General features: G+C 43.0%; 1 protein-coding gene across 1 annotated transcript; it reads left to right on the top strand.

The window, feature by feature from the left end:
- Positions 1-19,810: 19,810 nt before the first annotated feature.
- On the top strand, positions 19,811-67,854 carry ARHGAP40 (Rho GTPase activating protein 40). The gene is made up of 15 exons (XM_066624104.1): positions 19,811-19,920; positions 42,421-42,617; positions 45,250-45,470; positions 50,118-50,193; positions 51,330-51,487; positions 51,635-51,800; positions 52,856-52,947; positions 53,187-53,264; positions 53,784-53,943; positions 55,957-56,039; positions 57,438-57,644; positions 59,651-59,791; positions 62,185-62,342; positions 65,388-65,443; positions 66,924-67,854. Exons 1-15 carry the CDS (start codon positions 19,811-19,813, stop codon positions 67,028-67,030), a joined length of 2,010 nt encoding a protein of 669 aa, XP_066480201.1. The 3' UTR covers positions 67,031-67,854.
- The last annotated feature ends 4,235 nt before the right edge of the window (positions 67,855-72,089 follow it).

Genomic DNA, 72,089 nt, shown 5'->3' with positions numbered 1-72,089 from the left:
GCGTCTAGGCTAGACGCCAGCACCACATCCTGTGGCAAGGAGTTCCACAGACCGACCACGCGCTGAGTAAAGAAATATTTTCTTTTGTCTGTCCTAACCCGCCCAACACTCAATTTTAGTGGATGTCCCCTGGTTCTGGTATTATGTGAGAGTGTAAAGAGCATCTCCCTATCCACTCTGTCCATCCCCTGCATAATTTTGTATGTCTCAATCATGTCCCCCCTCAGGCGTCTCTTTTCTAGGCTGAAGAGGCCCAAACGCCGTAGCCTTTCCTCATAAGGAAGGTGCCCCAGCCCCGTAATCATCTTAGTCGCTCTCTTTTGCACCTTTTCCATTTCCACTATATCTTTTTTGAGATGCGGCGACCAGAACTGGACACAATACTCCAGGTGTGGCCTTACCATCGATTTGTACAACGGCATTATAATACTAGCCGTTTTGTTCTCAATACCCTTCCTAATGATCCCAAGCATAGAATTGGCCTTCTTCACTGCCGCCGCACATTGGGTCGACACTTTCATAGACCTGTCCACCACCACCCCAAGATCTCTCTCCTGATCTGTCACAGACAGCTCAGAACCCATCAGCCTATATCTAAAGTTTTGATTTTTTGCCCCAATGTGCATGACTTTACACTTACTGACATTGAAGCGCATCTGCCATTTTGCTGCCCATTCTGCCAGTCTGGAGAGATCCTTCTGGAGCTCCTCACAATCACTTCTGGTCTTTACCACTCGGAAAAGTTTGGTGTCGTCTGCAAACTTAGCCACTTCACTGCTCAACCCTGTCTCCAGGTCATTTATGAAGAGGTTGAAAAGCACCGGTCCCAGGACAGATCCTTGGGGCACACCGCTTTTCACCTCTCTCCATTGTGAAAATTGCCCATTGACACCCACTCTCTGCTTCCTGGCCTCCAACCAGTTCTCAATCCACGAGAGGACCTGTCCTCTAATTCCCTGACTGTGGAGTTTTTTCAGTAGCCTTTGGTGAGGGACCGTGTCAAACGCCTTCTGAAAGTCCAGATATATAATGTCCACGGGTTCTCCCGCATCCACATGCCTGTTGACCTTTTCAAAGAATTCTATAAGGTTCGTGAGGCAAGACTTACCCTTACAGAAGCCATGCTGACTCTCCCTCAGCAAGGCCTGTTCGTCTATGTGTTTTGAGATCCTATCTTTGATGAGGCATTCCACCATCTTACCCGGTATGGATGTTAGGCTGACCGGCCTATACCTTAAATTTTCTCCCATATTTTTCCCCAGCCTGCCTCTCTTAAAACATCTTCAAATCATGTAGAGTTCAAGCTGCATACGGATCTACTGATAGTTAATTCCACCTTTTTATGAACTGCTGTAAACCTGTGGATCCTAGTTTACTTTTTTGAAGCCCAACACAGCAAGATGGTTTAATGTGTATTCCCAATAAAAATGGAAGTCATGGTATGCGGGTCTATTGCATAACCTAAAAGTTTTTAAAAATAGCTCCTCTGTGGCTGTCCTCAAAAAAATATCCCCATTGAGCAGGGGGCCTCCAAATATCAGCTTGGTTTTTTATCCAATCCTCTGTCCCTATCAACTCCCTCGCCCTGTTCTCTGGCATGTGCACGGGCTGTGGATAAAGGCAGAGATTTCTTTCATTTGCACGATGGTGTGGATAAGGAAAGAAGCCGGCAAAACAACAAGAGAAAATCTTGTTCTCATTTGTGCACAGAAATTGAATAAGGAACCATGCACAAAACTAGGAAAAGAAGCAGTCTTTTCTGGCTCTGTAAGTGACAAAAATTTTCCATTTCTCTTGAACCCCCTGTGCTAATTTTTGTGAGACAAAATTCCATCCCCTTTGGGCTCCAAGAAGCACAGAGGTTTGGGAGAAGGAAAATGCTCTTTTGTTCCTTATCCAAATCTCAGTGGGTCAATACTTGGTCTCCTGGCACCTCTCTGTGCATTTGTGTTGTGGATGCAAATGCTGCAGTAATTCCTGAAGCTTTTGAACTTAACCGTGTGTGGTTAAGTTAACCCCTGCTAATTGGGTAAGAGGCACTTTTTCAAGTGGATGCTCCTTTTTTTAGCAGGGGGAGAGTAACTGGCCCACCTCACCCCAGCACTGTCTGTTCTAGTGGCTGTCTGCTGGTGTTCTTTTTGCATCTTTTTAGATTGTGAGCCCTTTTGGGACAGGGAGCCATTTAGTTATTTGATTTTTCTCTGTAAACCGCTTTGTGAACTTTTAGTTGAAAAGCGGTATATAAATACTGTTAATAATAATAATAATAATAGTGGCTCATCCAAATTGCCCTTGTACACACACAACTAATGATGCATTGCTCCCGTGTGTTTAAGGTAAGAAGTCCCAATGTGTCAGAAAGTAGGAGCATCATGCAGGCTCGCAGCACAAACACATGAAGACAGGCTGACGGTATTTTTGGCCCTTCACTATGCAGGTGTTATGCAGGATCAAAAGAGACCACTGAAACCAACATAAGTTCAAGGCTTTTATTGTGAGGAATGGAACCTTAACCAAATGACAACACATTTGTTCCAAATACCCGGACTGAGTGAGGACCTGAGGCAGGCACTAGGCAGGCAGGAGGCAGCAGGACTTGAGGCAAAAGGCTGAGTGGTTGCTTCCTGGTTCTCAGAAGCTCTTCTAGGGGCTCCTTGCCTGCAGCTTCTTCTGTAAATCCACTCTGCAGCTTGGTCTCTCCCCCAGCTCGCTCTTCCTGCAGGTCAGCTTCCTTGGTGGTCCCTTTCCTCTGTAAAGCTCGCTCTCCAAGGCTCCTCACAGCAGCTCTTCCCTGGTGGTCTATCCCCTCTCTGCTTGTGCAGCCCCTTTTATAGGCCTCTGCACACAGCAGCCTCTACCTTCCCTCTGCTGGTACTGCAGCCTCCTCTCCTGCAGCAGTTTTCCCTCTGGTCCTCCTCAGACAAACTCAAGTTTTACACATAACACAGGCAAGACTCTGCCTCTCCCTCTTGTCCTTTGTTGCCTGTATAGGAGTTAAGAGGGAGAACGAGTCTCTTGTCCAATGCATCTTTGAGGAAGGGAGGGGGGAAAAACCAGCAGGAGCTGCCCCCAGTTTCTTATTTAATATTCAGCAAGTGAGAGAAGACTACCTGTCTTCCAAGCTTCTCTGAGCTTGCCAGAGGTGCTTCCTCTAACTTGCACAAGACTTTGGAGAAGGGGAGAAAGAGAAGAGAAACTCTGGCTTCTTCTTTTCTCCAGACTGCATTGCAAAGAAATTCTGTTGAAGGCTGTCAGGCTGCTCCCCTTAGAGGACCAGGACACTGAGGCAAGTCATACTGGGGACACGTATTTTCACAATAGGACAGCCATTGTGGTTCCTACAATGAGTCCAGGAGGAGACTGGTGAAATTTAGAGTGTAAAAGGGACATATGTCCACCCTGCAGTGGGGGAAGAGTTGAGGAAACAGAGAGATAAGCAGAGATAATCCAAGGAAGCAGAGACGGACTGGCCTCCTCTGTATGTTTTTTTAATACTAGTTAACCTTGTGTTTTCCTTTCAGGGCAAAAGTTTGTTTAATGCTTTGGGGTTGGGGATAGGAAAATACTCTCCGCTGATGACAAGTGGAAATCTTCTTGTAGATTTATAGGTAGTGACATTAAAGCTGTCTTGTATTAAAAAAATCCAACTGAGAAATATGGAGAGCCACTCTACTCAATGTAGGCAGTTCCGAGCTAGATGGACTGAGGGTCTGACTTCGGTTAAGGCAACTTCATATGTTCATAGGTAAGAAATTGGTCCCATCTTCTAATTGCCCAAGAAGAGGTAATCAAGGATTATCAGGCCCTAAAAGAAGGTGACGTGTTCACTTCACAAAGTATCCAATATAATTGATTGGGAAGAAAAAGCAAAATAGCCTGGGTCACCAGTTTCTCATGCCTTTGGTCTCTCACTTGCCTGTCTGCCTTACTGCCAGTGCATGCACAACTTGATTGAACTGGCTAGCACTGTATTAAGCCACTCCCATTCTAGCCACAGTCTAGGGATCACTGTCCCAAGCTGGTACCCGGGATCAGTAACCCCCTCTCCTATCTTCTTTCCTCTTCCTCCAAGTGCATCCAAAAGTCCCTGTGGCAGTGCGAACTGGACAGCTGTCCTTTGTGGGTTGCCTTCAATGGATTCCCTTTCTTCTGGGAAAAGCTTCTCTGGCTCTCTTGCCTTCTTTGAACTTGCTGTGGTTACTTCCTAAGTCTTGGGACTTGCTTGGGAGCCCTTTTTAAACCCCAGTTTTGAACAGGACAATTGCTTGGTTTTGGCATCCTAGCCGCATGATTTCTGCCACACCATGCACCCATACAGCAGAAACGGACTGGTAACCTTGGGCCTGGGAACAGCCTTGCCATTGACCCTCAAAACTTGACTCTGTTTTTGTCTCTTGTGCAGCCAGACTGACATGCTTAGTGCATCTCATTTTCTTCCTTTGAGTGAATGCTGTGCCTGTGCATGTCTGTGGGTGAATTGCCTTTTTAGTTTTGATTCCCCTTCCCTATTATTGTTAAATTATCTCTGCAGCAAAGTTTGTTAGTTGCATCGTCACTCTCGCCACCATCCTCTTTCCTTGCTAAATAGGGTCCCAGCGCATGAAACATGTACATGTTAATAGGTGTTTAAAAGCACACCCTGTCACAGGTTTTAAACATTCCTATTTGTGTGAGCTAATTGATTAAAATGTTTTCTTTCCCCCAGCACCCCTTTTATTGAGGGACTGACAACTTTCATTGGGACATTGGCACAAGGGAAAGGGTTAATACACACACTTCTTCTGCAGACCTGAGCAGTGGTCTTCTATGACTGATATTTTAAAACAAAAAATCCCCGAACAAAAGGATAAACAACGCTTTTAACACAGCACATAGCTTGTCCCTGAGATTGCATCTTATTCATGGGATAAAACTTCTACTCTGATATTCATTAAAATACAAAGCTCTTAACTGAAGATGGTTTACACTTTTGTCCAATGCTGGGAGGTCACATTAGGCATGCACATTAATTACACCTGTTACATCTGTCTTCCCCTAAAATGTGTTGCTCTCTGCAGTGGAGAAGGTTGGATTTTGTATCACCAGAGGGTCCAGTTTAGTAATCTTAAATCCAGTACGTCTGCTGGAAAGGAAGTTGTCTCCAAAGCTGCTGCTGGGGAGGGGGGTGAGGAGAAGGCAAGCCATTACTCTTAGCTAAAATATAGAAGCTGCAGAGTATGTAGAGATTCATGTATTTTAAGCCCTATTAGCTCAAGAGCAGGTGGCCTCGGTGTCTCATGGAACTGGAAGGAAATCCTTTTGCAGGGGGAGATGGATACAGTAAATACAAGAGAAATATGGCTTGACCCAAGCTGTGTTTTCCTGGCCAAGCTGAATGTCGGAGAGAGTTGGCACTTGCAAATAAGACCCTTAGCGCAGTTGAAGGAAATCCTGTTTTTTGTGGAGGAACCGGCGAGTGAGGCTGGCGTGCACACATCCTTGGCAGCTGATAGAGAAGCAGCTACTTGGATAGAGAGTGGTTTCCATGTGTTCTCATTTCAATGTACAAGGTGGTCCCATGTCTCTTTAGAACATTTCCATGTAGCAGCACTGGGTGAGGGCCAGTCTCCTAAGGGCCTAGTTGAATTATTTCTTGTACCAAGTATGGGTGGGAACAAATCTTTGGGTTTGCAGGTGCACATTTCCAAGCCTTCCCATCTTTCTTCCCAGCCCACCTCTTCATGGTTAGCAAGTAACATTTGAATCCATTATTCAGGACCATGTTTATCGATCATTAGTAAATGTTCATGAAAGAACTGAATTGGTGAATTGTTTTTACACTGATATGCTACTCTTACGTGTATCAGGTAGAAGGGGCTTACTCTATTCAGAACAGCAATTTCCTTCTCTTATATGCACGACTCCCCCTAAGCATGTGAAATGGGGATGATCCAAACTGACCACCGGTGCATATAAAGTGATGGGTACTGGTTTGGGTTAGACAGTGATCCATTTCTGCTGTCCATCACAAACCCTGTAGACCAGTGATTCCCAAACTATGCTCTGTGGCACCTGTGGATGTCCCCAACGGCGACTTCTTCCCAGGCACCACCATCTTGGATTGTGTGTGATCTCATGCAATTCTTGCAAGATCCATTATGGTGGCACCCAGGAGAGCCCGGAAGACCACCACAAAAGAAGGGCACCCTGACAACAGTAAGTTTGGGAATTGTTGCTCTTGACCCTTGTGAAATTACAAGCAGTGCTATCCATTTGCCATTTTTTTTGTGCCTGGGTATCTCTAGCCTGTCTCCCTAGTTGCTAGCTAAACTTCCAATCACACCAAAAGGAAGTTTCGTAATGCAGCGTTTTATTGCCCAAGTATCAATGTCAGTAAAGAGATTAAGCAAATATCTGAAATAGCAGACAGAAGAATGCCTTTTCCAGCCTGATCCTTTGTTTATTCAGAAAGCAAGTTGCTATGGCAGAGCAGAAAGCAAATGGAGCCTGCAAAGGGGAAAGGAAGCATTCAGGGAACCAGGAAGCAGGGTTTGGCTTCATAGTAATAAGAAGGCTGTGAATTAAGATAAACAAACCCGTCTCTTTAAAGCATTTATTATTAGCTTAATTAGAAGTTAACAATAATCACACAAGCCATGCAGATGCAAAAGGAAAATTGATTGTGTAGTGGGTTTTTTTTGGTGTTATGAGACATATGCAGACAAGAGACAATGCCTGGCCTGATTCCAGGGATTATTCACAATTTTGTTTTAAAAAGAAAAGAGGCTAGAGGGAAGGAAATAAAATCAGAACTCCAGAACTGACCTTCATACAGTAATCTGTGCAATTGTTTTGCTTGGGCAGTTATTTGCTTACTGTGCATGTGAGAAACCGCTGGTTCTATATTGGTGGGTTTCAAAAACCATAGTTGCTAGTCCATGAGGTTCAGGTTCAGTGCATGATGATTTCTGGGAGGTAGGCCTTCCCAAACCGTAAGCATGTCTGGGATGGAGCACAAAATATTTCATATGAATCAACATGTATTCTTTTCCTGTCACCTTCAGATTTGGAACCAACAGTTCAAACTGTTATTGTAAAAATATACGGTACGGTGCTTCCTTTGAAAAAGTTTTATTTCTTACCTTTTGGTATATTGTCCCATTGCTCCTCTGCACTTTCTCTGATTGTCTGAGTGGTGGATGGCTCTTGGAAGGCTCTCTCCACACACGTGGCAAACTCTTGATCAGGTGGACAGTTTTGCACTTGGAGTGGAGTGCAAGGTCATAGTCAGCCAGGCAGTGTAAGTGCAGTGGGGGGTGTTTTGGAATCAGCTTCTGTGATGCTGCTGCCACCCCACCCATACAATTTTGCAGAGCAACAACTGATATAAAAAGGGCTAGGGCTTCAGTTAGTCAAATGAGACTTTGTTGAAATTTCTGCGTGGCCCATTCAAGACCATCTTACTCTGTCTTGCTTCTGGTTGGGCTCAGTCTCCTCCAACCAAGAAGACAGTCTGTCCGTTCCCAGGGAGGGCAGCATGGCACTGTTCTTCCTTTTTTCCTACCTGCCCCCTGGATGGCTTGCAAAGCAAGAAAGATAGATGAAACAGCACCATATAGCTTTTGCTCTTTCCCTTCCTTGAAGGAAGATATTCAAAACAAAAAAGAAATTGAAGGGGAGTCTTTTTTGGGGGTTGGGGAGGAATGGAAGGAAATATCATTTGGTACTTCATTTTAAGCTGCAAAATATCACAGGTTGGAGTTGCCTCAGACCCATCTCCACAGGCCTACATTAGGAGTGGTATTCAAGGAATGTAGTTGGTGCCTGGCTTAGTTTCTCCACCTTCCTGTCAGCCAAGGAAGAGAGTGGTGGCCAGAGAATGTGACTTTGTATGCAGAACCAAAATCTTCTGAACTGTGGTAGATCAGAGACCCCTTCAGCCACAATTGAGTACAACCTCATAATAAGGTAGCAGAATCTTGATATAGATTATACCTCTTCAGTGATGATAGAAAGATACCATTTTTGAAGCGAATAACTTTCCGATATACTGGCTTTCCACTTGCAGGGACAACAACTCTTCCCCTTCCTTGGTACAAGTCATGGATTTGTTTGCTGATATTTCATTTCAACTACAGTAGTTGTTACTACTGCTGTGTTTGAATTTGAAAGACTTCCATAAAGCTGAAAAGCAGAGTATAATTTAAATAAACCAACACTTACCTTCTTGTAGAGAGAATATCCCTTAAGCCAGGGTGCCCAAACTCCCGCCCTGGGGCCACTTGCGACCCTCGAGACCTCTCAATGCGGCCCTCAGGGAGCCCCCAGTCTCCAATGAGCCTCTGGCCCTCCACAGATTTGTTGGAGCCCGCACTGGCACAATGCAGCTGCTCTCAACGTGAGGGCGACTGTTTGACTTCTCATGTGAGCTGTGGGCTTCCTCCACTGCTTGCTGTTTCACAACTGTGATGCAGTAGCGGCAGCAAAGGAAAGGCCTTCTATAGGCCTTGAGCTATTTCACGACCTTCTTTCATTCATATAAGTTCATCTTTAATATATTCATTTATGTAAACTTATGTAAATTTATTCAAACTTTAAATGTAAATTAATTCTTTTTTCCCCCTGGCCCCTAACACAGTGTCAGAGAGATGATGTGGCCCTCCTGCCAAAAACTTTGGACAACCCTGCCTTAAGCAAAGGCATTTTTATTGCATAGGAATTCTTCTTGCACAGTAATTCCTCTACAAATGGAATTGTTCGGTTTTTTTTTTTCCTTTTCAGATATTGGCTGAGAACAGAAGTGTCTTGGGTAAGTAAGAGGAATAATATTTTTCACTCTTCAATTTGGCTTGTGTAGTCTAAGGCACAGCCCATCGACCTTATTCCACATTGCAGTTGCTACCTTTTTGTGGATTTGTTGTGTGTTTCATTAAAATGACCTTGCTGTCTACCTCATACCAGTCTGTCTGCTTTTGAAGAGATGCATCATTCCCACACCAAAGCAACTGGCAGCTGTCCAGCACACTGGCAGCACAAACCTGTAGGGTAGCATTGAATTTCCAGAGAAACCAATCTCTTTCTCTCTTCCACTGGTGATGTTTTGGTTTTAACCTGCAGAGCTAAAGTGCCTTTGGTAACACTTGATCTGGTTGACTTTTCCCTCTGCTTTTAAACAAAATCACTGTTGGGAAACAGGCCTAGTTCATATTGGAACTCCCTCTTGTAGGAGCAAGGTCAGCATCCTTGCTAATTCAGTTTTGGTGCCAGTTATGTGAAATAACTTCTATGGTTGAAAACTTTTTTTATTTCAATTGGCTGCCTCCTCTTGATTGTAGTGCATATTCTGCATTTCTCTCTGCTGCTTCAGTTTTGCTTTGGGTATTTTGGGTTTGTATTTTTGGTGATGTTATTGTTGTAATTATATGTTGCTAACTTCCATAACGGGAGGGGAAAGCACAGGTTATAAATGTTGGGGGGGGGGGAAATAAACGTCTTTGTTTCTTCCATGGCAGGAGCTGTGTATAGAGCATATCCACATGGCTTTTCATATGCACTATAAGACTGCTTTGCCAGTTTCTTTGAGCTGTGGAAGTCCCCTGCTCACCTACAATTCTTAACAGGAACTGCTACTGGGCAGTTGTGAGCTGTGCAATCTGCAAAGCTGCCTTTTGGATGTTGTGGCATACAGGAGAGAAGCAAGAAAGCTGCCTCTTTCTGAGGGATCCTCATGTGCCCGTTCTGTTGGGTGTCACTGTTGAACTGAAGGTACTGGAAGTTATCATGTGCCGCTACATGTTGTTGGCAACCTTCAGTCTCGAAAGACTATGGTATCGCGCTCTGAATGGTGGTTCTGGAACAGCGTCTAGTGTGACTGAAAAGGCCGATTCAGGAGTGACAATCCCTTCCACACCGGGAGCAAGTGCAGTCTGTCCCTGGTCTGTCTCCCTGGCTATGGGCCTTCCTTCTTTGCCTCTTAGCCTCAGACTGTTGGCATAGTGTCTCTTCAAACAGGGAAAGGCCATGCTGCACAGCCTGCCTCCAAGCGGGCCGCTCAGAGGCCAGGGTTTCCCACCTGTTGAGGTCCATCCCTAAGACCTTCAGATCCCTCTTGCAGATGTCCTTGTATCACAGCTGTGGTCTACCTGTAGGGCGCTTTCCTTGCACGAGTTCTCCATAGAGGAGATCCTTTGGGATCCGGCCATCATCCATTCTCACGACATGACCGAGCCAACGCAGTCGTCTCTGTTTCAGCAGTGCATACATGCTAGGGATTCCAGCTTGTTCCAGGACTGTGTTGTTTGAACTTTGTCCTGCCAGGTGATGCCGAAGATGCGTTGGAGGCAGTGCATGTGGAAAACATTCAGTTTCCTCTCCTGTTGTGAGCGAAGAGTCCATGACTCGCTGCAGTACAGAAGTGTACTCAGGACACAAGCTCTGTAGACCTGGATCTTGGTATGTTCCGTCAGCTTCTTGTTGGACCAGACTCTCTTTGTGAGTCTGGAAAGCGTGGCAGCTGCTTTACCGATGCGCTTGTTTAGCTCGGAATCGAGAGAAAGAGTGTCGGAGATCGTTGAGCCAAGGTACACAAAGTCATGGACAACCTCCAGTTCATGCACAGAGATTGTAATGCAGGGAGGTAATGGGGTCTGGAATAATTGAAAATGATGAAAACTGTATAGGTTTGGATGGACCTTGTAGTATCTTTATTCAACAAATACAGGACAATGTTGTACCATTTGTACAACATGGCAAAACTAGAAAGAAAAAAATGAAAGTTCAAAACTGTCATTCATTAGAGCTAACTGGTCATCCAACATGTTTATCACATACATACTCATTGTTTACTATATAAATATAAAACATTTTATTTTTCTTCATGCTTAATGTATAAAGTGGTCTTCAGCATAATGATGACCAAAATATTTCCACTTCTTGTTGTTTTTAGATGATGATCCTCTGCAGTTCACGATGAATTGGTTTTAATGAGTAATATTGGTCTTTAATTTTTTATGTTTCTAAAAGGCAAGGCTTGGGAGATACTGATTAATTATACTAAAATGGATGACTGGGATTAACCAGTACGTTCTGAAAAGGAATTAGAGTTCAGTGACTTATCCAACCAGAAATTACGGTACCTGGTTCAGTGATGGGAACCAGTTATTAAACTCCAGCATATCACCTGACACCGTAGAAGCTGGAAGAAGGAAGAATCTGGTATTGTGATACGAATAAAAGTGACATTTTTCACATGTGGTGGCAATGCATTAGAGCAGGGGTGTCCATACATTTTGGCAGGAGAGCCACATCATCTCTCTGACACTGTGTCGGGGGGCCGGGAAAAAAAATAATTAATTTACATCTAAAATTTGAATAAATGTACATAAATGAATATATTCGGAGATGGAACTTATATAAATGAGTGACGGTCTTGCAATAGCTCAAGGCCTATAAAAGGCTGGCCTTTCCTTTGCTGCTGCTGCAGTATCACAAACGTGAAACAGCAAGCAGTGGAGAGAGCCCTTGTCCCACAGCTCACATGAGAGGGCAAACAGTCACCCTCACGCTGAGAGCAGTTGCATTGGGCCAGCATAGGCTCCAGCAAGTCTCCAGAGGGACAGAGACTCATTGGAGATGGGGGGCTCCCAGCGGGCCTGATTGGGAGTCCCCGAGGGCCACAAGTGGCCCCCGGGCCGGGGTTTGGGCACCCTTGCATTAGAGCAACATATTCTGAAAAGATGGTAAGTGAGACTTAAATAGGATACTCCAACCAATAGGATGTTCTCTGAGTCAGAGATGTAGCTACTTAACTTTATGCATACATATCCCCAAAGAATCCCCTGTTTGGATTAAAGTGTACTACAGTGGAAGAACAAATAAAGGCTAATAATAATGTGGATGTATCCACTGAGTTTTAAGTTTTATATAGGAACACTTCTTAAAGAATTAAGTTTGTAATGTAAAGAGAAAATGTAATGAAGAAATGATTTGATATGTAATGAGAAATACATTCATTCATGTGTATTTCTGTAACTTGTATATAAGAACAGTCTTTAAAATTGGCATATTTGCCTGGTTAATCTTAGTTGTATAGCTTCTTTTTTGGCATCCAGTAAGGAGAGAGAGAGGCCTGGGCTCAAAATATTCAGAGGGGCATTGGTGGAAAGAGGAATAAGGCTAAAGAATGCCAGGTATGGTGCCAGTGGAAAAATCCCATTTGCTGACTAATGGAAAAATGAACTCCAGGAACTAAGCATTTTGCTTGATGTGTTTGCAGCAATTTCCCCTTTAGCATAGTATAAGAACCGTGCTCTGTGTTATCTCCGAACTTCATACCTGAGCTTCTGCAGTTGTAGCTCCTGCTGCCAAAGAGATGAGCTGCTGTTTTGGCTAAAAAATAGATATATAAAACATTCAGCATGTCCTTTTGGTGGCAGGAATAGCTGCACAGAAACAGCAAATCAAACGCCATCTGTGTGCATGGTTCTCTGCGGTGTGTGCGAGTCACATCATTTAGACTGTAGTCTGTATTCTGAATCTCAGAATCAAAACTGCTGTGAAGTTTCAGGAGTGCTTATCCAGAAGAATTTTCTACAACATCTCATATTGCATTGTCCCCAACACCCACAAAGCTGGGGCTTTGGAAAAGTGGTGCTGGGAGAGCCCAACTATCATGCCGGCTGGATAAAGAGCTTCTCTGGGCTGCTGTTATGCTTGCCATCCCTGCCTTAGAAGCTATATGGATGTTTTTTCTTTGTATCTTGTTGATCTTCTAGCTTCAGAGGAGGCTCTGCTGCCCCCCCAGCTACCAGTGTCGAAGAGGGTTGCTCGTTAGCAGCTAATTGACTGCATCATTTCAAAAATTGTACTTATGGTATTTGTGCTTCTCATTATTTCAGAAACATGCAGCTTAAGACCACGTTGAGATCTGCCTGTGCAGTCAAGTTACTGTGAAGTACAAGAGGTCTCATTGCTTTTCAAACTACCTATTAAATGGGGTACTTCAAGCATATAAAACCAAAGAGAGAGGCAATATAATTTCTATACTTTTTATCTTATCACTTTGATTTTGTCCTTCCTTACAAGCGAAACTGTGAGTGAAAACAAAAATCTTACCACACCTTGATAAAATGGGATGGTTGCTGAGGAACTAGATAAAATTGGTTTGTAGGCTGAATTTCATCATCCCTAGTTGGGAATTGAGTCTTGGTTGATCTGTATGGTGATGAATTCTGCTTGCACAACAGTGGACAATAGATGCATTTCTTCTTCCTTGTATGGTCGTGCAGATACACGTAGCAAAGTCCATATATGTGCAAAAGGTTTGTGTATGTAGAGGAGAGGAGAGTGACTGGTTACAGATGCTCTAGTTCACCTTCTCTACATTGTCTTGCTTCTCTCCCCATGCCTGCACAGAATTCCACAACATGTGCACAGGTGGCCACATGAAGGACACAAAGTTTTCAGGGAATCAGCTGTCTTCAGGCTTCTGGTCTTTTCTGCTTCACCCTTTATCTCCACCTGCTGGCTACTTGCTTATAATATAAATACAGAAACTTGCCTTCTAAAGAGCTGTGCGTTTATCTCCCACCTGAAGCCTAATCTTCTGTTTGTCACATAACACTTTAGTGCTTTTAAAGCCGCTTACTACTCTCCAAATGGAGATGCGTTTTATCCTCTGACTGTGATCTGATTACATTTTTATGCATTCGGGAGAGCCAGACCTCTTTAGCAATTGGATTGAGAGACAGAACCCCCAGATGCCCACGGAGGCTGCTGAGCACTTTTTTTACTGCAGGTTTTGTGATGTTGTCTTGAAGTAGTGCCACTGCTGGTCTTCTAGAAGTGTCAGTAATTGGGGGGAAAAAAGGTATGTTGCTTGTTGTTCTGAAGTGTTGATGATGCTGTCAGGCGTCGACAGGCAGTATGAATCAAGCTCTCTGTTACATTTTGACAGTGGAAATTTAAGTTAAGAGATGTGGGACATGGGAATATGGTGGGAGAGTTCTTATATAATGTATACCAGTTACCAGAAGGGGACTTTTTTCTGTGCCCATTTTTACTATTCAGATGATTCTATAGTCTTGTGAAAGTCAAACTACATGATAAAAGTGCAAAGTTCTGTGTCCTCCAAAGTCATGGAAAACTGGCAATGTTTTGGGAGGATGCCTTGAACTGAAGATTTCACATGTTATCTGAATAGCAGAAAGGATTCAGGTGGCTGGAGTCTCCTTTGAACACTTCTGCGTTCCACCTCAAAAACGGCTCCATGGGTTGGTCCTTAACCTACTACTAGGTGACTGTCACTTAGCTTCTGAGCTGCGTCATAAAAATGCACTTGGAGAGTCCTTTTTGCAAACTACCTTGACCATGAGTGGCAAACAAAAATAGCTCCCTGGAGGGTATCATGTATTTTGAAGTTGGGTGTGTGGATGTGTACGTGTGTGTGTCTTGCATTGTGATATCATGTTTTTGGTACAGATTTTCCCCCTGCTTTAATGCCATTGCATGGTTCTGTCTTGGGTTTTGCATCAGGCGATACTACGTGCTGTACATGGCATGCTTGCTGAATTGATTTTTTTTTTTAACTGACAGCAGTGGGTGGGGAAAGGAATGGTTCCATGGACTTCCGGATAGAGAGTTGGCAAGGGACGAATGAGTGATGTTGTTGACTTGGAAAACATGAATTGAAGGGATTTTGACAGCCACATGAGGTAGAATAGAGGATGTTGATACTATAGGAATTAACCAGAAATTCATGCTGTTATAGCTTGATAGTGGCTAGGTGCAGGCTGTTCTGAATGGCTGCCTGCTGCGTGGAACCATTACATAGGCCAGGTTGTTGCTCCCAAATTCTTCGGCAAAATGGTAATCTTATCATTGAGAAAGAAATGTACTTTTTCAGTGGTTATTAATTTTATTAAAAATGGGTTTAGATTTTTGGATTATGCTTACAAGAAGTGTTGTAAGAAATGAATAACTGATACAGGGCCCCTGTACTGATGCCTGGGCATATGTTTTTCACTTTTAAACTGACTCCATTTCACTGTTTTATAGAAAATTTGTCCTGTTATTAAAACCTATCTTGGGTATTCCACAAGTATCTTGAAATAGTGGAAACCTGTTTTGCAAAGATCAAACAAGTGAATACTGCTCCTTCTTCTAAGCAAAATGCACTGTGTGTGTGTGTTTTCCCCCTATACATTGTGTGCTGCTCTTTTAGAACTGGGATTTTAAAATAGCCAGGACTCTCAAAAGAAATGGTGAAAAGTTCTCTCATGTGGTTTAATTGCCTCTTGCGTTCCTCCCCCTACTCACGTGTGGCCCTCTACAGTTCACACTATTGCGAAAATTGTGATGAGCATAACACCTAGGCTGTACTAAGTCATGTTCTCACATGTTTTGAGGTTGTTAAACATTTAATTGCACATCTTGTTGGGTTTTTGTGTTCAGCTCTAAAACACCCTGCAACCTTTATAAAGAAATAAAAGCTTGGAAGAGCAACTGAGTGGAATCCAATTCTCTCTTCCCAGCTGAAAGAGAAATAGATGAGTAGTTTTTTTTAGATTGTGAGCCCTTTTGGGACAGGGAGCCATTTAGTTACTTGATTTTTTCTCTGTAAACCGCTTTGTGAACTTTTAGTTGAAAAGCGGTATATAAATACTGTTAATAATAATAGTATCCCCACCATTCCATCCTTCAAGGATACTAGAGTTGTGGATAATAAAGTATGATTGTAACTGCATCAAACTCAGAAAACTATTGGTGGAAATCCCGGACAGCTTCATGATTTGGTTGCTTTCTTCTTCTTAAACCATTTATTTATTCATTCAGCTTTTATCCTTCCTTAGTTCATCTCAGTACTAAACTTGACAAGCTGCTCTTGACAAGGCAAAATTATTTGAATCATGGCAGAAGGACTATAGACCAGCCATTTTCAGTGTGCCATGGCACATTAGTGTGCCACAAATGGTCTCTAGGTGTGCCACAGGAATTTGGGGGAGAGTCGTTTATTAGTAGGACCATTGAGGGATGGGAGCCCCCCACTGGCAGCATGGTGTGCCTTGCCAATTGTCAAAAAATTGATGGTGTGCCTTGACAATTTTAGTGCCTTGTCAGTGTTCGAGGAGATGAAAAAGGTTGAAAATGGCTGCAATAGACTTAGTTGACATGCATGTCCCAGGCATCAGCATGGCAACATTATAATTTTTATTTTATTAAGAATATTTATATACTGCTTTTCAACAGGAGTATTTTGTAGCATAATCAAATGGTTCAACGTCGCCAAACTGCTCACATTCTTAAAAAAAATACAGAAGCAACAGCCACTGGAAAAGACACTATGCTGGTGTGACAAGGAGCAGTTGTTCCCCCCTTGCTGAATATAAATGGGCACCACTTTAAAAAAAAACGCCTCTTTAGCCAGTTAGAAGGGCAGTGTATTTGAGTTATCGATATATGTTTGTATTGCCTCACGTGCGTTGCTTTTTCCTTGGAGTTCATTCTTGCAGGCCTATCACTGAAAGGGTTGTATTTAGTGCAGTGTTTCTCCAATGGTGGGTCGCAAGCCAATTTCAGGTGGATCCCCATTCATGTCAATATTTTATTTTTAATATGTATGTGGTACATACACATGGTATGTGACTGCATTTGGAGTGATCTGTACTTTTAACAGGCTACAATGTTTGTGCTTTTAACAATGATAGTCAGTGGGACTTACTCCTGGGTAAGTGTGGGTTTGAGTGCAGCCTAGGATTGTTAAAATTTTTCCTGCTTGATGATGTCATGACATCACTTCTGGTGGGTCCCGACAGATTCACATTCTAAAAAATGGGTCCCAGTGTGAAATGTTTGAGAACCACTGGTTTAGTGAATATTTTATTAGTTAAAATACTTACACTTTTCCTTTCAGCCTATAAAATGAATTACAGAAATATTGTATCTTGCCCCTGAGTAGATAGCTCTTTAGGCTGAGGATTCATTCTGAACGCCATTTAGGTCATTTCAGTAGTTCACTGAAGATATGCCATTTGCGTACCTTTTGGACAGCCCACTGCTTGTCAGTGTGCTAAAGGAATATTGAAGGGTAGATCTTTATACTAATACCTGTGCCAGCAATTTTCAACTGGTGTGCCGCAAAAGGTCCGCAGGTGTACCACTGAAGTTTGGAGCACAGTGTTGAAAATTGCTGAAAAACTCTTCGAAGATCTGCAGCTCAGTTTCTAGAGCAACTGTCTATAGCAGTTATTTTCAGTCTTTTTTTTTTATCTCATGGTGCACTGATAAAGCACTAAAATTGTCAAGGCACACCATCAGTTTTTTGACAATTGACAAGGCCCATTGTACTGTCAGACAGGGGCTCACATCCCCTGATGATCCTACTAGTATATGACCTGCCCCCCCCCCACTTCTCTTACCCTGAAGATGCCCAATCTCGTCTGATCTCAGAAGCTAAGCAGGGTTAGGCCTGGTTAGTACTTGGATGGGAGACCGCTTGGGAATACCAGGTGCTGTAGGCTTATACCATACCTGCCCCCAAACTCCCATGGCACACCTGCAGACCATTCGTGGAACACTAATATGCCGTGGCACAGTGGTTGAAAATACCTGGTCTATAGTGACAAATTGTCCTAGAAACAGCCACAGAACCCAGAAGCTGAAAATGACATCACAAGAGGCAAAGACCATAAAGGTTGGTGTGTTAATCTGTCCTTTGCAAACCTTTCTGCTGTGTGCATGCATGTGTTACAACTGGCTTTCTTTCCCTTTCTCTGAGGAATAGGCTAATGTAGTTGATGTCTTGCGTACTTTTGCACCTGCAGAAGTTTATACGAGGCAAAAAGGTTATTTTGTGTAGTTAAGGCCAGTCGAGAGAGGCACAGGCATAGTCTCTTCCTCTGTTTTATAGTCATACTCCTGTGTAAAGATCAGTGAAAACATAATATCTGTTTTGTTCAATATGTTTATAGGCTGCCTTCCAAATAAAATATTTCAATGCTGTTTACAATTAAAATTGTACACAATTTACAGTTGTAGTAACTTCAAACTGGCAGCCAAAAACTAAAATGCTAGAGAGAAATGGTGTTCCATGGTTATAACACATAACCATCCTCAACGGTTGTTGGCTGGCCACAGCCACCAAGCTGCAGTAGAAGTCGTCTCCATAAAGTATCCCATGTGCCCCATCCCTGGTTTCCCTTTCCTGCTTTTGCTCCTTTCCTGGAGCAAAAGAGGAACGTGTGGGTTCTGGCAGAGGTGATCCAGCCAGGACACCTTCACGCTTCCCTCTCTGGAGCAGGAGAAGGAAGGGCAGGGTTTGGCTGTCCAGCCATGTTCAGGGCACTTGCACCAAACAACCCTGTTTCTTACGTCTCTTTTTCTGCTCTGGAACAAGAGAGGAAAATGTGGAGCTTGGTTGTGTTTGGCAGAGGCATCCAATGCACTTCCCACACTTGGCCCACACTTTTCCGTTTGCCAGATGGTGCCAGTCCATCCAATGCTGTGAGGGTAGTGTCCAGAATTTGGAAGCCTGCTGAGATGGCTGGGAGAATAAAGCAAATTCTCCACCAGGGGCTGAAAAGGTAACAGTGTAAACTCCAGGCAAACCTCTCTGGTGGGGGAGATGCAAGACCAGCCTGTCCATGAAGCGACACAAAACTGTTGTATGGAGTGACAAAGCTGATCCACAGTGGGTGGCTCTGTGTGTATGCTCCCACCTGTCCTCCTTAATCTACCAGCAGATGAGAGAGCAGTTGCTCCAGGGGTGGAGGGATTTGGGTGGTGGGGAGTATGGGCAACCCCTAAGGAGGTGCATAATGGGGGTACCACAACTGATAGAACCAAGGCTTCAGTCACTACCCACTATGCTTCATTGGTGGGGGGGTATATCAGGAGGGCCCCTGAAGACCGCGTGAACAACATGGGCAAGTTGATAAAGAAGCAGATTTTTTTTTCAGGTAGCCAGTTCCCAAGCTGTATTTACAGCATCCCAAGTTTTGTACCATCACTGAATTGTTCTGTGAAACAGTTTAGTAACCGATAAAGTTCTTTAAGCAATGGAGAAATGTGTTGCCAATGCCAGGTCCTGGTTAATACTTTAGCAGCAGCTGTATTTTGGACTCCATATGTGTGCTGCAATGTTCTCTCTTTGATAGGTGTGTGTCTTTCCAGCCCTGTCTTTCTGGATATTCTAGTCATGGGCATGACTTGGAGACGTGCTTGAGCCTTTTTAAAGGAATCTGCTCAGCACCCTGCTCTTTGAATGCCAGCAATGTAATTGTCCATACCCAGGGGCTGGCTTCTGTAAGGGGTGAAACATGGTTATAGATTGACCTGCTTTTGAATGATATTGCCTGCTTCTTGCCTCTTGTCAGTTGATAAGGGAGACGAGCATTCAGAAAAGGTGGAAACTGTGGATCCAAATTCCTTGGTCTTGCAACAGCATAGTCCTCTCTTTCCACTTCGAGACTCTGACATTATAAGCCAGGTATCTTCTTTGTTTCAAGCACGGGACAGTTGATTCCAGTTCTTGGAATGAGTGCCTGGCTGCGTATTTGAAGTCATGGGTATGTTGACGAGATTTTATCTCACTTGAAATTCTCACTGGGTGTATGAGAGAGAAGAAGGAGGAGGATTTGCTGTCCAATTAGCAGCATTCCTTTGCCATGAGTGGGTGGTGCTGCAGCAATGTGTTGGGTGCTGTCAGCTGCAGATCAGGACTAAGGTGTTCCAGTAGCTTCCCCTGTTCTGGGACTGTTTGAAAGAGGACGCGAATGGACTGGTTGCTCCGTGTTTTGGGGCAGAGAAAAAATCTGTTGCTGCCTGTATAAAGAAAATGGATAAATTTGGAAAGCACGGCACGTCTGCATTTGTTAGGACTCGGATTCCGAGACCCCAGATCGTATTACAGCCCATCCAGTCTTCACGTCGCTCAGGTGTTTGCAGGTACTCTTTTGGTGTGTTGGAATGTCTCTCCTTGGGTGGTGGCACGAGTGCAGAAGGCAGCTCGGGATGGTCAGATTTTGTTGTACTCTGCAAAATTCAACTTGCTTGCTTGCAAATTCTTGTTGGAGTTTCAGTTGAAGTCAGGTTATTAGAAAAGAACCTCCTAATAGGCTGTTTCAGGAAGTGCAAAAGTGTGTTGGTGCTAGAAGCCTCTTCATAAGCAATAATTAAATAAATTACAACCTTTCCGACAAACTGTTTCTGGCCATGAGAAAGTGAGAGAGGGTGGGAAGTAATTTCTAATGGGCGAACAAGTTTTTTATTCAAAATTTAGAAAACCATAATGGCAGAAGCAACCTTATTTTAACTAGAATAAATGCAGGTGTATTCTCTTGTTCTTCTTCTATCAAGCATACAGACTGTAGTTCAAGGCATGCTTGTTGGACTGCATCCAAGTATATGTCTTTAGGATCATGGTGCCAGCACATTTCCTTATGGGATAGTTGCCATTATTTGGTCTACTAACATTATTATTATTATTATTATTATTATTATTATTATTATTATTATTAACAGTATTTATATACCGCTTTTCAACTAAAAGTTCACAAAGCGGTTTACAGAGAAAAATCAAATAACTAAATGGCTCCCTGTCCCAAAAGGGCTCACAATCTAAAAAGATGCAAATGAATACCAGCAGACAGCCACTAGAACAGACAGTGCTGGGGTGAGGTGGGCCAGTTACTCTCCCCCTGCTAAAAAAAGGAGCACCCACTTGAAAAAGTGCCTCTTACCCAATTAGGGGTAAAAATTAGGGGTATTATTTAGTACTGTAAATATTTTTTTACATTTATAGTATTGTAAAACTGATGGATTTTTCAGCATAACCACATCAGCTTATAGTGTGCTTTTTTAAATAATTCTCAGAAAGACACAATAAAGTTTCTTTTTTTTTTTTTGAGCTTTTCCTTTAAAAATGTGGCTTGAGGAGACTGTAGCTCGTGGTAGAATACATGCTTTGCATGCAGAAGGTTCTGAGTTCGATCTCCAGCAAAGCAGGGCAGAGAAAAATTCTGTGTGAGAGCGGCTGCCAGTCGGTGTTGACTATACTGAGTTAGATGGACCAATGGTCGGTATGAGGCACCTTCCTATATTCCTAGATTTATTTCAAATGAGTTTTGCCAGATTGTCAGAAACAGTATAAAGGAAAACTTTCTTTTAAAAATAAATCCATATTATTTTTTTCTGCAAGTTGAGAGCAGGTACTATATTTGAACTATTTTTCAAAATGAAAATTTGTAAAGGTTGCAATAACTGCCCCCATTTGAGGTGGTTATGGTAGGTTTTTACATCTACAATCTTTTCATCTACAGTCAGCCCTCATCATCTGCGGGGGGTTCCATTCCCGGAACCACTGCGGATAACCGAATCTGCAGGTCTGGGCCCTCACCTGACCTCCAGACATGACTGCACGACAGCACCTTCCTTTTGAGTCTACAGGTGTTCTGAGCCTCTGAAGTCTCTTTGGGCTGCAGAATGCCCCCCCCCCGACAGGAAGTTGCTTCCTTGCCTGCATAAGGCCTTTGATCCCTGGGTATGCAGGATGATGTCCCATGTGGAACCATGACCTTGTTTTTGAGTCACTTCACAAAAATTGTAAAGATATTGTTGAAAAATGTCAAAAGGCCTGCAGATATCTCTATGAGTAACAATGAAAAGAAAAAGAGGAAGCATTTGTTTATCTAAATATCAAGATACTTCATTATGTTTATGCAAATATTCCAAAACCTGAAAAAATCCAAAATCCAGAACTCTTCCAGTCCCATGCCTTTTGGATAAGGGATGCTCTGCCTGTACTGGCTTTAAATTTAAAACATGCATCCAGTTTTAGCCAGCCCATAAGTAAGTTGCTTGCATAATGAATGCTCTGCTCTACGTTCATTGGCATGATTGATTATGCCTGTGTCTTTATGATGCATGCAGAATGATATGCATAAAATTCAAATAGCTTTTTAATTACGTTTTTAATAATCTCTTGTTCAATTAGTGTCATAGCAGCCACGACATGTGTGTTGGATTGCTGTTAAGATGTCTAGCCTTTTTAAATTGTGTCATCTTGCACAATCCTTTTTGCTGACTCTTTATTGAAGGCAATTATTGATCTAGATTCTCATGTAGCCTCTTCTTTTCTTTACCCTTCCAAGACCTAGTAGAGGAAGCTGTTCTGCAGGTTGGGTGCCAGCTGCTTGCATATTCTCTAAGCTCAGAAACTTACCTGGTGACATTCCATACAATGATCAAACTGCATGCAGAAACTATTTATATATTTTGAACCATTACTGAGGTTAACGTGTCTGAAACAGTTTTTATTTCAAGGAAGCACAAATGCCTGTCTTTGCTCTCTGTTGGTGGCCCTGAATTTAAATCTATTTATCCATCTTGTTTGAAAGAAGGCTTTAATTATGGATGCATAATGAATGTGTGCATTTTTTTGTGTGTGCGCACACGTGTGTAAAACTGTATTTGAGAGCTGGGGAGAAATTGAGAAGAGACTGCAAACTACTTTATATATAGTGTGATTTTAATTGCCCCTAAGACTCTTAAGTGTGCAGCTTAAGTTGATCCATGAGTAGATCCTCCTTGGGTTTCTTTCAGATGGGCCGGCGAAGAGTTTTATTTCTGTACTGTTTACATCACTCCTTGTGATGCTAATCACAATGGTTTCCCAGGGTTCTCAGCCAGTATACTATGGTTTGTTTCCCCAAAAAAGGATGATCTTCATTGTTGACTGAGTGAAAACCAATCAGTTCTTAAGGATGGGATTATATAGGAGCTGCTTCAACTAAATTACCGCAGATGCTTGCCTATAAGTTGACCCCACAGATAAGCCGAGGGCAGGTTTTGAGCCAACAATCATGGGATTTTCTATGACCCTCGGATAAGTCGGGGGTTAAACTTAGAGGGGTGTCTGACTATAGTTTTGTCTGATTTTACCCCATGCCAGATCCTGAAAAATAACCTGCCACTAATTGTTACCTAAGAACTGTAGCCTCTAATTTATTAAAAACATAGTAAAAGATCATAAGATACATTTTTATTCTTTTTAAATTCTGGTCTTCACCACCTTTTTGTAAACACTGACAGAGTAAGTGCAGTGTAAACAACATACCAGTAAATCAGTGGTTCCCAACCTGGTATTCATGTACTCCCAGGGACACTCAACAGGACCTTTAGGGGTACTTGAAAAAGAATGGAATAATGGTAGAAAAAGGCAGGTCATGCTCCAGAATGCCTTGCAAGGACCAGCAAGGCAGGAAGGGAGGTAGCTAGTTGGCTTTGAAAGCCCCACCAACAGCTAGTTTTTGGTCATCAATTCATGTATGAACCAGTGATTGAAAACCAGCACAGTAAAAAAGCTGAAACATAATATGTAAAGTGATCAATCACCCAGAATTTCTCAGCACACTTCTGGTGCAAAATAGTGCAAAGGCAGAGTCTTCTGTTCCTCAAACAGATAAAAAGAGAAAACACTGTGATGAATACATGAAGTCTGGGTTTTCATAGAGAGGAGATGAGGGCTTGTCTTATTACAAACATTTTGCTAATATGAAGGGTACAATTTATTATTGCCAAGGGATATGCAAGTGAAAAAGGTTGGTAACCACTGCAGGGGAACCATGAATCAAATCCACCTTTATGGTGTCTGGTGTGTTAAGCCAGAAGCTCTACATACAACATACAACCCATAACACATAACTGAGAGTGTGCAATTCAATTCACAGCAGAGAGATGCAGCTGCATATATTTGCAATCCTTTTTACTCAGAAGTAGACCCACTGTTTTCCATGGGTGTTATTCTTAAGTAATGCTGCATTGAATTGTAGTCTGGGAATTGTTGCTTCAAATGGAAAGGGGATCCCATCCTGGTGTTGGAAAAAAAGACCTCTGCCAAATGCAAAGCCTTTGCAAAAGGGAATCTGGTTGCAGCAGCAAAAGGGAACGGAGGGGAATAAAACTTTGGCTGAAATGTTCCAGGAAAGTAACTATAGCAACTAACCAGCTGCCTGCCTAAGCTTAGCAGAGAAAGAACCTGTTCAGAGTTGAAAGGCTCTGCCCTCTGATTGACCTGGAGATAAGGCGAAGTGAGAATTGGAGCTTGATTACTTGGCAAAAATTTCACGTACTATACCTGAGTATCTACGGTATATGATAGCCAACATAGGTACTGTATATTGGAAACAATGCTGCCTAAAATTGTATGGTGGTGGAAAAATGTCCTTGATCTAATTAGGAAAAAAGAGAGAGAGAGAGAGAGAGAGACAGACAGACAGACAAGCAATCTTTTCATTTATTATAGTGCACAATCTAGTGGAGCGCCTATCTTAAAACGATAAGATAAAAATATATTTGGGCTGCCATCTTTAATTTACTCAATCCTTTTAATTGATTAATTGGGCAACACATTTTTAGAATAATTATTTTAGACGACTGCATTGGCTTGGTCATGTCATGAGAATGGACGATGGCCGGATCCCAAAGGATCTCCTCTATGGAGAACTCGTGCAGGGTAAGCATCCTACAAGTAGACCACAGCTGCGATACAAGGATATCTGCAAGAGGGATCTGAAGGCCTTAGGAGTGAACCTCAACAGGTGGGAAACCCTGGCCTCTGAGCGTCCCGCTTGGAGGCAGGCTGTGCAGCATGGCCTCCCCCAGTTTGAAGAGACACTTGGCCAACAGACCGAGGCAAGGAGGCAAAGAAGGAAGGCCCATAGCCAGGGAGACAGACCAAGGATTGTCACTCCCGAATCGGCTTTTTCAGCCACACTAGATGCTGTTCCAGAACCATCATTCAGAGCGCAATACCATAGTCTTTCGAGACTGAAGGTTGCCAACAACAAACAAGTTTAGTAGCGCCCCCCCATCCCTGGGGATGCATTCCAAGACCTACCGTAGATGCCCCAAACCATGGATAGTATTGAACCCTATATCAGTACAGCAGTGGTTCCCAAACCTTTTTAAACTGGTGGCACCCTTGACTTACTGAGCCATTGGCCATGGTTCCCTATTAGGACTACAATCCTATACATTGTGTAGGGTGATGAGTTTTTCACAAGGATTCTGCCACTCCCCAGACTGGTTTTCACAGCCCCCTGGGGAACCATGGCTCACAGTTTGGGAACCATTGCAGTACAGTGTTTACAGTCTCCAGGCTTTAAGATCTAGAGGCAGCCTGCCTGACTGATGGGCTGGTTGGCTGCTTCTGTGTTGGCAGCTGCTGTGGGCTAGAGGGAGCTGTTGGGTGAGGTGCTGCAAGAGGTGGGAAGTGCAGAGGGGAAAGTGCAGATGGAAGTTCCACCTCAGCATGGCCATTAAGAAACCACCAGCTTGTAAAGTACTGCTGGATGACTTCGTGCCACTGAGCACAGTGATTGAGGTGGGTCAGAGCCTGTAGTCACACATGGTGCATTTCAAAGGGCAGTGCTGGCAGGCTGGCGGCGCCGGGGGGGGGGGGGGGAGAAGAGAAGGAGGAAGAACTTTCTGTATTTTTTATAAAATATTTCCTGTCTGTGGATAATTGAAATTGTGGGTGCAGGACCTGCAGATATGGAGGGGGGTTGCTTTGCAAGCACCACCTTACAAGAGACTATCCCCTTCATTCTCACTTGAAGAATGTCTCTTCCAAGAAGAAACTGCTCAATAATTTTTTAAAAAACATGGGTTTTTTTTTAAAGCGGTTGTGTCAATCATGCAGATAATCAGTCAATTCAATCACTTGATTGTTCTTTTACAAATTATTTAACTGAGTGATAGCCTGAATGCATCCACTGAAAGGACCTGCGGGTTCACAGTACCCCAGATATCATGGAAAAAATTTCTTTACTTTTATGAAACTGGTGTATGTAGAGCAAGGCAGCCCTCCCTTAGAAAGAAATTACCAAAGTGGTTTGTTTTGGGGGAAGGGGGAGTTAAAAAAACTTTTCACAGCTTGGCTTCCTGAGTTCTTGATTTGCCTCTGTATGACACGCCATCGTGAACTTGGCAGGTCTGTTGGGAAAATAATAATAATAATAATAATTAATACAGGTATTTGTATACCGCCTTTCTTGGTCTTTATTCAAGACTTTATTCAAGGCAGTTTACATAGGCAGGTTATTTAAATCCCTGTAGGGATTTTTACAATTGAAAGAAGGTTCTATCCTTCAAGAACCACAACATTCAGATGTTTCTTTCTGATCTGGTTTCACATTCTGGCCTCCATCCTCCCTCGCTCAGAGCAGATGGAATAACTCGACTCATCTTGTCAGCTGCTTCAAGGTCGCATGGTGCCGGTGGCCTCGAACTGGCGACCTGCGGATGTTATCTTCAGGCAAATGGAGGCTCTACCCTCTAGACCAGACCTCCTGCCCATTCCGTTTCCCCTCACCAATACCTTACCATACCTACTGGAGAAAGCCAACTACAGTCACTGCACTGTCTGTTTTGGTTACACGTCAGCTGTCCAGCATCCTATTAGCAGTGTTTGAAAAGTGGCATGCCTGGTTGCTCAAATGAGACTTCTTTGGGTGGGTGTGTTGTTTACAGTTCAGGGGAGTAGGGAACTGTCACCTAGATATAAAATAGCTCACCAAAGTCCACATGAGGAGTCTGAACTGAAAGATATAGGTCATATTCCAGCTGTGCAGACTCACAGTCCTGCTTGATTCACACTGGCTCCAAGTTTGTAGTGCATATTACTACTTTGTTCCATGTTTTGTTGTCATAATGCGCCTTCCTAAATCAAGAGTGATTGATTTTGAGAGTCAAATTGTTGGCATCCTTCAATCTCGGAAGACTATGGTGTCACGCTCTGAATGGTGGTTCTGGAACAGAGTGTCCTCTCCAGTGCGTGAAGCCTGGGTAAAGTAGGTATGGAGGATAGGCTGTTACCCATGCAGCAAATCCCCCCTCTCCACGTCGCTGAAATGGTCCAATGGAAAGGCAGAGGCCAATACGGTTGGTTCCAGCGGCGTCGCAGGAGTTGCCAGAACGTGACTGTGTTCAGCCATGAACTGCCTCAGGGACTCCGGCTCCGGATTTTGCCTCGAGGTTGACTCCTGAAGCCTTTTCCATAACTGGATGTAGCCACAAGGCAGTGGAGGTTTGGGATCAGAGTTTTCCTTCTCTCAGATGAGCTGCCTTCCCAGGCTAACGAGTCCCATCTACCCGGGAGTCAAATTAGATCAGCGATTTTCAGTCACTGTGCTGTGGCCCATTGGTGTGTCGCAAATGGTCTGCAGGTGTGCTGTGGGAGTTTGGGGAAGGGCCATGGTGGGGGGGGGGGATGTGAGCCCCTTGTCAACTGGCAAAAATTGGTGGTGTTCCTTGAAAATTTTCATGCCTTCTCAGTGTGCTGTGAGATGAAAAAGTTTGAAAATTGCTGAAGTAGATATTAACTAATGACTTTAAAGAAGGAAGTGGGCAAGAAAAGGTCCTTTGAAGTTCTCAAATGGCTTCAAGGGGGACCCAAATCAGCATGAGAATATTGCATGCAGTAGTAGGGATCCTGTGTTTTTTCCCCTCCCACTGGTTCTGCAGTGAAAATCACCTTGAAATGGCAATTTATTCGCAGAATGACCATTTTGTGACAACTGAAGCAAGAAAGAGCTTAGGTTGGTGGACAAAACTGATTGAGAAGGGAGAAAAAGGACACCACATTGTGTACTGTATTAACAATCCACAGCAGAGAGACTCAAGGAAGTAGAAAGCTTAAATGCAACTAGAAGTTGTTTCATGTACCCTGTCATTATCAATTAGTGGAGACCACAGCTCATTCAACTTCCTGGTTGTATCGAAGAGGCACAGGAAAGGTCAAGAGTGACTTCAGAGAGGAGTTATGAATCTCCTAGGCCTCTTTGGGTATGTCTGTCTCAACTCAGAAAATGCCACTGTGAAATAGATTGGTCAAATAAGCTGCTAGGGATAGGAGTAGGAGGAACATTGAGAAGTGGGTTGCATTTGGAAATGCATGTAGACCTGCTCTGTCAGTACACTTTTTGGTTTAGCTTGGTTCATAAATTTGGTAAGGAGGTGCACAACTGCTGGCTGACCTGATTGCCATGCTTGTTGAGCAACTGAATGCTATTTGTCCTTGTAAAGGCAACAGCCTTCCCAGTACATAGAGGGAAAATGCAGCTGGGAGTGGTGAGAACTGCCCTGTGGCATTATTACTCCATTGCCTTGGTTTTCTCCCTAATCGTTATGTATCTTTACTCCGCCAGTTTCACTCATGCTAAAAACCGATTTAGCATTAATGGGACATTGCTGAGCCACTTGGGGTATGTTGTCAAGACTGGAATCTCAGAAATGCTTCACCTGTTGGGCTGCCTAGCTGAACAAGTGGCTGCAACTAAGAAAGGCTCTGTGGTGTAGGGACCAGAGTGTGGGAATCTGCTCAACCACGAAGCTCATTAGGTGACTTTGGGCCAGTCGCCAACTCTCAGCTTAACTTACATGTTGCAGGTTGTAACGTGTAAAATGCATGTAAGGCAGTGGTTTTCAAACTCTCCAGGAGAGTTTGAGCCACTGTAAGTTCTTGTGGGTGCGGGGGGGGGGGGGAGGCAGCGGGGGTGGGTGGAAGGGGCTTACCCAAGCCTCCTGCAGCCTCCCCAGGGTTCAGGGAGCCCGGTGCGAACCTTTGTTAGAGCTCCCTGCAGCAGTGAATGAAAAAGCGGAGTGATTGCCAACCTCCGCTAAAGCGGAAGTGGAGCGTGATTGCTCCACTTTCACTGCTGCAGGGAACCCTAACAAAGGTTCGCACTGGGCTCCCGGCACCCTGGGGAGGCTGCAGGAGGCTTGGGTAAGTGCTCCCAAGCCCCTGCAGCCCCCTGAGCGGCGCGATCCTGGGGATCGCACTGCTGCTTCCTCCCTGCCTCCAGGCTTCCCCCACCCCTTAAGGGGGCAGAGGCCAGGGCCCACAGGCTGGGGCGTCACGACGCCCCAGTTTGAAAAGCCCTGATGTAAGGCGATATTGCATGCTTGAACAATTTTGTCTGCAAAAATTAAGCAAATGGAAAACTTCAACCAGATGCTAATTTTCAGGATTCTGTCTATAGTTAATTACCATAATAAGCTTGCATCAGGGCAGGTCCATAACCTCCTGATGCTGCATACCAAATGCCAACCCCCCTCCCCACTCAGTGATGTGCCAGCCTCTATTCCTCCCACTCTCCAATGTTCTAGCTTAGCTCCCCTTCACATTTCCTGTTCATCTCTGTCCACTTCTTCCTTTTCCAGTCCAGGGAGTAGAAAGAGGAGCAGTGAAGGAAAATAGCCGGACAGAGATGAGCACCCCACCCACCCGCATTAATCAGCTGCCCGAGGCAACTTCTTCTGTTGGCCTCATGAGTAGACCAACCCTGGTTTGCCTGTTAGGAACCTGCTGAGCCTCAGTGACAAAAAGTGGCTTTCTTTTTAGCAGGGGGAGAGTAACTGGCCCACCTCACCCCAGCACTGTCTGTTCTAGTGGCTGTCTGCTGGTATTCCCTGGCATCTTTTTAGATTGTGAGCCCTTTTGGGACAGGGAGCCATTTAGTTATTTGATTTTTCTCTGTAAACCGCTTTGTGAACTTTTAGTTGAAAAGCGGTATATAAATACTGTTAATAATAATAATAATAATAAGTCCTTGCGGGGATGGGGGGGAGGCAGCGGGGGCGGGGGGAAGGCAGCGGCACGATCCCCAGGATTGCGCCACTCAGGGGGCTGCAGGTGCAACGCCCCAGTCTGAAAAGCCCTGCTTTAAGCTATGACTCTATGCATGCATACTTGTGGGACTTACTTCTGAGTAAACCTGCATTGGACCCATGCTCCCCTCTCCCATTTATTTATTTATTGGCCTCAGTAGCTGTAGGTATTCCTGCTTGATTACCAGGTTTTTTATCATAATGTGATCAAAAAATGTTTGTATACTGTTTTTCAGCAACAACAAAAAAAGTTCAGAGAGCAGTTTACACAGCAAAAGAAATGTCACATGCTTACTTAATGTCAGTACTTCTTCAAAGTTGCCAACCTTTTGGCACCCTCCTTGCTTATTTTCATTCTGCATCCACACTTATTAACACCTTTGTCATGACCAAATGGAGTATAGATTTTGCTGTCGCAAAAGCAGATGAATGTTGCTTTCCTGGAATTAAACAAGAGCTGTCTTTACTTCAGATCTGTACTATCCAGATATTTTTTGCATTCAGGTATTTTTGAAGGAAAAAGTGGGATGTGACACACTTCTAGGCCGTGTACTCAACTAACCCGATTCTTCTGTGAAGAAAAAAAAATGTGCTCTGACGCAAATGGAAAATAATACGTTATTTGTTTGTCAGGGTGCTCACCTGCCCCAACTCTCTCTGCATACTTGCTCAGTATTAGTGGCACATTCCAGCTTGCTCGCTATAAAACAGACTTAACAATAGCTGCATTTTCAATGGTCTTCCAAGGCCCTTGGTCAATATTTAGGCTATCATTGTTTAAAGTGAAATTTTTCCCATACAAACTTAACATTTTCCTTGAAGTATTCAGAAAGTTTAGTGCTGGAATGCACAAATGGCAAAGTGATTAATTTTGTGTGAATTAATCCTAAGGCAGAGGAATCTCGAGGGATGTTTGCAAAGAGGGAGTGGAAGTGTATTAAATATTCAGAGCTGTCGGAAACCCTCCTTTTCTTGGCAAGGCATGCCATAGAAGAGGTGTCAGGCAGTTGAACCTGTGATAACCTGGTTACCTGAAGAAAGTTAGGCAGGGATTCAACTTGTACACCATTAAAGCTCAGGGCAAAAGAGGAACTTCAGGGAAGCAACTTCAGCAGCCAATAAAGCCATAGACAGTGGGACCTCCTTATAAACAGGCTTACCATCTGTGAATTTGAATATCTGGTACCCACGATTCCAAGCCCATGGCTGGAGGGCCTTAGAGGACATCCCGGATACAACCAGTCCTCTAGTCACTTCCAGAAGTGTTGTGAGGTGCATGGAGGCCTCCTGGATGCAACTGGAAAACACTTCTGGTTTGCTAGCACAAACCAGAAGTTCCTTTCAGTCATGTCTGAGGAGGCTTCTGGGGAGGTTGTGTGTGACCTCCAGAAGGCTGGACATGCCCCTCCAGGTAAGTAACTGCAGTGCTCTCCCCCCCCCCCCCCCAGATTTCATTATCAGCTGAATTTGGTATCCATGGGGACTCCTGGTGAGTTCCCATGGGGAACTCCTGGAAATGATCCCCCATGTATACCAAAGCCCACTGTGTGTGAAAATAATTTCACTGTTCTTTTTCCAAAGTTATTCACTGGCTTCAAAGGAACTAAGGACAGGTGTTTGCATACAGTGATCCAGTCACTCATTTGCGCATCATTGGTTCTCCAAACCCTACTGAGAATCACTGGATTGCAACTGATGGAAGAATTTTTTTGTATGCTAATTCACTGCAGTTCTAGAGGGGGAGAAACCGCATAATGCACGCTGTGGCCAAGCTCCCTTTTCTGCACTTCCACTCCAGTATGCAGGTTTACATGATTGTGCTGTTGGCCTGCTAGTTCCCCCGTGATGGAACAGCAGTGGTACTCAAACTTTTCCAGCCAGTGGCTCCCTTGTCCCCCGTGGCTGTTGGCCATGACTCCCCATCATGTTCCTGAGGGCTGGAAGTGACATAATTAAACAGGAAGTGGCCAGAAATATTAACTATGTTAACTATATTAAATATAATATTATATTATATTTATTATAATAAAATATTATATATATATATTAACTATATTTTTTTATATTGGCAACCTTCAGTCTCGAAAGACTATGGTATCGCGCTCTGAAAGGTGGTTCTGGCACAGCGTCTAGTGTGGCTGAAAAGGCCAATCCGGGAGTGACAATCCCTTCCACACCGGGAGCAAGTGCAGTCTGTCCCTGGTCTGTCTCCCTGGCTATGGGCCTTCCTTCTTTGCCTCTTTGCCTCAGTCTGTTGGCCAAGTGTCTCTTCAAACTGGGAAAGGCCATGCTGCACAGCCTGCCTCCAAGCGGGCCGCTCAGAGGCCAGGGTTTCCCACTTGTTGAGGTCCATCCCTAAGGCCTTGCAGAGGGATTAACTATATTAACTATATTAATATTAATTATATTAATCATATCATTAATTAAATGTAGATCTTAAAAATATATTATTAATACACAGCAATATACATGCTTTATAAATGATCAGCTGCTGATCACTGTTGGAGACAGGATGCTGGAGTAGGTAGATTTTGTCTGGTCCAGGAGGACTCATTTTTTAAAACTTTGTAAGCATACCAATAGAATTGTTTTATCAAATGAACTTTGTGAACAACCAGTCTGACCAACATTACACATACACACCCCTGTGGACCCCAATCCAACTAGTCATTTCTCCCATTCTCCTTTGATAGAATTGAACGCTTAATTAATTTAATGAAATTAAATTTTTCCAGCAGCTGGTGGGGGAAACAAAAATAGACCATGAAAATATATCAGAGCTGATAAGGGTTTGGTTAGGAAGCTGATTTGTCTCTTACACTAGGAGATGCACAGCTCAAGCCAATGCATGTCTACTCAGAAGTAAGTCCCATTAGAGTCAATGGGGCTTACTTTCAGGAAAGTGTGGATAGGATTGGGCTGGCAATCACTTAATCAATGACTGGTAAGAATTCCCTTCAAATAGCAAGATTCATCACTTTAAAAATACAGCCTCTCCTCTTCAGTCAAACAACAAGATTAATAAATCACTTTAAAAACAGTACCCTTTTTCTGCTCCTGGCCAAGTAAAGTGTGTGCTTCTCTCTCCCCCCCCCCCCCTTTGCCAACTGCATGGAAACAACTTTAAGAGTCCTGATGACTGGCAAAATAGGAAGCGTTTTATTTGGGGAGGGGGAGGGAAGCGGGAAGGTTTGGAGATCAAAAGGGGGAGTGGAAGAGGGAGGGGGTTGAAAAGAGAGATTTCACTTTGATGAGAAGCGATCCCAGGCTGGGAACTAGGAACCAACCAGACAAGGATCAGCGAGGGTTAAGGACTGCAAGCTGAGCATGCTCGGAAGAGGGCGGGGCGGCAGCTGAGCAACTCCGTTTGGTCTGCTTTTAAAAAAAAGCGCAGAGGACGGGCAGAAGACGGGCTCGTATTCTGCCCAGGGGTGTGACTGTGTCACTGCAAGAGAACATCTCCCATCTCCGCGCCTCACCTTTGAGTTCCTGGCGCTTCCCTAAAGAGCTGCGCAGCTCAGTTTGAATAACACTGATGGAACAGTGTTCAGCTAGTCAGATCTGGCTGCTCTCCCATCTCTTTTGTTTATTCAGGCCTCACAAAGTTCCTGCACTGCAGGGGAGACCTCCTATCAGTTGATCTTAGTACAAGTTATTGGAATGCGAATGCTCCAGGCAAAAACTAGGGAGCAAATTAAAAAGGGACCATTTCCCACTACAAGAACTCTTGGTGTTTCAGTCCTTTTTCTCTTTGATAACTGATTGTTTGACCTTGAAAGACAAGTAGAAGGCCAGCAGAAGAAATGCATTCTTTGAAGCTATTCACAGTTTCCGCTGGCCTTCTACTACACACCACTTGGCAAATTCTTATTTGTGCTATAGATGATGATGTGCATAAAAATTGTAGGCAGGCATGTTGGTCCACTTGGAGGGAAAAAAATCCAAAGTTAAGGTACTGTGTTTAAGACCTACTAAAATACTGCAAAGCAGTCAACCTGCTTTCCACTTCTTCATAAATGTTACTCATATTAAATGTTAAGCAAAATAGAAAGGGGAGTAACCCAAAAGAGGCAAGATGTAAAAACCTTTGAAGTCCCTGAAGTTCATAACCGTCCTGAGAAATGCAGTGTGAGAGGTTTTGTGTGGATTTTCAATCTTCCTGTTACAAGACAGATTTAAGTTTTTCCTAAGAGTCACTGGAGCAAAGAAACAAAACTGGCCGTAACTTATATTTTAAAGAAGTAACTCAAAATGTAGACAGGTCTTGGTTCTGTTTCCCACATTAAGCAAAACATACAAGTCCTTTGCAAAGCAGGGAGCAAAAGTAAAGAAAAAACATGGTCATCTTTGTATTTGAAAAACTGCAGTTGCTAGGTAAATAATAATATATAATAATAATATACAGTATTTATATACCGCCTTTCTTGGTCTTTGTTCAAGACTTTATTCAAGGCGGTTTACACAGGCAGGCTTATTAAATCCACGCAGGGATTTTTACAAATTGAAAGAAGGTTCTCTCTTTCAAGAACCACCACATTCAAGATGTTACGCTCCGATCTGGTTTAACATTCTGGCCTCCATCCTCCCACGCTCCGAGCAGATGGAACAGCTCAGCTGCAGCTTGCCAGCTGCTTCAAGGTCGCACGGTGCCAGTGGCCTCGAACTGGCGACCTTGTGGATGTTAATCTTCAGGCAAATGGAGGCTCTACCCTCTAGACCAGACCTCCTGCCAGGTAAAGAGTCAAAAGAAGCCAAATTGGGTAGTATTACCTAGTGGTTGGAGGGTATCTTCCACCACTACCAGCCTATGAAGTTCTGTCTTCAGGTGGCAGAAGTTAATCTTCCTCCTATTTTAAAATGCTTCTCCTAGACAGTTGTTTTCTGCCTCACACAAAATTCAGAGGTAATCAAGTTGGTCCCCTAGGAAAAAAAAAATTCCAGAAGAGTAAGGTGAAATCTTGATTATGACCAACTAAACTATCACAAAGTTGTCAGAAAATTTTCAAGTTCTCCAATTCAAAACCCTTCTCCAGGCTGTAGGTGAAGCATAATTTTGTGGGTGGGGAAGTAGGAAAGCCTTTAAAATCTGAGTTTGTAATTGTCTTGAGATAGAACGCACTGTGGCTATATATGCGACTCTTAGGACCGACTTGCTTAAGGCACCACACTCTGTGGTGGAGCAGCCAGCAGTACTTCCCCAGGCATCTTCTTTGGTTGTGTGATTCAACCTTTATCATTTTCTCTCCAATCTACAATGTTCATTCCCCCAGCGAAGACCCTAGTAGTTGTTCCTGCTTGTGTTTTGGCCACATTCTTGGGATGTTCCACAGTCCCCTTTTCATTCCAAGTAAACTGGGAGCTGTTACAAAGCAGCTCAATTTTTGTCATCTTCTGTGTGTGTCATAGAAGACTACCCCTTAAAGCCTTTGAGAACAATAAGAGGAAATGCTTTTTTGTTAACACAGCTCTTGAACTGCAAGAGTTGTTTGGTTTCATCCTCCATGTGGAAAGAGCACTTAGTAAAGCAGGGAAGAAGTCCAGTCTTTTGGAATCTCTATGGGAGGAACTCCCTGGGTGGAACAGTTCAACCTTAGCACAACTGGCTACACAGCAGTCAGTGTTCATTTATGTTTCTGGATCAGGTGTGCAAAGAGTATACAAGAATGCTTTTGATGTGTTTTATGGTGGTATGGGGAAAGACTGAAAGTTGCATAGTACTAGATAAGTTTTGAATGCTGGACTAATGTTGCAGGAACTTGACCTACCTAAAAAGCAGCAAGTACCTAATGATAGTGTGTCTAAAATAGGAGATAAAACTTGTGAAGACTGTGATGCAGCCAGGAGGTGGAAACTGTTTTTCATGCCTTACTGGTAACAAAGCAGTAAACATTCAGGACTCTGGATTTCCCAAAGTGTGGATTGTGACACCGTTTAAAGTAAGGGGTGGAGTTGTCCCTGGAGGTTGTGGGTCCAGTTAAATTGGTATAGAAACTAGGTGATCTATAGCAGTAGATCAAAATAGGATGTATATGTACATAAGAGTTGTACGGGGAACCTAGAATGTGAGAGAGTTACTTGCATGAGGAACAGATGGAGGAGACCTATAAAGGTTAGGGTAAGGGGAGACTTTTTATACCAGTTTCAAAACTGTTGTCAAGTATGGTGAAAGTGTGGCATTGGGTACTTTCAGAACTTGAGGGTCAATGCAGGAACTTGCCTAGTGAGCTACTTGGGGCAAGCCTTTCATATCCTACCTTTTTAGGGCACAGGAAGAAACTGCTCATAAGACTGGCCTCAATGCCTGCCCCCAGTTTTGTGGCCTCACTTGCAATCTGCAAAAGCAGAGGGCCCTTTTAGTGATTTTTCTCTTTCTTTCTTTCTTTCTTTCTTTCTTTCTTTCTTTCTTTCTTTCTTTCTTTCTTTCTTTCTTTCTTTCTTTCTTTCAGGGGAATTCTTTCCTATCCATATCAGATCATAACAGTGAGGATCAACAATTGAATACAGAAATGGCTATCTTTATGAGAGTACACCAGCATTCATTCCACTGTTTTAGTGTAGCGCTGAATTGTGGTTTCTGTCTGTGATGGAACAGATCAACTTCCCCACAGGCATGCAACAAACCAGACTGACAAAAAGAGCAGCCTGAGTAGAACATGCAAAGCCAGCCATTTGAGGTTAAGATCCTTAAGCACATATAATAGAAGCCAGTTCCATCATAACCGGTGAGATTCAGAACTACACTATGTGATGGTTGCTGCAGGCAACTCTGGTCTCTAAGGTTTGTATTTTCCTCCTTTACTTCCATACATTTGCAGTGAGAAAAATTGCCAGTGTTACATTGAGTACCTGGAAATGATGACTGTCTGACTGTGTTAATGTGTTTAGAACAGGCACCATGCAACACAGGTACTTGGACTTCACTTTCAAGTCCTGTTTTTATATATTAACCTTGTTACGGATTATGAGGCTTCTGAATGAACATGGAAGATTTGTCCTTCCGCAGCCCCTCTCCCCCCTATGCTGTTTCAGCTGCCTGAGTGAATACGCACATTGCCCAATCTGCACTTGTATCTTAATTGCTGTTACCCACAGAGGTTACTTAATGTTCTTTCCTTTCTGTCTTCAAAGCAACATAGCCCTTTATACTGACGCACGCCCTAGTATTTCTAAAAGCTGCTGCTCTGCAAAGATTTCTTGGATTTCAAAATGTCATGAATTCAAAAAGCATAAAGGATTCCAAATTACTTCAGAAACAGCAGTTCTAAAGCATGTCTAGTTCTGTGTGGTTTTTAAAGCATAATTCTTTACATGTACGTAATGCTGAGTCAAAGAAATTAATGTGTGATATTAGGTTTAAGTTGGACTATATAGAACACAGGTTTTCTGTGAAGAGTACATTGTTGATTTTTGGAATACTCCAGCATAAGCTGTGGTGTCCTGCATGTTGTAGTACTGGGCTGTCTTTTAAAATTGATAAGTATCTCAGTGGTATGAATTTTCCTGTTCAGTGGACTGTAATACAGCGAGTTTGATAAAGCTGGAAGTGGCTGATTGAGACAAGAGTCCTTAAGTGTAATGTTGGAACCACTGTGGTATAGCAGTTAGAGTGCTGGCCTAGGACAAAGGACATTTTGATTCAAATCTCTGTTCCACCATGAAGCTAACTGAGGGTGCAATCCTAACCTTGTGTTCAGCTGGCCCAAGTCCCTTGGGCCAGCCTGGGAAGGTCGCAGATGTGCCGTTAACCATGTTTGTGCCTCTGTGGCTGACGGAGACCTCTGCGCTGGCCTCCTCCCAGCTCCTTGCATTGGCTCACATGAGCCAATACAAGGGTGACAGGTAGGTGTGGGGGAGGTGGAGAGGGGGAGGGATGGAGGCGTTCCTGGGTGGGGGGATGGGCAGCCCCGGGGGTGGTCAGGCGAGGAGAGGGAAGCGGGGCTGGAATCCGGCAGTTATGCCGGATTCCAAGGCCTGTTCCCAGGGAGAATGGAGCGGCTTCAAGCCCTTGTGCTCTCCTTGCACTTGTGCCACCTCAGGAGATGGTGCAAGTCCGAGGAGACCCATTGGGGCCAGCAGCCCTTACCCAGGGGTAAGGGGAAGAGTTTCCCCTTGCCTCTGGCTAAGCCACTTCTGGCCACAATCCTGCACTGGATATAGTGCAAGCCTCCTGGCTTGCATGTTCCAGCGCAAATTTGGATTGTGCCCAGAGTGATCTTGAGCCAGTTGCTATTCAAACCTACCTCACAAGATTGTTGTAAAGACACAAGTCAGAGGGGATGAGGAGTGCCATATACAGTGGGCCCTCCTTATCCACAAGGGTTTGATTGCAGACCCCCACCCCTGTGGATAAGGAATTCCACAGATGCTGACTGGGGTGTATTATTGTTATTGTTATTGTTATTAATTTATTAATAATAATAACATTAACAACAACAACAGTATTTATATACCACTTTTCAACAAAAGTTCACAAAGCGGTTTACAGAGAAACATCAAATAACTAATGGCTCCCTGTCCCAAAAGGGCTCACAATCTAAAAGATGCAAAACACCAGCGGACAGCCACTAGAAAAGACACTGCTGGGGTGAGGAGGGCCAGTTACTCTCCCTGTGCTAAATAAAAGAGGAGCACCCACTTGAAAAAAGTGCCTCTTACCCAGTTATACAGTGGATTGCATGCACTCTGCATCTGCAGATCCAGTACCCACAGACTTAACCATCTGCGGATACAGAGGGCCCACGTGGGTGCCTCTGGAGGTTCCATGAAATTACTTACCTGGAAAGCTTCTGCAGCCCCACAGAGACCAATAGAATGGGTCGCAGGCCCAGCGCAAGCCAGGAGAGGCCTCTGGAGGTTTCAGGAAAGAAACTATGTAGGCATTGAGAGTAAAAGGATACCCCAAACCACCAGCCAACAGTAAGCCTTCCATCTATTTTTCTTTCATATGTTTGTGGTAGAGTCCTAGTTGGCATGAGCTGACTTCTATCCATCCTTGTGTGGTGACCTTTTTTTTAAAGTATGCCCTCCATAGGGTGAAATTTGAGGTGTGCAGCACCCTGTGGGACAATGGCAAACTGGATATTATTCTACAGGATATTATAAATCTCTAATCTTGCTGTGTGGGGAAATCGCTTAAACTACAAGTTACCCATCATTTTTCATTGAACAAAAAGTCACCATGTTAAGCCGTCACTATTGTGACAGATGAATGTGACAATCCAGTCTTGGTGCTTTTGTCAACTGGCAAATTCCTTTCAGGTGGAGTTATGTACCAGGGGAGTTGAGAGGAAGGGAGTGGCAAAAAAAAATCTGCATCTTGGCTTCCTCACGAGGAAACCGCTTGAACCATTTACTAATGAGGCTGTGCCATATCTCCAAAACTAGATGTGATAGGGCAAAACTAGTGCCATTTTTGGAATCAGCATCCAAAATTCACATGAAACTCCCATAAATTTAAAAAAAGGTTTTCTGACCCTTAATTTCACTGGCCTGTGTAGCTAGAGAGTATAACAAAAGGTTGGGACACGTAACTGGTTCTTTAGAGGTGAATAACCAAGAGAACTTAGGAACTGGAAATATACTTTGCCTATGTACTTTTCATCTCCATAGCTCTCCACCACATGAATCTTAATTCCTCTTTTTATAGATTCGTTATAAGGCATGCTAATATATATATATATATATATATATATATATATATATATATATATATATATATATATATATATATATATATATATATATATATATATATATATATCACTCTCTGGCTGGGACTTTCCAAAATTTAGGAAGAACTTTTATCTGTTTAGAAAAAGTAACTTATAAAATCTTGTGTGGGGAAGTTACTGTCGTACTATACAGGATAGTGGTTGGTGTCTACACAGGTAAATCAAGGCTCCTTTGAGATTAAACAGCATTTGTGATTGGACGTCAGTGGAACCATTGGAATTCTGTATCAAATTCTTTTCAGATAGGAAACTGCCCTACTTTGGCCTTGAAACCAACAACTCTAGGTTGAGAAACTGTTTTATGAAATCTTATCTTTATAGGGAATTAAGAAGGGCTGGTGCGATCTATGGAACAGTTTATGGCACATAGCTCAAAAGATATTTAATTATTGCTGTTCACTGTAGTTCGACAAGGCTTATTTGCAGCCACAGATCAGTGCAGCTGGGTCCTTCCTTGCCTGTAATTAAACTTCCTGCCCTTTCGTAGAACGTTGGAGTTGGAGGGGAGCTTGAAGGTCATCTAGTCCAACCCCCTACTCAGTACTGGTGTCTGTTTTATGAAGTTAGTCAGATGGCTATCCAACCTCTGCTTGAAAAAATTTCAATGAGGAAAAGCCCGCAACTGTATGAGGCAGACTGTTCCAGTGCTCAATAGCTCTTACAGTTAGGAAATTCAAGTATCTAGCTTAAATCTTTCCTATTGGTTCTAGTCCTGCCCTCAGCAACCACAGAAAGTGGTTTCCCTTCTTCTGTTTGACAGCCCTTCACATACAATGGGCCCTCCTTATGCATGAATGGAGGGCCTTGGAGCAGCTCCCAGATGTGACCAGAAGTGGCTTCAGATCATATCTAAGGAGGTGTTCTGCAGTGCAGGGAGGCCTCCCAGATACAACTGGAAGGCGTTTCCAGTTTGCAGGTGTAGGCACCTCATGAATTTCATTATCTGCAGAATTTGGTATCTGTTGGGGGGGCATGGTCAAATCTCCTTCTGGTTTCTGAGGGCCCACTGTACTTGAAGACATCTCCTATATCTCCCCTTAGTCTTCTCCAGGCCAAACATATCAAGCACTTTTAACCATTCCCCATAAGCCTTGGTTTTCGGTTTCTTGGTCTAAGTTGCTCTGAATCTGCTTCAGCTTATCAGTGTCATCTTTACAACATTAAATACTGCATGCAATCTTAGGCACCAGCTCAGGTCTGACCAGGGAAGTATAGAGTGGAATTATTACTTGCGATCTGGACTAAACAAGCACATCAGTGGTAACTGTGTAGTTTGACCCAGAGATAGGTGCTTTTATCACCTTGTAATAAACATTCATTAATAGCTTTTGATAGTACTGATTATACTATTCTCCAGGATTGCCTTTAGGGAACACTATATTCAGTTGGTTCCACTTCTACCTACTTGGGTCAATTCCAATGAGTAGTGCTGGTGCACTTGGTTTCAGCACCATGGCATCCATAATGGTTCATAAAGGGTTCTGATATGTCACATGCTAAAAATATCCCTAAATTTTGAGAAAATCTTGGTTGGGACAAATATAGCTTCATGTAGGCTGGTGCACCATTCACCCCCACCCTTGCTAAGCATTTGCATTACCGCTTACCTTGTGGAGATGGAATGGACACTAACTCATTCAGAGTCTCTGGTGTTCTTTGAAGATACAAGAAACATGCTTTGTTGAAAGTTTACAAAGATTCCCTTGGAAAGTTTGCAATGATTCATTTGTTAACTGGGTAAAGAGGTACCTTTTAAAGGGATGTCCTCTTATAGTTAGCAAGGGGAGAGCAACTGTCCTTTTTCAGTCCAGCACAGCATAATTTCCAGTGGTTGTTGCTGGTGTCTCTGGCATTTTTTAATATTGTGAGCTCTTCTGAGACAGAACACTTTATTTATTTTGCTATTTAAACCACTTTGAGCTATTTATTGTTGAAAGTGGTATACAGGCGTCCATCCGTCCATCCCCCCCCCCCGATATCCATGATCTGACTGTTATCCACCCATTAACATTGTTTAGATGCTTACTGTGGCAAAATGTTTCTTTCTTTTACAGGACACTATAAGCGTGCAAACTTACAGCGTGATGTTCAGGTAGCCTGAATGTTTGAAGAGACTAGACCAAAAATTAACCCATTTTTGCCCAGCCCACAGGTGTACACATTTGGTCCCTGTTGTGTATATGCAACGTTGGGTAGAAATTTAACAAGAAGCAGAACGTTAACTGTTTCCTGTTAACAATTGATCTAGTCTCTTCAAACATTCAGGCTGCCTTCATGTTGCACTATAAGCTTTCATGCTTATAGAGCCCTGTAAAAGAAAGAAACATTTCACCGTGGCAAGCATCTATACAACATTAATGGGTCCCTGGGACAGTTCCCCCATGGATATAAGAGGATGCCTGTATAAATAAACTTAATATCTACAAGACCATGAAGTGAGCTTTCTGTTCCTATCACTGTGAAAGTAAAGCTTATCCAGTGCCTGTTATTGTGCTTGGAAATGTCAGCATTGATTGTCTGCTCATCTGAACATGCAGGAGGGAAAGGAGATGTGTCCTTTCAGAAAGAACTCCCCCTTCTGCTTGACCAAGTGACACCTCCTTTTGCCTTTTTTTTGGTTTTAAAAAAAGGATTGAATTATTACTTTCATCATTGCAATCCTGAGAGAATGTGAAGGCAAAATGTGTCCTCTTTAAGTATGGGAATTCCTTGCTATACCAAAGTCCAGACAAACGCTGGCTCTTCAAGTGCTCCTTCTGAATGCTCTGAAGGGTGTTCCTTTCTAGGTCATAGAAAGGACAGTACGAGGAAGCTTGCATTGTTACTGGCTCCACTCACGTCAGATGCTGGGCTCATTTGCAGCTTTCAGCCCATATTATCACAAAACAAAAATAGAAAATAAGACACTCAGGATTGATCTCCCTTCTGGAAGTTGTCTCTGTTTAATTGGGTTTGGAAAATGTGGCCGTAGTCGCAGTCAGAGTGAACCTTGAGCTTGATACTGGAGCGTGTAACATTTTGTCTCTGCTTTCTCTTGCAGCATCAGAAACTGTCCTTGCAAAATGAACCATTTTAGTCAGAAGAGCTCCTTCGAGCCCCTGCAGTCTGAGTGCAGGCATTCTAGGACAGACTCCGCAAGCAACCTATCCATGGATACTTTTTGGCTAGAGGTGGAGAGCATCAAAGGAAGTGCTGAAGCTGAACCAGAAGAGTGCAACTTGGTGAATGCTACACCCCCAGAAGGTAATGATGTCTGTAGCTCACTGGGGTGTGGGAACTGAGAATACTTACGCTGTAAGACTTTACATTCTTTATACTGGCTGGACAACCAGGTTCACTGCTGAGTAGGTTCCCTTCAGAAAAATGGAGCATTCTCTGGACTAATTTTGACTGTGTGCTTAAAAGAGCTGTTGTAATATATTGTACAATTTATCAAAAAGTCCTGAATTTGAATGTCCTTTCTGGCAGAAACACGTTAGTTGGCTTTTGATAAGCCACAATCCCTCCACTTCCCCATCATCTGCTATAAAGGGATATTAATATTTACCTACCCTTACTAATTAAATGTATATCCCACCTTTTCTTTCACCATAGAGCTCAGCGTGACATCTATGGGGTTTTCCAGGCGGGCACCCATCCCAGCACTGACCAGACGTAGACCTGCCCAACTTCAGCAAGGTGGCCATGATATGTGCTCTCAGGTTATCCCCTGTGAGCTTAGGAGGTGGTTGTAAGGATTGTTGTAAAACGGAACACTCAAGTGCAAATGTTGAGACAGAAAACAGGAAGTTGTATTAGGGAGACCTACACTCAGTTTCTGACTCAGGTTCACTGGGTAGATCAGGTGTGGTTGCTTGGCATGAGCCAGAATGCCATAAGGTTTTGGTATGCACATGAATTTCCACAGGTTCTACCCCTTTTTCCTTTCAGGCAAGTGGAGAATGCTCTCTACATGCCACAACTTCCCTTTGCACACATGGACTATATTTCACAACCCTCTGAGAGATGCTCTGGGAGCATCTTGAAGCCACCATTATAGTCAATTCTCTCTTGGCCTCTCTGTACCTTTTGCAAAATGAGTATCATTACTGGTCTACTTCTTGGAGCTGATGTGAAGACTACAAAATAGCAAGGATACTTAATCTTCATTTCAACATGTAATAGATAAATGAGTTTATAATAGCCTCCCTTTCGTCAAGTGTGTGGGATTCAAAGGAACATGGTGGGGGTCTCTTTTGCCTCTCTTCCAGTGGCACCATCTCATATGTGCTGAAAGTGTCATGGAGATACTGCGAACTTTCCATGTTTTTGCTGAAGTGCTTTGCATGAACACACTACTCTTTCTGGATTCCAATTGTTAAACTGTACTACTACTATTTATATACCACTTTTCTACATCCTCCATTAACAATCAGTGTGGCATCATGATAGGTATGCAGATTGTGCTCAGCTACTGGGCACAATTTGTGCTTGTGAAATTCTGGCATGCAATTCAGTTAAGAGCCTATTGAAAGTTTTGGAGCAGCCAGTTTTGGAGCAGCCATATTAAATCACCATAGTTGCTCATTTAGAGACGGTGCAGTTGGATGCCAAGGGAGGCTGGAAATCCATGTCATGTTTTTCGACTTCATTCCCTAAAGTATGCTGTGTGTCCAGTTAGATGTAAGGGGAGAGGAAATGAAAATTTTGATGGGAGGAAATTACCCTTGACTTTTCTATGAGGAACTGAGAAATAAGTACTTGCTTGGAATTTCTTGGTCATTGCTTGTGGTCAGTGCATGTCGGAGAAACGGCATAGCAGATTACTGTATACAGTACACACTTTTTATAAATGTTAATGTGTTTGTGGCTGTTTAGTAAATGCAGTGTAAACAGCAAATGTGATATCAAATGGTTTTGGACCACTAGGTGGTGCTGCATAAAGCAAATACTGTAGGTGCTTTGGCATTTGTTTTAATGTGTCTTCTTTCAGTTATTACAGATCACCAAGTACAAATGCAAGGTTTACTGTACAAATCTTAAATTATGTGGATGTGTTGGGAAGTGGGGAGGGAGGAGGGCAGTGAAGGAAGGCAGGGGAGGAATAAACCCCCTTGTTTAGATAAACAGCTGAACTACATGCTTTGAAAAAAAAGGGAGGTGCAGTTCCTTGCATGACACAGATTAAAAGCAATGCCTTGTATGTTGTCTTCAGGTCAAGTTTAGCTAATGATTCTTAGCACTTTAGAGAAATCAAAGTACTTCAAACTGATGATTTTTGTATAATCCTTTCAACAGTCCTGTATAGTAGGTTAATATTATCCCAGAATTGCAGATGAGCAGCTGAGGGAATGGTGACTTGCCTAAAGCCATCAAATCTGATTATGGCAGAGACAGATTTCCAGCTGGTGACTTCCCAGGTCATCGCTCAGTCTTTGTTTCTTACAACACTTTGGTAAATTCTGTCCTTGCCTTCTTTGCTGAGAATGAATGTAGTGTTCTGCCCAGCACATATTCCATCCAGAACAGGACCTCTCAGCTTTTGTACCAAGTAGTAATTGGCAAATGTAGATTTCCCCCTCCTCTTAGTATTGCTTGTGTTGAAACTATGTCTGTTCCAGCGGAGTTGTGAAAAACCTCATGCAGTGGGGAGGGAGGAAAACTATAAAGAGCTCTGGTTAGTTGTAGTATCATCTTCCTTTGGGCTGGGAGTTGAACAGAATGGTCCCCAGGCCCTCCAACTGCCATGTTTCTTGGAGAATAAAGGAAGCCTCTTCTGTGTAATTTGTCAAAGTAACATGTGATTGATTTCTAGCTCTGTGTTTCTCTGGGGTCTGCACTGTGAGTTGCAGCTAGCATGCTGTTCCTTAACTTTGTTTTTCCCCTTTTCTGTCAGAAGGGGAAGCTGAAGCGGAATGGTTGCAAGATGCAGGCCTTTCGGACTTGATTGCAGACCACGGTGCTGAGAATGGCAATATTGTTCTGCTTTCCACGTTGACCAAGACCCAGGCTGCAGCGGTGCAGCGACGGCTGGACACTTACACCCGCTCCCGGCGGAAGAAGAACAAGCAGCCTGTCCGTGATGTCAGAGACATTTTTGGAGTGGTTAACTCTGGAGTATGTCACTTTGTCATCTTGCCTACAGTTAGCTTTTTGCCCTCCTGGTCTGATCAGGATTTGTACGTATAACGTGGTCCAGTGGATTTGTTTTTTAAGTGACGGGGGACCTTCAAAATGGAGTAGAACCATGACTTGGTATATTTATTGCGGGATGCGACTTTCAGGATTTTATCCTCACTGTGGATCTGCTACTGGTTTTTGCCCTATGCTATTTCAAATAGAGGAACAGCTTCCATTGAAAGTGAATGGAAGCTGTTTAAAATTCGCTGAAACGGGATGGACATATTAGGAATGAAACTGTGGTGGCACAAAGTTCTTAAGCCCACTAACTCTCTTCTGTGGTTTGTCTGTTTCACTACCATCTCAACCACTGTTTAAAAAGAAAAAACACTGGGCTATGTTGTGTATTTTGCGTAACATGCAATTTGACCTTTAGGCTTGTACTGTATTAGCAGGGACATGCAGTTATCTCCCTTTTCTATCCAATAGTGAACCTTCGTAACAGAGAGATAAAAATAACGGGCCTGATGATATATGGAAAACGTAACATTTAGTTAGTGACTGTACCCAGTTTTCAGATATTCTAATTAATGTCAGGGAGAAGTGAACTGTTTGAGAATCGATGGCTTTAGTGATTTTTTTCCCCTACAACTACTCTGTTCTCTCTGAAGTGTATATTGGGGTTAAATAATCTTCTGTGATTCCCTGTATGACACAATACCCAGGAGAACATGTACTTTTACATGTGCAGTTTGTGAGTGTTGACATTGGACTCCCTGAATCAAAGTAGACATTCACCTAATTGCATTGAGGTGTGCTTGCAGCCGTAGTCCTGATCAGGATCACAGTACACGGAATAGATTAATTCTGCCCCCTTGTGCACTTCTTCCCTAAAAAAAACTGGCTGTTTGCCCCTGAGATAGCTATTTTGCAGCAAACAGCAACAGAGGGAGCAATTTTCACCTTAGCTACTAGAAGAAATGAATATGGCACATGGAGAAAGAGTTTGCCACCCTCTTTCCATGGTCCTGACTCCTTATCAGAATCTTCCTCCTGCACGAGTTTGTGGTTAAAAAAAATTAAGTATGTCTGGTTGCACATGTTCCACTTAACATTGTGCTTTGATGAATGTCTGCTTCGACCTAGTATGGCTGCATTATCAAGGATTAGGAGGGCATGGGAAGGGCCAAAGCTCAGCAGCAGCAAAAAAAACCTTACTCACAAAATGGCCTAGTACAATCCCTGACATTTCCAGTTACAAGAATTTTGAGTAGAAATGTAGGGGGACACCCCTGTCTGCTTTTGAGGCTTACTCCAAAAGCAGGACTAAGTTAGATGGTCCTTTGGCCTGACTAGCTGTAAGTTGGCTTCATATGTCCATGTGAAGAATTCGGTTTCGCTAAAAGTTATGTCGGTGGGTATCTGTGAGTTTGAGGATTAGAGGGGATGCTAAGCATAGACACAAATTAATAATGTGCAGATATCAATATTGTTTAATTTCGTCTGTCAGCTGATTTTATTGGCTAAAAAGTTTATTTCACTGCCGTATAATTTGATAAATAACTTATTTGAAATATGATAGTGTTTAATACCACCGGTGGTGCCTTTTTGAGATAGTGCAGGAAGTGTAGGGGAGTTTACAACTTTATAAACAAAAGCTGCCACAACATTTAGTTACAAGGAAAGACCCAATTTAATATTTTTCTTTCACTTCCTGCCATGCTAACATACAAGAATCAAAATAAACGTCAAAATTATAAAGACACCTCATGCCTTGCGTTTGTCAGGCTTGACGATGTTAATATTAGTCGTCCCTGATCAAAATCCACCCAATAAATCAACAAAATTCTTGATTGATTTTTAAACCGGTTATTTTGCAACCCTAATTATAAATCAGATAAACATTCACTGTGGAACTTGGTGATTTGTTTTCACAGAAGCAAGTTCTTGATTTTTTACCTTCAGCTGTGGTCTGAAGGATTCAAACGAAGTGATATATCTATCATGTGACTGAGGTACAGGTCCAGCCTAATTGTACACAGATTTTTTATACATGGATTTGACTCAACACGAATGGCCACTGCAAATGAGAAGGAATGTGCTGATCCTTGGAGAAGGGGAAAAATGCACCCCTTTAAAATCAGTTAAAAAACTGAACAGTAACAATAGCCTCCTTAATGAGAGAGAGAGAGAGAGAGAGAGAGAGAGAGAGAGAGAGGGCAGCTGGCTGACAATCCATTAATCCTTCTCTCCCCAGCGGAAAGGTGATTCCTTTGCATTGGTGAAGGGAGGGGCTGAGTGAAGCACTTGGAGGACCACTGATTGATGGATTGTCAAGTTACTGAGTTACTGGGACATCCGCAGGTCTCGTTTGAGGAAAAGGAGAAATACAATCTGACTCAGATGGTTCCACTTCACTTGATTTGGCTGGCACCAATTGCTTTTCACCCTTTGATTTATGCTAGCCTGATGACAGGTTAGTTTATTTTTAATAGGGGCTTAGCCTAGAACCTGTTCTTATTCTCTAGTCAAGCCTGGAAACAGGCACAGTAGTAATCATGAGAACACCCAAGCATGTGTGGAGTGCCTTTCTCACTTAGCATTGAATAAGCAAAATTGAAATGGAAGGCCAGAGTTTTCTGGTGGAAAGGAAGGAGGGGCTTTCAGTCAGGCTTTGTTCCCAGCCCCTCCTTTTAATTTGACGTTTATGCTTAACTGCTACTATTCCATAAAATCTAGTCTGCCTTTTCTCCTGCCTTAGCAGGCCGATGTTAGTAGTTTCTTATTTGCTTCAAAATGGGACACAGTTTTGAGTGCAGGAAAAATTTCTCCCAAACAATGCAAATGTTGAACAGAAATAAAAATGAGTAGTTTTTTTTTCACTTTAGCCTATTGTCTTTGGGGTTCAGCATGCATGGAAAATGGAGGCCAGAATGTGATACCAGATCATAAAAGATCCATCTGAAATGTTGTGGTTCTTGAAAGACAGAACCTTCTTCAATTGTAAAGATCCCTATTGGGATTTAGTATAGCCTGCCTATGTAAACCACCTTGAATTAAAGTCTGAGGAGAAATGTGATGACCAAGGAAGGCGGTATATAAATACCTGTATTATTATTATTATTTATTTATGAGAAGTCAGCTTCTGGATTCACACTGAACAAGAAAGGAGAGGAGTGCCCTTGCTGTTCATGAGAATACTATATAGATTTTCCTCTTTGAGCTGGTTCACAGGTGCATGTTACATGGCTTGACTGACTTGAACATTGAATTTCAGTTTTTTATGTGGTGGGACTGTGGGTCGATGGTAGGGCACATGCTTTGCTTATGGAAAGTTCCAGGTTCAATTCTTGACACCTCTGGGTAGGCTGGTAAAGATCCCATCTGAAACCTTGGAAGAAAGCCACTGCCTGTCAGTATAGACCAATGGTTCTCTAAGTGGTGGGTTGTGACCCGCCATTGGTCACTTTCCCCTTGGCAGCACTGCAGGCACCCAGCAGCATTTAAACATACCTGGAGGGATTGTGCAGCCTCCAGGGAGGTCCTCAGGCACAGCCTCCTCCATGACCCTCCCCTCTGCTGCAGTTTTGGTTTCGGAAACTCTATACTCCGGCGCTCTGACCGCAAAAACAGAAGTTGGCTCAGACTGCAGATCGGAGCCCACTGCAGCGGAGGGAGGCTTGCAGAGGGGACTGCAAGCCTCCAGGACCCTCCAGGAAATTGCACAGTCCACCCCCCAGGTATGTTTAAATGGTGCTGGGTGCTGGTGGCACTGCAAATGCTGCAGTGCCATGGGGACATTTCCCCCCCCCACACACACATCTCAGTCCCCGCCCCTGCAAGCACTTACCCCCGGTTCTGACTTCTGGAGTGTGAGAATCACTGATATAGATAATACTAAGCTAGATGGACAAATGGTCTGACTCTTTGTAAAAGGCAGCTTTGTATGTTCATAAGTTTGAATGAATTATAATAGACCTTGAAGATGGTTCATATGAAAGCTCAAATGTAATGCTGTTCAGCAGAGTTGATTTACATATTCAATTGCCTGGTATTAGGGTGCACATGCAGGAGGTCATTAGGACAAAGCTTGAGAACTTGTGCCTTTATTAAAATGGAGATATATTACCTGCATCCTAAAGACAGGGGAAAAAAGTAGTGATTGCACAATGGTGGCAACTTTGATGCACCACAGAAATGCTCAGTGATTGATCAAGAAGATCCTACAAAAGTCTGTCCCATTATGGTACATTTTCTACTCTGTCCCATTATGGTGTCTTTTCTACTTGTGGGAGAAGTCCTCTGCATGTGAGCTGACAGTTCACAGACCACATAAACTGGGTGGAAATTCATTCCATGCAGAACAAGGTAGTGATTGGACAGTGTACAGAACGTAGAACACAGGTGGTTAAGATTGGTCTTGGGTTGTTTACCACACCGACCATGGCAAACTACATTGAGCCAATTTTGTGATGTGAGAAAATTGATGGCTCTTAAAAATGAGTGAAGAAGGAAGCAGAACAAAAACAGGCCTTTTCTGAAGGAATAGTGAATTATTTTTGTTTTCTTTTGTCTGGCCTCCTATATGTATTTTATACACTTCTTAGTGTGTTGCTTCACTGGTGTTCTATTTCATTTATCTAGGAGACTGAACCAGAGATGGAGTTAAAAATGGATCGACTGCACCCCAGGTCTGCAGCATCAAACACCATCCAGAAATGTAAGAAGGAAGAAGTATTGTTATGGGTTGAGAAAGGGAATATGCCACTTAGAAACAGGGTGTCTTAAGATTTTCCATGTAATGTTATAAAATCTAAGTAGCAGTTCATTCTGAAACATTCTATGAGTATATTAAATCATTAATTTTAATAGCAGTAATTTTTGTAAATATTCACTTTCCTGCATGGATCTTATATCCACCTGATGGAAATGAGTGTTTAACACATTTTGGTTGGATGCCAATTTCTTTTCAGTAAAGAAAAGTCAGGAATTGTTATGCACCTTGAGTAAGTTGCGATGACTGTTTGTAGGTGAAAGTGAACAAAAACAGATAGAAAATTAACAAGCAGTCTTGATTAGCCAAACAAAATTATTTCTCTGGATACTGCCATTATGTGATGAGTACGTATTGTAAGAGTCTTGGATTTACAAATCTAAAGAGGTGGGGCTATAGTTATCAGTTACAGAAAATTGCCATTAAAGTAGCAGCAGATTGTGTGCTTATTCAGAATTGAAAACCCAAGATGCTTAAATTAACCCTTTTGTCTCCCAATGTGCTTTCTGCGCCTAGGAAAAGACTTATAAAATGTGAAAGTTAGATCTGCATCACCAGAGGCTTTTGAAATGGAATAGAAAGGCTGTGCAGTTGAATGAAATGGTATATTTTAGTTGTATATGATGACAATATGACTGTGTGTGTGTATCAGCTTCCAGCCCTCAATGCACTAGAGAACGTGTTTTTTTCCTCCTTCTATCACACTAAGGTTGTGTTTGTTTTTCGCCTTCTAGCATGCTTGCCATGCTAGCACTTTTTCCGCAAGCTCAGTGCTAGAAAACATGGTCCTGACCATTGTAATTATTCTGTATGGGGGACAGAATGGTGCTGCTCTAGCCCCTGCATCTTAATGGTGAAGACCCCATATACTTTTGAATTGGATACCATTTTCTGTGTAGTTTCTGTCTAGTTTGCTGTTTGTTTTTGAATCGTGCTTCTAACATGCTAGAGGCATGCTAGCGACTTCACTTCAGGCTATTTCCAAGTCAAAAAATGAGCATAGCATACGGTTAGGGTTCACCTTGTTTTATAAGCCTTGTAAGCTAATTTACCGAATGGTATTTGCATATCCCCTTCCTTAGCAGATACAACTGGGATCCAAAACTTCCCTTCGCCACTGAGAGGCTCTGTAAAAGAGGAGATATTCAGCACTGAAACTGCTTATTCAGAGCAGGCAGCCATTCTGCTCAAAGGATCATTTCCAAGGGAATTCAGGATAAAGGAGGAGAGCTTTTTGCCTGTAAGATTTGACTGTGTTTTCAAAGTCATTGTGTATGTGTGTTTTGAATATCTACCTGGTAATTTAAGAAAAAATCCACGTTGGCAGAGTTTATTTGCATCCCCCCCATCTCCACCTACTGAACTCCTTTCTTCCTATTTGGTCTAGAAATTTAGGATTCCTAAGGGAAGGCTGGGAGTGACCAGGATAGGAGATTTATCTGCACAGGATATGAAGAAGATTCCCACACTGGCACTTATCGAGCTCACTGCTCTCTGTGACGTCCTAGGAGTAGAGCTGAAGAGAAACAAGGCAGTTAAATGGAAGGCGACAGGTATTCACTCTGCTTCTTCCTTTGTCGTTTCAAGTGGTGATGTATTGCCTGCTTTTTGAACTTCTGAGAGAAATATTATAGTCTACAGCAGGGGTGCCCAAACCCCGGCCCTGGGGCCACTTGCAGCCCTCGAGGCCTCTCAATGCGGCCCTCAGGGAGCCCCCAGTCTCTAGTGAGCCTCTGGCCCTCCACAGATTTGTTGGCGCCTGCACTGGCCCAATGCAACTGCTCTCAGCGTGAGGGCGACTGTTTGACCTCTCGCATGAGCTGTGGGGCGAAGGCTCCCTTCACTGCTTACTGTTTCACATCTGTGATGCAGCGGCAGCAAAGGCCAGCCTTGCTTTATGCAAGGCCTTTTATAGGCCTTGAGCTATTGCAAGACCTTCATTTATTCATATAAGTTCATCTTTAATATATTCATTTATGTAAACTTATGTAAATTTATTCAAATTGTAAATGTAAATTAACTCTTTTCTTTCCCGGCCCCCGACACAGTGTCAGAGAGATGATGTGGCCCTCCTTCTGAAAACTTTGGACACCCCTGGTCTACAGTCATGCTATCATGTGTGCCTGCAGAACCAAATGGATAGTCCAGGGATTTTTTTAGCTTTGTGATAAATTTTCATTGTAAAATAATCTTACCAGCTCATTCTGAGGACCATTATTGCAGTGTTATTTGCCATATCTCCTGGCAAAACATTTTGCTTCTGTTGACTGCTGTAAGTGCTGTTTCTCTCCGTGTTGCTAATTTGCCCTGTTGTCCCTTTTGAATGAATGACTTTATGCTGTCCCTTTTTGATCACTGCGTAGAATTGTTCTTGATAGATTAAGGCCCAAATCCTAACCAACTTTCCTGCATTGGCATAGCTGCGTCAATGGGATGTGTGCTGCATCCTGCAGTTGAGTGACAGTCTCAGAGGCTTCCCCAAGGTAAGGGGGTGTTCGTTCCCTTACCTCAGAGCTGCATTGCCCTTACGTCGGTGCAGGAAAGTGGGTTAGGATTGCCCCATAAAACACTTTTAGATACTGATACAAAATTGTCTCCTCTGTTTCAGAACATAAGCTGTTTGGCGTTCCACTTGGCACTCTGCTGGAAAATGATCAGAAACTCCTCCCAAACACGAGAGTTCCACTGATTCTACAAGCAGTGAGTTATTTTCCCATCTCCTTTTTTGTTGGTTTTATCAGTGCTTGTGAGGAGGAGTAAGGATATTTATGTATCAGTTTTCAATCAAAAAGTTCACTAAACGGTTTATAGTGACTATAAACTTTTTTAAAGTTTTAGTCTTTAACACTAACTTTTTAAAAATTAAAATGAATGTTAATGTACACATTTTATGTCGAGAGTAGATGCATATGATAGCGTTCTTATATTTTGCCTCATAGTTGCTGTCATGCTTGGAAAAGAAAGGGCTGGACACTGAAGGAATCCTGAGAGTTTCAGGATCACAGGCCCGCATCAAGGTATAGTTTTCGTTTTGATGAAAATGCAAGGCTCGCGGCCTCAATAGGTCTGCTTCTGCCAAACTAACTATTGCTTGAGAGGGATATTGCTTTGCTATAGGGAGCTGCTTTAAAAATGTAAACTATTACCCCTGGACAAACCACAAGGGGGCAGCTTTAAACAGCAGTGACTCCTTTTTGCTGAGGTGAAGGACATGAAAGATATTAAGGTCCTTTCCAAATGATTGTGTTTTGTTTCCCCAAGCAATAAATGCACAATTGCTACTCATTTATTCCAGATTACTTGTCCTACACGTAGATCTTCTGTTGCTGGCACACCTGATTTTAATTGATTCTTAAAGTAACTTGGGAGAATACCATTGTTTCCCCAAAGCCATTTATAGTTGATTTTGCAAGGTTCCTATTTTTTGAGAACTGCAGCAGCAGAATTGTCTAGAAACATGGCTGCCTTTCTCCCCATCTCTTGCTGTTTTAATTCTTGGAAATGCTTTAGTGTCTTTCTCCCGCTGTCCCCTACAGAGTCTGGAACAGAAGCTAGAAAGTGAATTCTACTCTGGCTATTTCCAGTGGGATGAGGTGCATCAGAATGATGTCTCTGGCTTGCTGAAGAGGTTCATCCGGGAACTCCCCACTCCTCTGTTGACAGCAGAATACTTGCCTGCCTTTGCAGCTGTGCAGAGTGAGTCCTCAGCCAAAGAGTCTGGTCTTTGCAGCCTTCAGCATTCATATTTATATTCTCGCTTGTTAGGGTCATCATCAGAGAGTCAGTGTGTTGTCATGGACAGAGTGTTGGAAGTGGGCAAGGGTCAATTCCTTGTTCACCCACGGAACTCACTTATGTGGCCTTGGTTAAGTGCTTTTTTAAAATGCGAAGCCTAACTGTGTTAGGTTTATGCATTGGATGGGTCAAGCATTTTTCAAGCATTAACCCTATTAGAACAACAGAGAAGATACTCAGCTCATCACAGAATGAATACTTATGCTAATTACAAAACAGTTTAGCTGTAAATTTCATTGTGACACCATTTTAAAAGGAAAAAAGCACAATTTTAATTTCTAACGATGTTGAGTAAATTTCTTCAAATTTGAATGTCTACTCCCTGAATAGTTCTTCTTTGTAGAGTTTTTAACCTGGAAAGCTAGGTTTAGCCTTCAGTTTCACTTTTTAAAATAAATAAAAACAGAAACAAAGCTACTTAACAGGTAATGTTAAGTCAGATTTTAAGGCAGTTGGGCTACATAAACAAATTCTTTAGGCAGTCTCAGTATCGTGGATTGATGGAATATTTGGCAATATCTGACTGTGTTCAAATAGGCAGTCAGCTGATAATATTTGACCCATCAAATGATAAGTATGCCAGGCCTAAAAATCCCTGAATGCATTTACAGTTATCTCATTAGAGGAAGAAGGAAATACAGATATGATTGATAAATGTTTTGTATTCTTTTTAAACCATTTCTGCCCAACATTGCATATCTGCAGCAGGGACCAAATGTGTACACCTGTGGGCCGGGCAGAAATGGGTTAAGATATAAACCTGAACCAGGCCTTTTCAAGTTGTTGAATAGGAATGATGTTTTATTTATGGTTCTGTTCATGTGCATTTATGGTGCTGTTCACGTGTTGAATAATCCTGATCATTCCTAAAACCACAAAAAAGTGCTTTCCGTAATGCTAACCAAAGTGTAATACCCTATGCTTTTGGAAGATTCCTGTGTCTGCAGTCTCTGCCACTTTTTGGGTGTCCATATTGGCTCCTCCCTGCAAAGCAGATTCTTGATTCCCTTGAATGCAGCATGCAAGACATGAAGACTTGAATTGAAACCTTTGCGCACCCTGCGGTTTTGTGTCATTCAGATACAATCTGAACACTGAATGAATGCCTTCCTAGGCATCAAGAAAGAACCAAATATAAAATGACAGTTGAAAGTAGTTAACTTTCTGTGTAAACCACTGAACAGTCTAATGGAAAGTGAATGCAGGGTGCAGCACGAATGTTTGCTGGCACCAGAGGATAACAGGCCAGGTATTTGCTGGGGTCCCAAGGCAGGCAAAGACTCTACTGCCTCTAGCATTGAAGGCCATCTCACTACATAGAGCACCTGAGAACTTCAGAGGCAGTGTGAGAGAGTGAATGATCTGTTTCCATGCCCTTCCTTATTTAGTGGGATTTAATGGGATTCACTGAAGGAACTATAACCAAGAGACCCCAGAAACCTGGATCTGTCACTTTAGCTGAGATATTGCAATGTGATTTGTGTAGCTCTGGATCTGTGTAGGGGGGTTTGGATGTGCAACAGTTTTTGCCAGCATAACATTAACTCATTTGCGTATGGGGAGGGGATGTAGCACAGGGGTAGGGCAACTGATTTGAATATAGAAAGTCCCCCATTTGGTTCCTGGCATCCCTAGGTAAGGCTAGCAAGGCCCCTGCCTTAAACCCTGGAAACTGGGGCCAGTTGGTGTTGACAAAATGGATCTAGGTAGACCAGAGCTCTGATTTAGTAGAAGGCAGCTTCATACGTTTATAGGCATATTTCCCAGAAAATTCTGTGCACGCATCTTAAATAGTCTCATCTTTCCATTCTTTTTACATCTTGAAGTTCCCTAGTAGGATTCTAGAATGTTTGGACCTCCAGATGCACACGAGTTGTCCTTTTGCTTTAATGTGGCTTGTTCTCTCTTCTGCAGATATCCCAGATTTGAAACAGAGGTTGCAAGCTCTCAACCTGCTGATACTGATTTTGCCAGAACCCAACCGAAATACTCTGAAGGTAATAAGTGACTGTCTCCTGCAATTTCAGTTGTTTTAGAAATATTGCATGTAGCATTGCAGGAGCCGTGATGGAGTATGAAATTTTTACAATGCCATTGTGTACGTGGTGCTTTACAGCAGATGAGGGCATACCCTGAGAGGCTCACAGTCTGCAAATGGACACAAAGGAGATGGGAAAGTGGTGGTAGAGTGAATGGGGGGGAGAGATATGGTTGATTCTTAGACATATGTATGGTTGATTCATATACATGGGCACTTCTTGTAATTGTAGTTTGGCAAGGGGCTGTGATTTACTGATGAGCATGCTTTGTTTGTGGATAGTCTCAGGTTCAGTCCCTGGCATCTCAGATTACAATGTTCTCCCTAACGGGCCTGGGAACAGGTGGGAGATACCTTCACGTGGGTCGCAATTACCTGTTATCCCTTGTAGGAGACTTTGGGCACCATCCTAACCAGGTCTACTCAGAAGTAAGTCCTATTTTGTTCAATGGGGCTTACTCTCAGGAAAGTGTGGTTAGGATTGCAGCCTTTAACTCTTTGTGTGTGCCACCTGGTCACATTGACATGGATGCAGGTCTTCTGGTGCAAAGAACAGCCAGTGCAAAAGGATGGTCAAACTCCTATAAGTGAGCGGATACTTGATGGGCTCCCGACTGTCTTAAGTTGGGGCTGAGCACTAGAGCAATTCAGTGGTGCAATGATCGCATTTGACTCACTTTTTCAAAAGGTTGGTTGTACTGTTCAGACAGCATCCTAATCCCACAATACTGCAACTGTTCCTGTTAGTCTATAAGCAGTTTTAAGTACAGGTCCAGCCTAGTTATACATGGATTTTTTATATACAGATTTGACTCAACACGAATGGCCCCTGCAAATGAGAAGGAAAGTGCTGATCCCTGGAGAAGGGAAAAAATGCATCCCTTTAAAATCAGTTTAAAAAACTGAACAGTCCTTTAACAATAGCCTCGTTGATTAGAGAGAGAGGGCAGCTGGCTGACAATCCATCAATCCTACTCTATCCAGGTGACCCCTCCCATCCTCCTGAGCACCTGAAAGAAAGGTGATCACTTTGCATTGGTGAAGAGAGGGGCTGAGTGAAGCGCCTTTCTAAGTGCTTAGAGGACGACTGATTGATGGATTGTCTTCTTAATGACTCTTATCTTACACCACAAAGGTCAGCAAGGCTGTTGTTAAATCACTGGAGTAAGGGAACTTTGTTTTTTAAATGGATTTGCTTTAGTGCGTTTTTTGCAATCCACGTGAGTTCTGGGAATGGAACCCAGGCAAATATTGAGGCTCAACCTGTATTTATCCTTTCTTCATGTAGCTGACTGTTTCTTTTGCTTGTAGGTGATCTGTCAAATGAAAATATTCCTTTTTCCTCCCTGTCTTTCAGGTTCTTCTGGAGTTCCTGAGGTTGGTGGTTACTAGGGAGAAGAAAAACAAGATGAATCTTTGGAATGTTTCTACGGTCATTGCTCCAAATCTCTTCATGCACAAGGGATTACCGAACAAGATCCCAGAGGGGAAGGAAAAACAGCTAGCAGAGGGTGCAGCAGACGTTGTGTGGATGATGATCCATTACCAGGATTTGCTCTGGACTGTAAGTTGGACTGTATCCTTAAGTCGCTCTTTAATTGGCAATTAAGAGTGATCCAAATAGCATTTAAGTTGTCATCTTCTTGAATTGGCACTGGCATTTATGATTTGTGAAAACTGACATAAGATTATACAGGTATTTGCCACTTTACAATGGGGATACATTCTCTTATCCCCGTTGTTATGCAGTTAGGTCATTAAGTGAACATTCAGTCCAATCTGTTGCCTTTGTTGTGTAAACGGACACTCCCTGCCAGACACTAGCTGGCTGCACAGGCTACTGGAGATTGCCTCTTTTCATTTAGAGCCTCCCTGTTGTGTAAACAGACACTCTGCTGCAGGCTATGGGAGATGTGATTGCCTCATTAAGAGCATCTTTATTGTGCTTTAACCACCATCATATATGCAGTCTATCATTAAGCAAACAGTTGTTAAGCGGCGCACTCTTGTATTAACTAAAATGGACCTTTTGATTTGTTACAGTGACAAAGCTTTCCACTTTCTCTCTTATTAACAATATTCACAAAGCAATGCATTTAGACTGCACAATATTCATGGTGTGTGAAACATCCTCAAAGGATTTATTGGAACCACCAAATGTTACACATGCCAAGTGAGCGTGATGTCAGGCTGCCAAAGGCCCCAGGATACAATGTGGCACTGAGGCTTAAGGGCACTTAAGTTCCTGGTCACAGCATAGAGTCACTGACTCTTCTCCAAGTAAAACAAGGGTGGGAGAGTCCATGAATAGCAGTGAGTAGGAGTGAGCAGACTTCCGGTTTGTGGGATCTTCCCTGTCTACTGCAACCAGAACCTGTTGCAACATAGTGGGTCAGACGGGGCAGACATGCACTTAGAATTTTGGAACACAAGTCCCATCCTCAGTTCTGGGCTTTGTTTTCATATCTGAACTGAACTCTTTGTACTTTTATACAAAAGTACATTCCTGTTTCTTTGTTTTAGTAAGCTAGTCTAGAAGAGGGCAACATATTTTTGTTGTTGCGTAAATAAGGTAGTATTTATTACATGTTTTGGTCTCCTCTTTCCCTGGTAGAACTCTAGGCATTGTATATGGGGTTCCCAGGTGTTCTCTCATGGCCAAGCTTTACCCTGCTTGGGTTTGGTTGCATTGTGTGCTTCCCAGATCATACCCTGAGCTTGTTTGGGAGCTGGGAATCCTTATTGATCTACTGCAGACCAACCAGAGATTGACTAGTTAATCCCAAACCACCTTATACCCATCCTTAGCACAGAGAACAACAAGGGCAGGGCAGGAAAGGAGATTTTCTCATATAAGGAGATTTTAATGAAGAACATTAAGGCTGCAATCCTATGCATGCTTTCCTGAAAGAAAGCCCCATTAAACACACTGGGTCTTCCGAATAAGCAGACATTGGACTGTGTTGCTTGTAGGGAATTGATTTAACTTTACAAACAGGAAGAGGAGGGTGTTCAAATGGAGAGCAGCATGACAGAAAAAGGAGCAAAAGAGCCCAATGTTGAATGAGCATCGTCTGAGTTATTGAGATGAGAATAAGAGATGCTAAAAGAAAATACAGAGCCACTGTATTTTACAGCTAAAAGAAAATACAGAGCCTTAAAAGTGAAGGACTCGGAGCATAAACATAACATAGGATAGTGCTCTATGTGTGTAGATAAATAAAATATATGTAAGCTTAGTGGGAACTTGGATAGCAGATTGTAAGCTTCTGATCCACCAGTGAAACTGTCCCTCTTTGTCCAAGATTAGCCTTGCTTCTCTTATTGCTAGGTCTAGTGACCATTGGTTCTTTTCCCCTCCACATCCTCCGCCAGCCAGGTCTTCAGGGAAGGGCTTTCAGAATAGTTTTACAGAACAGTTCTTTTCAAATGACAAGTCAATTATGTCTTGCAGCAATTACACCTTCTTTCCATCTCTCTCTCTCTCTCTCTCACTCTCTCTCTCTCTCTCTCTCTCTCTCTCTCTCTCTCTGTGTGTGTGTGTGTATGTACACTTTTTTTTTTTTTTAGGTTGCATCTTTCTTGGTAACTCAGGTGAGAAAACTGAATGAGAGCAGTAGCAGGAAGCACCAATTCTATGACAAGAAGTTCAAAAACCTTTTGAAGAAGATTCATTCAGACAAGGACAAAACGGAGAAGAACCATGCCGAAGTGAGTGCAGTCCTTCTCCCACTCGGTGGTGTAATGGTCAGTTTTGGAGTGCAGGAACTTGTCATGACACCCTCCATACCAGTTAATGCCCCACTAAGACTGTACAACAACAAAAATCAATTTTATGTTTTCTTTTCTTGCCACTTATTCCTAGTGGCAACGGGATACCTATACTTTTAAAGTATAAAGAACTTACTTTAAAAATCTAGATCATTTCATCCCAGATTCTTGCAGTGGATTGCAGTAATTTTAAAACAAGCATAAAATTGTATTGTAAAAATGGCTCAGATAAATATAAAAGGTGTATTAATTTTGCAGCCAATGCATGTTTGCTCAGAAGTCAGTGTCACTGTGTTCACTAGAACTTCCTCCTGGGGAAATCTGCATAGGACTGCAACCTTAATGTTCTATTCCAGGGGTGCCAAACTCATTTCATCCTGGGGACCACATTGGACTTATGGCACCACTTCCTGTTTCTTTAAAAAGCTGAGGCTTTCCCCTCACTTTGCTACCTCCCCCCACCCCATTCTACCACAAAGCATCCCCTGCCTCCAACCCCCACCTCACACACCATTCCACCACAAAGCATCCCCTGCCTCCAACCCCCACCCCATGGCGCCTCCTGCGCTCAGACCCCGTCTGGCCATGACCGGAGCCCAGGCGAGCTCCAGCTGCGGCCAGAGGGAGTTGCAGGGCTGGAGGTGCCGTCAGAATGATGGCAGAATGATGTTCTGGGGCCCCATAAGGCCATGAAAGGTCATTTCCAGGTGTTCCGAAAACCTGGAAGTGACCCTTGAAGGCAATCTGGGGCTTCAGAACGTAACTCTGAGGGTTGGGAATGCTGCGTGCCGCATTCCCAGCCCTCAGAATTTTCCTCCAGCCGCGGTTGGAGCAGAGCTCCAGTCGCAGTTGGAGCGAGTGGGGGTGGGGCAGCCCCAAAGCTCCCCCAGATCATGGGTGCCACCCCAAATGGCTCTGTGGGCCGGATCAGGCCCACAGGCCATATCTTTGACACCCCTGTTCTATTCATTGCCCCTTATGCAGGTCTTGGGAGACATTATGGCCTACAGTAGAAGTTGGCAACCAGTAGCCTACAGATTTGGCCTGCCACCCACATGCATCTGGCTGCATGGAGCTTGGCTTGAGAAGTGAAGCCTTTCATCCAATTTGCCGCACCTTGGACAGGGAATGGCAGAACTGTCTGCCTGGACTTGCGGAGTCCTTTTAAATAAATAAAATAAGATGGCTCTTGCCATTTGCAGTTTAGAAGTACTTGTATTATATATGCAGGTTATATTACAAGTTCAGTAGAAGGGGCTTTGCAGACTCTATTCACACCTGCTTGTGGATTTTTTCATTGGTACTAAGAAGAGCAGTCTTGCCACCCTTCGTCTTCAGAATACCTCTTGGAGTTCCCATGGGTATTTCCTGGGCTAGGGAGAGCCATGTATCCCAGTACATTTGAGGGTAAACTTGACCAACCAGCATCTTTCTCTTACATTTGTCTGAGACTATTGAACTGCAGTTGTTCCTCCCCTTAAGTTTGCTGTGACAGAGACAACCTGTGCTTGAAAGAAAACGATCCCCTCTCTGAGCACAAGGGGGCGCCTGTGCTTACTCTGAATTCCTGTCAAATAAACAGGCTTCTATTTTTTATGTTGAAATTAATCAGTTTAGATTTTTATCTTATTTGCTTTGCATTAATCCTGCCCTTTGTCATCAGTTCCATGGAGGTGGCAGTGATGGCAAGGTGGCTGTACACAGTGGATAGGCAGAGTTTAGTGTCTTTAGGCAGACTGCCTGGTTGTTTCCATATGCCATCATATTTTTCATGTACAGGTATAACCTAATTATCCATGAATTTTTTTTACCTGCTCTTTTATCTCAACGTGATGAGAAGGGCCCTTTAAATCAAAGGAAAAAAGACGTTGGGGGAAAGGGCAGCTGGTAGACAATCAATCAATCATTCTCTCTCCAGGCACTTAGAGCAGCCGCACTCCCAGGCAAGCGACCCCTCCTTTCCCCCTGAGAAAGTGAAAGAATGCAAGTCATTATCACCTCCTCCATTCTTTCCCTTCCTTGGGCTGCCAGGGAAGGGAGGGGTCACTGTCTCGGAGTGAAGCCTTTCTAAACGCCTGGAGGAAGACTGATTGCTTCTGTGTGCATTACAAAAGGTCAGCAAGGCTGTTTTTAAATTGCTGAGCAAAAGGACATTGTTTTTTAAATGGATGCACTTTAGTGCGATTTTTGCAATCCATGTGAGTTCTGGGAGCAGAACCCTCATGAATAACGAGACTCAACCTGTACTGTATTTATATTTGTCTTATTTGTGTATATTTCTCCCCCCTTCTTCTCCCTTCCCCCCCCCCCATGCTGCTGCTTCCATCTTTCAGCCACCCAAAACAGTGAAAATTCAGTCCCTGTTCCTGAAGGACTCACTGGAAGTTCACCTGAACAATGGAACCAGAGCCGCTGATGTTCTGAAGCAGTGCCAGAAGCACCTCTGTCAGAATGGCTGGAATATCGTCAACACAGTCAACCTCATCAAAAGGTAAGAGGCACCCTCCATAGCCATAATGAAAAGAGGCTTGGCTTTGCATGCTGTTTTGTAGCGTCTTTATACAGGAGGAATTTGTGGTCTGTGAGATGATCAGCATTTACTAGAGTTCATTTTCACACATGGCACTAGAATTAGTGTTTGTCTTTTCCGTGGCTGGGCTTCAGAGGGCACTTCTGCATGAGCACAGGCAAGGGGAGTCAGGCAGGAGACTGCCCAGTTTTTACTTTGATGACGACTCCATGCCTAATGGGATGGTTCTGCACAGTTTGGCAATGGAAAACATATTGCAGAGGGAGGTGGTGGATTCTAGAGATCCACAGGAGATCTTTAAGCAGAGGCTCGACAAGCACCTGCTGGACGTGTCCTAGGAGGATTTCCTGCTAAAAGCAGGGGTTGGACTAGATGATCTTATGGGTCATTCCAACTCTATGATTCTGTGATGCCCTGAAGAAACCCTATCTTTGGCACAGGGCTTTTCAAGGGGCACAGATTGCTGCTCTTGGGAGGGGAGAGCTAAAAAACCTCAAGGTATGCTTGAAACACTGGATCCTGGCTCATGTATTTCATTTTCAGTTACCTACATCCAGATGACAGAATACATATACATTCTATTTTAAAATTGCAGTCTTTCACTTTTTGTCCCAAATTAATAGCATGCACACACATGGTTTCAGAGAATCTCTAATGAGCTTGTCTGTGGTGTACTCTTCAAAAACCATTTAGCTGTCATTCCCCCCAGGGAATCCTGGAAACTGCAATTTTGTGTGTGTGTGTGTGTGTGCGTGTGTGTGTGTGCGCGCGGGGGGGTAAACTAGGGAGAATCCTTATCACCATTGTCAAACTACAGTTCCCAGGATCTTTTGGGGGAAGCCTTGATTGTTATCAATGGGTTACCTGAGTGCCTGATACTGAGAAGGGCCATTGGTCTGTTTAGACTAGTTTTGACTAAGCTGACTGGCAAGGCTTTCCTTAGGACCTCAAGTAGAAATCTTTCCTATTTCCTGATATTTGATCCTTTTTAAAAAACAAGATAGGCCTGAAGACTTTTTTATTCAGGAAAGCCTTCGAGTCGCTATAAGGGCTGTTTTTATATACATTTATAAATTATGTCTTTTACTGTGTGCTTTTAATCTGCTGCTATGAATTTATCTTGTTTTAATTGTTTTTAAGTGTTTTGTATTTTTAATGTTTATTTGTATCTTTGTTTGTATTTTGAATTGATTGTTAGCCACCTTGGGTGCCCTTCGGGGAGAAAGGCGGAATACAAATCAATCAATCAATCAATCAATCAATCAATCAATCAATCAATCAATCAATCAATCAATCAATCAATCAATCAATCAAATAAATAAATAAATAAATAAATAGCAACCCTAGAGATCCTGAATACATTCTGTGTGCAGAGCATGTGGTCTACCACTGAACTGTGTCTCGTCTTTTCTGGTGACCTGCCTGGCCATAAAATTGCTAATGTTTTGTTGCACAGGAAATATGCATATTTTGATACCTGTAACGGTCAGAGAATTGGTCCTAACTTGAAGGGGAAAACCCCACTGATACCAATGCCTTGAATTGTTTCCGGAAACATTTTTGTTGGTTCTTGGAGATTGCAAAAGTTCCAGAAGAAGAAAAAAAATAGGTGTCAGAAGTGCCTTACTATAATAATTGCCTCTGAGTTGCACAAGGATTGCCTGCTGCTATGTTATGGAACATTAAAGTCACCAAGTAGTTGTAACCTTCAGTTGTAATTGATTGTCCCTCAACCCTTGGGCCAAACCCCCAGGGAATGGTCTGAACGCACAGGATTCTGGGTTTTTTTGCCAAACTAAAACAGACATGGCCCTATAAGGTGCCTGAATGGAAATTCCACCTGGAAACCCTTTGTAAGCATATTTGGAGGAAGAATGGATTGTAAGTGTAAATATGCCTCGGTCACAGTTTGTGGTTGTGGCTGGAGTCTGTGAGTGGCTTACTTTCATTCTTCACAGTTGCATCAATTAGTATTTCTCTGTGCAGGGACAGTAGATTTATTGCTGCTTTCAGTAAACCAGATTTATTTACTGCTTTCAGTAAAGCTTGCATAGCAGAAGATTTAAGGAAGAGGAGGCTATTGGACATGTCACCGTAGATTTGAAAGCATTAGCCCTTAATGCTCTATTAACAGCTACCATCTCCATTGAGGGCTACAGTGGTTTTCCTTAACACCTGCATACACTACCTAAATTGGCTGCTGAGCCAAGTGGAATGCTGTCAGTAGACATTGATTTTTTTGCCTTTTTAAATTTCCCTCTTGAAAAATTAGCCCTTTGCCAGGATACACAAGGATGGAAGTGTATCTACACACACAACTGAACTATTTTTGTATTCTTTCCCTAGGGAACCCCGGGAATTGTAGTTTTTGAAAATGATGAACTAAGAATCTCTAAGGCAGGGGTCTCCAAACTTTTTGGCCAGAGAGCCGCATCAAATATCTGGCGAGGGCCGGAAAAACAATTTAAATATATAATTTAAATAAATAAATTAGAGATGGAACTTAGATGAGTGAATAAATGAATGAATGGGTTCATTCATTCAACCTCTCTGGCCCTCACAACACCCGCCAGATATAATCAAAGCACAGTTCTGGTCATGTTCAGTTGAGTGGGCCAGAGGCTTTCAGGGGACAAGCGGTTGGCTGTGGTCCAGAAAGAGGATTGGTATGGGCCACATCTGGCCCCCGGGGGGGGGGGTTTGGAGACCCCTGCTCTTAGGGATTGTTCTCAGAATCTTTACCAAAACAACAATTTTTAAAACAAAAACACTGGACTAAGTGTGTAATGTAGACATGTGCCATAACAGGAAGGACCATCAGCCCAGGCTCCGGGCCTATTCATGATGCCTTTTTCATTTCCCCGCATAAGGATGCTTAAAAAAATTACTAATCTGTATACAAATTTTTTCTGAGCACAGACCTGCTTGTCCCTAAATCCAGGTTTGTGCCAAAGATATTTAGTTGTCTTTGGTTTTATAATAACATAGCATTTGCTTTCTTTGTAGCAATGGTGCGGTGGATCCGATGAACCTGCTCCTCTATGAAGTTGGTGGCAACATAAGTATGTGAATTTGAAATATGGATATTCTGTCTGCATCTAATAAATGGAAAAAGAGCCTTTCTGCAGGGGGAGTAGCTATGTTGTAGTAGGCACCCAACATTAAAAAAAATTAAAAGTCTGGTTAGCATTGCGTGCTGCAGATGTACAGCAGAAGCCTCCAACACCCAAAGCAAGTGTTTAAAGTGATGTTGGTATGGGGTGGGAAGAGGGCGCTGTTGCTTTTCTTCTTCTCCCCCAAAAGCCAAGATTGCTAACAAGTGGCTTAATTGATTGTAACGATACAGTGCAATCACTGTGATTAATTTACAGTGTGACTACATGTGTACTCATCATTGTTTGAGTTACAAAAAATCCATTAGATACCTGTGATGTATCCATGCATATCTCACTAACAGCGCAATCCTATCCTGCTCTGGAACAGACAAGCCAGGAGGCTTGTGCTGTTTCCAGCACAAGATGGGGGCCATAAGTGGATTAACCAGAGGTAAGGGGAAACTTTTACCCCTGGGTAAGGGCTGCTGGCCCCAATGGGTCTCCTCGGACTTGCACCACCTCTGGAGGTGGCACAAGTCTGAGGAGAGCAGAGCAGCTTGAAGCCACTCTGTTCTCTCCAGGAATGGGGGTTGGGATCCGGCATAATTGCCGGATCCCAGCCCTGCCTCCCGCTCCACACTCGCCCACCCTCCCCCACGCAGGAACACTTCCCTCCCTCCCTCCTCCTCCCCGCCTCCCCCACGCTTACCTTTCATCCTTGCATCGGCTCATCCGAGCTGATGCAAGGCAATGGGAGGAAGCCTGCGCGGAGGCTTCCGTCAGCCTCTGCAGGCCAGTGTTTCTGGGTACTCCGGCCTGGCTTCCTCCCAAGGAGGTGCAAATGTGTATGCCGCCCTAACTCCATGTTAGGATTGCACGCTAAATGTGTTTAGGACTATATGGCAATGTAGTACTTTTTTTTTTTTTTTACTTTTAAGGCCAAGACTTCTTTTATGCAGAGTGCATGTATCTGTTGAGAGCCTGGCCCTGGGAATGGTGTGGGGTGCCACCCGCTGCAGCACACTCGAGGCTTGGAAAGTTCAGTCCCTTGCACGGTTGCCATGCACTGCTCTTTGTGCCTTTGCTTCTAATGCTTGATACTGTTCTACCTGCTTTGTGACTTTGTTGCTTGATTTTTTGGGAGGTGGGGGAGCAACTTCAAAAATTGGGATGTGGCTGCCGTCTTACAGGATTGAAGCTCTTCATGCATGCCAATTCCTAGCTACTCCAAGTCCACCAACAATATCACTTTCAGAGCCTGGTTTAGTTCTCGTTTAAGTCTGCCTGCCTGCCTGTGCTCTTCTAATAGGTGTAGTGACAGGTGCCTTCACTATGGGGCAGGAGTGTGGGAAGTTCAGTGGACTATGACTAGATTAGAAAGGATCTGTATAATTTTGGGAATAATTAATAATATTTTGGGAATGTTTCCCCATCCTTTCCTCAACAGGTGAGCATTGCTTGGACCCAGACACATACCTTTTAGACCTGTACCATGTGAACCCCCATGCAGAATGGATTATAAGACAAAACCCATCCTTTCCACGGACGTTGTAAGAAGGTTGGGAGGAAAAGAATCTAGCTGCTGATTCTGTTGAACTAATAGTCAAGGGGGAACAACTCAGGCATTGAGAAATACTCTGTTAAAAATGGACCAACAGGCTTTGAAAAAGTAGCAGTTTGATTAACAGGGATTCATAACAAAGAGCTCGTAGCCAAAGGAAGATGAACTTTAGGTTGACCTAATTTATGTAGTATGAATACCTGTAATAAAACTTTTGAAATCAAGAGCTGCAAGGAAAGGGGACACAAAAAGATACTTGTATCCTCGAGCAGACTGATGGAGATCATCAAGTTTTGATGTTTGGTCCAGCTATTGGAGAGACTTAAGGTCTTCTAAGGAGATACCAGATCACTCTGTTGTAATTGAGTGACAACTGTTGACATTTTATAGTGAACCTGCATGCTTCTTCTAAGGAGCGAGGCCTGTTGCAGAATACGTTTTGTTTATTTGTTTCTGGAGAGCTTAATTCACAAGCAAATTATCCAGAGCATGGGGAGAACAAGAACTCTGGGAACTCGTCTTCAGAAGACCACTCTCCGAGCACAGCAGTGCTGAAATGTAGCTATGCACAACTGTACATTTGGAATGCCACTTTGATGCATTCTGACATTACAGTTCAATATATTATATGCATTTGTATGTGTGCAATGTTTTGCCATATCTTTCTTAAAAAACCAATATGTTCTAAGAACATCTGTCTGTCTACCTGGCCACACTAAACCGTCTCAGTATTATTGCTCTTTTTAATAACTATTCCAGTTTCAAATCTGTTGTGTGTATCCCATCTGGCTTCTGATGTTGATATTTGACCATTATTTACTGCTTGTAATAACTTTTCTAAAGAAACTTCAGAGTTAAGAGACTTTTTTTTTTGCTCTGTACCTTTTAAATGTCCTTTGAATACCTACAAAACTCCTGAGCCATGTGATGTTCTTAGCCTTGATGTCTTTAGCATCGCTTTGATAATGGTTTTAATTTTCTGCTTGTAGACATATGAATAGCCAAAATAACCACCTAAGTGTGTAGAGTTTTTTTTTCCCCCAAGGTGGTAGTTTTAGGTACTTCAGTGTCTGAGCTTTTGCTTTAAAATTATCTATTTAGCTTTGAAAGGTCAGTATTTAACAGAGGCTTTTATAAAGAATATGTTGCCCATTTATTATCTGGTGGACTTAGGAAAATGACACACTTTTGAAAGTAGTGAAAGACCACCAAAAGAACAAAATATGAACAAACTATTGAACATGTACAGTAGTAAATTTTCCCTCCAGCAAAGGCTGGTCTTTTGGGTGGTGTAAGATTTAACATAATGTATTTTAGTGAACATAGCCCAAGCATACTGGTTGTAAGGGGCTAAACTGCACATTAAGTACAAGCACGTATATTAGTGTTCTAATGCCTTTCAGGGTAGCCGCTTTTGGAGGGTATGATTGAGATCAGAGCAGCAGAGCTTGTATCTGAAAATCCAAGGGGGTGGAAGCTATTGGAGGGGATTTGGAGCAGGGAGACAAATAGCAAGAAAGGGGTTAAGTGCCCTTCCTCATGCTGGCAAACATCCAAATGTGTTTTTCTAAAGAAAGAGCTCTAATGTATGCACATGTAGGTAGCCTCTAAGAGTTGTCATTTGAATAATGCAGGGGCGTATGTGCACATGCACACGCATGATTGGAATAAATTCTGACCTTGCACCCCTTGCATTTCCTCTCCAATCCTCATATATTCTAAATTCCTGTGTTCTGGTGTGTCTTCAGTTAAACATGTGTCGTTGACAATGATGCATAAGTAGTTCTCCAAAGCGAAGGGTTAGATCAGAGCCTGAAACTAGGCACTGTGTGAAGCATATGGCTACATGCAGTTGTTGTTTTCAACACAAAGCTCCTGTTTTGAATTAACTAGTAGATCCTATATCTTTGCATTGTTACATATACTGTTTCCTCCCCCAGTTGATGGTAGCCACAACTGGAAGCGGTGAAACGTAATCATTCCAGAACACATTAAGTTCTATTCAAACTTGCGGAAGGGGAGGGAATAAACCCTTCATGCAGATGCTGTTTTTACCTGCAGTTTGTATGTTTAAAACCGGGTTTTGCCACAGTGGAGGGATAATGCCTCCCCCAACTGGTAATTTTTCAGCATTGCACTTCACTTCCTACAGACACATTAATTGAAGAATGGATAGATACAGGTGTCCCACAGTGGCATAGCGAGAGGGGGTGCAAAGTTTTGTAGGGAGCCTCACCGTGGTGTGCAAGCAACGCCCCTTCTTTTTGGTGCCATTCCATGCATGCCACGATGAGGCTCCCTGCAAAACTTGGTGCTTTGCACTCATCTAGCTAAGTCACTGGTCCCTCAGACCGTTAGCATGTGCTAGACAAGTACTGTACTAACAAATGTAATGAACAAGGCAGACTGGATGAATAAGCATATCTATGTGTTGCAACATAGGCTGCATAATTACCCACAACCCCCGTTGAATCCTTTATAGGTACAGCATGCTCTAGACACACTGTATAACATTCAGTTCCTGCCAAAGTATCTAATACAAAAGTGGGGTTTGGCCTACAGATTTGCCGAATAGAGAAAGTGCTTTGATCCAGAGAGACTGCACATGGTGCCCAAACCAAGTTGTGATGGATAAAAGAAAGTAATTTTAGTATTTTTGAAAAGCCCAATGTATAAGAAGAGCAAATCTCAATTTTGAGAACTATCTTGTTCTGGCAGCACTTTCTGGTTTTGTATTCATGGCTAATCCAATTGAAAAGTGTGAGGGTGATGGAAAATTACTTCAGTAGCCTTTTCCAGATGGGAGCAAACCAGTATGAAGTGACCTTGTGAAAATTGGTAAGAGGTAACATATTTTTTGGAAAAATGGTGACTAACATTTGAGGAAAAACACTGTGTAGTCCCAACTCTTCCCATACTGTTGATGTTCTCTGATGTGTGTGAAGTCTTGTTGAAATGAGCAGTTTTTGCTGAGAAGTTATAGCAGTGAGGTGTCACATGTAAAGTTTGCTTTTTTTTTTAATGGTTTGTATTAATGTTTTTTATTGCCGTATTTGTAACAGTTAATAAAGAATTAGACAAATTTTCAAAATGGCTGCCTCTCTGTCTTATAATGCCCCGGGTGCCAATTGCTGAATTTCTGTTTGACAGTGAAACATGTTTCATTGAACTGTAATTGAATAAACCATGGTTTTGAACTGGAACTAGAAGAACCTCTAATGGTGTTGGAGAAACCACTTAAAGGGCAAAGAATGTTAGTAAACAAAGACAAGTACAATAAGGAATCAAAAAATATAAAATTACACTCAAGAGTCACTTTATATTTTAAAAAAAATTAAAAATGATAAATCAGAGCTGCAGAAACATTGAATCGTATCAGCAAACAAGAATTTGGGCTAAAAGAAGCCCTAGGCAAAAGGGTTATTGTTGTACATTGATACCCAAAGCTATTTAATTCAGCAACCCTTCAGATGGAGGGTATTTCATATAAAGGGGTCCCTGACTGAAAGCTGCCCCCCCCACCAAGCTGCCACATGCCTAGCTTCAAAAGGGCGGGAGGATACTCAGAAGAAGGTATATAAAGATGGTGTAACTTCTGAGCTGATTCCTGTTGAATCGGGTACTTTAGATTAAAAAGGGGTCCAAGCTATTTGAGGTTTAAAAGTAGGCACCAAAACTTTGAATTATTTTGGAAATAGACTGGAAGCCAGTGTAATTTAAGAACTGACAAAATGCGGTTTGATTCTTTTGGCCATTCTAAGGCTATAAAACTCTAAGCACCTTGTCTTTATGCCACGTGAGCTGAAAGTTATCTTATAGTGCAGAACCAGAAAGGGTTCTGGATACATCTACAGCAGCATGCCCAAACCTTTTTCACCTCGTGGCACACTTTCATGCAAGGGAGGGCACCAGGATGCAGGTCTCTTGTTGCCTTGTGTGCTTTATGAGGCATAATAATAATAATAATAATAATTAATAATAACAGGTATTTATATACCGCCTTTCTTGGTCTTTATTCAAGACTTTATTCAAGGCGGTTTACATAGGCAGGCTTTATTTAAATCTCTTATTAAATAGGGATTTTTACAATTTGAAAGAAGGTTCTTTCTTTCAAGAACCACTACATTCAGGTGTTTCTTTCGGATCTGGCTTCACACTCTGGCCTCCATCCTCCCACACTCAGAGCAGATGGAATAGCTCGGCTTCAGCTTGTCAGCTGCTTCAAGGTCGCACGGTGCCAGTGGCCTCGAACTGGTGACCTTGTGGATGTTATCTTCAGGCAGACGGAGGCTCTACCCTCTAGACCAGACCTCCTGGTCACTGTGAGGTACAGGAAGCTGAACTAGATGGGCCAAATCCTAAGCTTCCATAGCGCCCAGGGCTCCAGCGGCACCAAAATGGCTACCAAAGTTGGGCCAGGGAAAACAGCTGCAGGTCTCCTCAGAGAAAGGGAACAAATGCTCGTGACTCACCTAGTGGGTCCTGACCCACAATCTGAGAAACATTGCCATGTTTTGACCAAACAAGGAATGTGCTGGTCCTCATCCCCAAAGACTTCCCAGAAGACACAGGTAAGTACTAATTGAAGTTAAAGTCTTTGAATGACTGGCTCACTAGCACACGGGTTTCAAAGTGGCAGTAACTTAGTGTGGTCATTTATTGCCACCCTTGGTTTTTATTTACAGGACAAGCTGTGGAACGTATTTAAAAAATCCCCCCCCCAAATGTTGGCAAAAGTAGTCAATAACTGTGCACTAAAAGAGTCAGTGTGGTGCAGTGTTTAAAGGATCAGACTAACCATAAAGTCTCAGGTTCAAATTCCCACTCAGTCATGATGTTCAATGGGTGACCTTAGGTAGTCCCTATCTCTCAGTTAACATATCTCACAAGAGGTCTGGGAGGGAGGGAGGGAGGGAGGGAGAAAACCATGTTCAGGATCTTGAGCTCATTGAAGGAAAGGTGGGATAAAAATGAAGGTCTGGAATAGATGTCAAAAACATCCCCCATGATAGACACTGATTACCAGATAACACTGGGGAGAATTGCAGTTTC

Source organism: Tiliqua scincoides, chromosome 4 (genome assembly GCF_035046505.1).
Source record: "Tiliqua scincoides isolate rTilSci1 chromosome 4, rTilSci1.hap2, whole genome shotgun sequence".
Taxonomy (NCBI): domain Eukaryota; kingdom Metazoa; phylum Chordata; class Lepidosauria; order Squamata; family Scincidae; genus Tiliqua; species Tiliqua scincoides.
The sequence above is the reverse complement of the archived record's forward strand: the minus strand, read 5'-3'. Positions and strand labels throughout refer to the sequence as shown.

Bases quoted from the DNA above. Each gene is read 5' to 3' on its own strand.
- ARHGAP40 (XM_066624104.1), top strand. From the start codon at position 19,811: ATGGATAAATTTGGAAAGCACGGCACGTCTGCATTTGTTAGGACTCGG. The intron at 51,801-52,855 runs GTATTCACTCTG...CCTCTGTTTCAG, and splicing joins AGTTAAATGGAAGGCGACAG to AACATAAGCTGTTTGGCGTT. The intron at 52,948-53,186 runs GTGAGTTATTTT...TTTGCCTCATAG, and splicing joins TTCCACTGATTCTACAAGCA to TTGCTGTCATGCTTGGAAAA.